Source organism: Pan troglodytes, chromosome 21 (genome assembly GCF_028858775.2).
Source record: "Pan troglodytes isolate AG18354 chromosome 21, NHGRI_mPanTro3-v2.0_pri, whole genome shotgun sequence".
Taxonomy (NCBI): domain Eukaryota; kingdom Metazoa; phylum Chordata; class Mammalia; order Primates; family Hominidae; genus Pan; species Pan troglodytes.
In genome coordinates, this window is record NC_072419.2 from 29,517,321 (window position 1) to 29,583,070 (window position 65,750).

Consider the following 65,750-nt stretch of genomic DNA (forward strand, 5'->3'; position numbering starts at 1 on the left):
CAGGCAAAAATGCACTCACAAAATTATTTGTCTGTGCATATGAAGTGTATGAAAATGCTGGTAGAGAAAGAAAAAAGCATGTATTGTTACTAAGGTAAAAAAAACAAATGACATGTAAAATTTTGGTAGAATTTTGTGTGTGTGTGAGTTTAAAAGAATTTTTTGGTCTTTTCATGCTTTTTATTATTTTTATTATTATTATACTTTAAGTTTTAGGGTACATGTGCACAATGTGCAGGTTTGTTACATATGTATACATGTGCCATGTTGGTGTGCTGCACCCATTAACTCATCATTTAGCATTAGGTATATCTCCTAATGCTATCCCTCCCTGCTCCCCCCACCCCACAACAGGCCCCGGTGTGTGATGTTCCCTTTCCTGTGACCATGTGTTCTCATTGTTCAATTCCCACCTGTGAGTGAGAACATGCAGTGTTTGGTTTTTTGTCCTTGCGATAGTTTGCTGAGAATGATGGTTTCCAGCTTCATCCATGTCCCTACAAAGGACATGAACTCATCACATTTTATGGCTGCATAGTATTCCATGGTGTATATGTGCCACATTTTCTTAATCCAGTCTATCGTTGTTGGACATTTGGGTTGGTTCCAAGTCTTTGCTATTGTGAATAGTGCCACAATAAACATATGTCTGCATGTGTCTTTACAGCAGCATGATTTATAATCCTTTGGGTATGTACCCAGTAATGGGATGGCTGGGTCAAATGGTATTTCTAGTTCTAGATCCCTGAGGAATCTCCACACCAACTCCCACAATGGTTGAACTAGTTTACAGTCCAACTAACAGTGTAAAACTGTTCCTATTTCTCCACATCCTCTCCAGCACCTGTTGTTTCCTGACTTTTTAATGATGGCCATTCTAACTGGTGTGAGATGGTATCTCATTGCTGTTTTGATTTGCATTTCTCTGACAGCCAGTGATGGTGAGCATTTTTTATGTGCTTTTTGGCTGCATAAATGTCTTCTTTTGAGAAGTGTCTGTTCATATCCTTCTCCCACTTTTTGACGGGGTTCTTTGTTTTTTCTTGTAAATTTATTGGAGTTCATTTTAGATTCTGAATATTAGCCCTTTGTCAGATGAGTAGGTTGCAAAACTTTTCTCCCATTCTGTAGGCTGCCTGTTCAATCTGATGGTGGTTTCTTTTGCTATGCAGAAGCTCTTTAGTTTAATTAGATCCCATTTGTCAATTTGGCTTTTGTTGCCATTGCTTTTGGTGTTTTAGATATGAAGTCCTTGCCCATGCCTATGTCCTGAATGGTAATGCCTAGGTTTTCTTCTAGGGTTTTCATGATTTTAGGTCTAACATGTAAGTCTTTAATCCATCTTGAATTAATTTGTGTATAAGGTGTAAGGAAGGGATCCAGTTTCAGCTTTCTACATATGGCTAGCCAGTTTTCCCAGCACCATTTATTAAATAGGGAATCCTTTCCCCATTGCTTGTTTTTGTCAGGTTTGTCAAAGATCAGATAGTTGTAGATATGCGGCATTATTTCTGAGGGCTCTGTTCTGTTCCATTGATCTATATCTCTGTTTTGGTACCAGTACCATGCTGTTTTGGTTACTGTAGCCTTGTAGTACAGTTTGAAGTCAGGTAGCGCGATGCCTCCAGCTTTGTTCTTTTGGCTTAGGATTGACTTGGCAATGCAGGCTCTTTTTTGGTTCCATATGAACTTTAAAGTAGTTTTTTCCAATTCTGTGAAGAAAGTCATGGGTAGCTTGATGGGGATGGCATTGAATCTATAAATTACCTTGGGCGATATGGCCATTTTCACGATATTGATTCTTCCTACCCATGAGCATGGAATGTTCTTCCGTTTGTTTCTATCCTCTTTTATTTCATTAAGCAGTGGTTTGTAGTTCTCCTTGAAGTGGTCCTTCACATCCCTTGTAAGTTGGATTCCTAGGTATTTTATTCTCTTTGAAGCAATTGTGAATGGAAGTTCACTCATGATTTGCCTCTTTGTTTGTCTGTTACTGATGTATAAGAATGCTTGTGATTTTTGCACATTGACTTTGTATCCTGAGACTTTGCTGAAATTGCTTATCAGCTTAAGGAGATTTTGGGCTGAGACAATGGGGTTTTCTAGATATACAATCATGTCATCTGCAAACAGGAACAACTTGACTTCCTCTTTTCCTAATTGAATGCCCTTTATTTCCTTCTTCTGCCTGATTGCCCTGGCCAGAACTTCCGACACTATGTTGAATAGGAGTGGTGAGAGAGGGCATCCCTGTCTTGTGCCAGTTTTCAAAGGGAATGCTTCCAGTTTTTGTCCATTTAGTATGATATTGGCTGTGGGTTTGTCATAGATAACTCTTATTATTTTGAGATATGTCCCATCAATACCTAATGTATTGAGAGTTTTTAGCATGAAGAGTTGTTGAATTTTGTCAAAGGCCTTTTCTTCTTCTATTGAGATAATCATGTGTTTTTTGTCTTTGATTCTGTTTATATGCTGGATTCTGTTTATTGATTTTCATATGTTGAACCAGCCTTGCATCCCAGGGATGAAGCCCACTTGATCATGGTGGATAAGCTTTTTGACGTGTTGCTGGATTTGGTTTGCCAGCATTTTACTGAGGATTTTTGCATCAATGTTCATCAAGGATATTTGTCTAAAATTCTCTTTTTTGGTTGTGTCTCTGCCAGGCTTTGGAATCAGGATGATGTTGGCCTCATAAAATGAGTTAGGGAGGATTCCCTCTTTTTCTATTGATTGGAATAGTTTCAGAAGGAATGGTACCAGCTCCTCCTTGTACCTCTGGTAGAATTTGGCTGAGAATCCATCTGGTCCTGGACTTTTTATGGTTGGTAAGCTACTAATTATTGCCTCAATTTCAGAGCATGTTATTGATCTATTCAGAGATTCAACTTCTTCCTGGTTTAGTCTTGGGAGAGTGTACGTGTCAAGGAATTTATCCATTTCTTCTAGATTTTCTAGTTTATTTGCGAGATTTGTTTATAGTATTCTCTAACGGTAGTTTGTATTTCTGTGGGATCAGTGGTGATATCCCCTGTGTCATTTTTTATTGCGTCTATTTGATTCTTCTCTCTTTTCTTCTTTATTAATCTTGCTAGTGGTCTATCAATTTTGTTGATCTTTTCAAAAAACCAGCTCCTGGATTCATTGATTTTTTGAAGGGATTTTGTGTCTCTATTTCCTTCAGTTCTGCTCTGATCTTAGTTATTTCTTGCCTTCTGCTAGCTTTTGAATATGTTTGCTCTTGCTTCTCTAGTTCTTTTAATTGTGATGTTAGGGTGTCAATTTTAGATCTTTTCTGCTTTCTCTTGTGGGCATTTAGTGCTATAAATTTCCCTCTACACACTGCTATGAATGTGTCCCAGAGATTCTGGTATGTTGTGTCTTTGTTCTCGTGAGTTTCAAAGAACATCTTTATTTCTGCTTTCATTTCATTATGTACCTAGCAGTCATTCAGGAGCAGGTTGTTCAGTTTCCATGTAGTTGAGCGGTTTGAGTGAGTTTCTTAATCCTGAGTTCTAGTTTGATTACACTGTGGTCTGAGAGACAGTTTGTTATAATTTCTGTTATTTTACATTTGCTGAGGAGTGCTTTACTTCCAACTATGTGGTCAATTTTGGAATAGGTGTGGTGTGGTGCTGAAAAGAATGTATATTCTGTTGATTTGTGGTGGAGAGTTCTGTAGATGTCTATTAGGTCCACTTGGTGCAGAGCTGAGTTCAATTCCTGGATATCCTTGTTAACTTTCTGTCTCATTGATCTGTCTTATATTGACAGTGGGGTGTTAAAGTCTCCCATTATTATTGTGTGGGAGTCTAAGTCTCTTTGTAGATCTCTAAGGACTTGCTTTATGAATCTGGGCACTCCTGTATTGGGTGCATATATATTTAGGATAGTTAGTTCTTCTTGTTGAATTGATCCCTTTACCATTATGTAATGGCCTTCTTTGTCTCTTTTGATCTTTGTTGGTTTAAAGTCTGCTTTATCAGAGACTAGGACTGCAACCCCTGCCATTTTTGGTTTTCCATTTGCTTGGTAGATCTTCCTCCATCCCTTTATTTTGAGCCAATGTGTGTCTCTGCATGTGGGATGGGTTTCCTGAATACAGCACACTGATGGGTCTTGACTCTTTATCCAATTTGCCAGTCTGTGCCTTTTAATTGGAGCATTTAACCCATTTACATTTAAGGTTAGTATTGTTATGTGTGAATTTGATCCTGTCATAATGATGTTAGCTGGTTATTTTGCTCATTACTTGATGCAGCTTCTTCCTAGCCTTGATGGTCTTTACAATTTGGCATGTTTTTGCAGTGGCTGGTACCGGTTGTTCCTTTCCATGTTTAGTGCTTCATTCAGGAGCTCTTTTAGGGCAGGCCTGGTGGTGACAAAATCTCTCAGCATTTGCTTGTCTGTAAAGTATTTTATTTCTCCTTCATGTATGAAGCTTAGTTTGGCTGGAAAATTCTTTTCTTTAAGAATGTTGAATATTGGCCCCCACTCTCTTCTGGCTTGTAGAGTTTCTGCTGAGAGGTCAGCTGTTAGTCTGATGGGCTTCCCTTTGTGGGTAACCCAACCTTTCTCTCTGGCTGGACTTAACATTTTTTCCTTCATTTCAACTTTGGGGAATCTGAGAATTATGTGTCTTGGAGTTGCTTTTCTCGAGGAGTATTTTTGTGGCATTCTCTGTATTTCCTGAATCTGGATGTTGGCCTGCCTTGTTAGGTTGGGGAAGTTCTCCTGGATAATATCCTGCAGAGTGTTTTCCAACTTGGTTCCATTCTCCCCGTCACTTTCAGGTACGCCAATTAGACGTAGATTTGGTCTTTTCACATAGTCCCATATTTCTTGGAGGCTTTGTTCATTTCTTTTTATTCTTTTTTCTCTAAACTTCTCTTCACAGTTCATTTCATTCATTTCATCTTCCATCACTGATACCCTTTCTTCCAGTTGATCGCGTCAGTTACTGAGGCTTGTGCATTCGTCACATAGTTCTTGTGCCTCGGTTTTCAGCTCCATCAGGTCCTTTAAGGACTTCTTTGCATTGGTTATTCTACTTATCCATTCATCTAATTCTTTTTCAAAGTTTTTAACTTCTTTGCCATTGGTTCAAACTTCCTCCTTAGCTTGGAGTAGTTTGATCCTCTGAAGCCTTCCTCTCTCAACTCGTCAAAGTCATTCTCTGTCCAGCTTTGTTCCATTGCTGGTGAGGAGCTGCGTTCCTTTGGAGGAGGAGAGGCGCTCTGATTTTTAGAGTTTCCGGTTTTTCTGCTCTGTTTTTTCCCCATCTTTGTGGTTTTATCTACCTTTGGTCTTTGATGATGGTGATGTACAGATGGGTTTTTGGTGTAGATGTCCTTTCTGTTTGTTAATTTTCCTTCTAACAGTCGGGACTCTCAGCTGCAGGTCTGTTGGAGTTTAGTGGATGTCCACTCCAGACCCTGTTTGCCTGGGTATCAGCAGCAGTGGCTGCAGAGCAGCGGATATTGGTAAAATGCAAATGCTGCTGCCTGATTGTTCCTCTGGAAGTTTTGTCTCAGAGGAGTACCCAGCCCTGTGAGGTGTCAGTCTGCCCCTACTGGGAGGTGCCTCCCAGTTAGGCTACTCAGGAGTCAGGGACCCACTTGGGGAGGCAGTCTGCCCATTCTCAGATCTCAAGCTACGTGCTGGCAGAACCACTACTCTCTTCAAAGCTGTCAGACAGGGACATTTAAGTCTGTAGAGTTTATTTCTGTCTTTTGTTTGTCTGTGCCCTGCCCCCAGAGGTGGAGCCTACAGAGGCAGGCAGGCCTCCTTGAGCTGTGATGGGCTCCACCCAGTTTGAGCTTCCTGGCCGCTTTGTTTACCTACTCAAGCCTTAGCAATGATGGGCACCCCTCCCCCAGCCTCGCTGCTGCCTTGCAGTTCAATCTCAGACTGCTGTGCTAGCAATGAGCGAGGCTCCGTGGGCATAGGATCCTCCAAGCCAGGTGCAGGATATAATCTCCTGGTGTGCCGTTTGTTAAGCCCATTGGAAAAGCGCAGTATTAGGGTTGGAGTGACCCGATTTTCCAGGTGCTGTCTGTCACCCCTTTCTTTGACTAGGAAAGGGAATTCCCTGACCCCTTGTGCTTCCCGGGTGAGGTGATGCCTTGCCCTGCTTTGGCTCACTCACGGTGCGCTGCACTCACTGTCCTGCACCCACTGTCTGGCACTCCCCAGTGAGATGAACATGGTACCTCTGTTGGAAATGCAGAAATCACCCATCTTTTGTGTCGCTCATGCTGGGAGCTGTAGACTGGAGCTGTTCCTATTTGGCCATCTTGGCTCCACCCCTTTTTATGCTTTTTATAATAAATACGTATTACTTTCAAAATTGGAGATAAAATTTTGGAAGTAAAATAAGCATACAGAAAAATATGCTTTCCATGGTTGTGATATGGGTAGCAGGCCGCTGAGACCTGGATCCCTGACACCATGTTCAGCTAGAGCTTCATGGGAAGCCCTGGGAGTTCTTGTAGAGACAGAAGCCAAGACTGGCTGTCACACCTCTGACCCTGAAAAAAATGTTTCATGGACTTCTACAGCAGCAAGTCAGATGCCCTGGGGTCTACCCGCCAGCACTGTGACAGTGCCTAGCAGCAGGGGCATAGTCAATGTTTAGGCCATGGACTTGAGAGACAAATGTCCTGCTTTTGGCTAGTGATGGCTAAGTGGTGGCTGTCATCCTTGCATGTGGGCTAGCATTGGCTTATGGAACTTCAGTCAAACATACAAGTCCACATGCCCTGGCAGAAGGACCTAGAAATCAGACCAGCCACTCAGCCCTGGGAGAAGGTCCTAGAAATCAGACCAGCCCCTCAGAACTATTGAAGTGAAGGATTTATTTCCATTGGCTCTCTCACCTATTCCTTCATGTTCTTGTGTATACAACTCTAGCTTGTTGGCTTCTGTGTCTCCCATTTCTTTGTTTTCCTCCTGCCTTAATGCAGAAGTGCACTTGAAGATGGGTGTGTTTGCTCCAAGATAGTCCATGAGATCTCTGAGCCATGGGATAGTCAAAGGAAGAGCAGAGGCCTGAGGCTGTGTGGGTGTCTGGGCCCAAGGGAGGGTTTACACAGAGCAGTAAAAACAACTGACCCTTCAGAATCGGTGAGCTTAAAAGTGACTATCTTAAAAATCAAAAGGAGAATATTGTATTATATTAAACTCTGCCATAGGGCATGGCTCCATGTACACAGATCTGGGTATACTACTTGTGGAAGTCACTTTCTGTCTTGTCAACATCCATTCTTCCCTCCCCTATTTCAGAAGGCTTTGGCGGTGGGGCCTGACTGGTCTCAGTCCTTGAGGACACCCATCCCACCCCAACCTGCCTCTCCCATGGCGATTCCCTCTATAAGTCCTGGTTCAAGAATGGACACATAACCCAGTTTGGTCAAAGAGACATGAGATCTGGGCCCCTGGAAAAGACACTCTCCTCTTTGGATGGTGAGGCACGTGAGTGTGAAGGTCAGAACTGCTGCAGCCACGCAGTGAGGGAAGCCAGCGGGCCCTGGGATGAAGCTGGCAGGATAGATGATGTCTTAGATCCAGTTGTTAAACCAACATGGAAGGGCCTTCTGATCTCTGGGCTTTCTAGCTGTTTCTTATGGTTTCTAGAAACAATGTTTCTTTTATTGTTCAAACTGGTTTGCATGGGGTTTTCAGTCATTTACACAGAAAACCTCTTAATTGGTTTCCACAGGGGTTATATTTTCCACAAGCATTAGTGAGAATAATGAATGTGTTGGATAAATAATAAGAATTGGGAAATTGCTGGAAAATCCAGGGTCTCTAGTTGTCAGAGAAACATCAAGAAAATACTGACAAATAGAGCTAGGGAAGGCCATGGAGGGAAGGTTCTCATGCTTATGTGCCTGCTTAACAAAAGTATCACAAAAGACTGCAAAAAAACACAACCTTCCCCAAAGGCCATTGCAATCTTACCCCAAAAATATTTCAGCACAGTCATCTGACCAGCAACTGCCTGTCCATCCTCGGACTGGTATCACCCTTATTAGTGATCTTTGTAGCCAAGGATAATTATTTCAAAACAATCATGTAATCTTTTTTATTTCTCCCTTAAAAAGTCTTTGTCTTCCTTTACCTCCCTGATAAGGCCCATGGTTTACTATGCATGCATATTCCCATCGCAACGCTTTATTCTCAAATAACCTTTTTTAGTGAGCCTCTCTCTGCTTATTATTTAGGTCAACACCACAAATACAATCATTTTCCCCGAATGACGTAGCTCAGTGACTAAGTTCAAATCACAACTTGCAAAAAGGTGTGATACGAAATGATTGAGTTTGGAAGCTGAGGACAGTCCTAGAAGAAACCATGTATTTGGCTGCTCCACCAAATGAAGCCAGCTCACACTCTTCCTCCTGGCCATCCCCCTTCATTTATCTCCATCTTGGAAGACAAAAATGTGGCTTCCAGAGTTGGACTGTCCTGGAGAGATCTTGGCTTCTCCACTTACCAGCCGAAGACTTGGGAGAATTCCAGAGAAGGTTCGTTTCTGTCCTGCTGACTCCATGTGGGACTCATGCTTATCCTTCAGCCATCCTTATGGGAGAGAGTGGCACAGACCCATTGGCAAGGACAAACTGACTCAATCACTGTGGCAAATGAAGTGGATCTGTTACCCCAATTGGCTCAGACCAACCTTTTAAAAACAGAGGGCCTGGCAAGCACTACACTCTTGAGGGTTGGCCATTGTCATTTCTGCTTCTTACCCACCTAGGCAGGCTGTTTTATTCATGTCCTGTCTCATATCGAACTATTGTTGTTTCACACCATTGATGAATATTCAAATGAATATTGATAATAAGGGTGTGGCCTCCCCATTTGACAATTTCTTTGGTAGTAGGAGCTGGAACCACAGAAAACTCTGCTGCCAGATGTATTGGCACTCCATTGTATGTTGTTTCTTTTATCTTGCTGCTTTCAGAATCCTTTCTTTCTCCTTGACCTTTGGGAGTCTGATTATTAAATGCCTTGAGATAACTTTTCTTGGCTTAAATCTGTTTGGTGTTCTATAACCTTCTTGCACCTGAAGGTTGATAGCTTTCTCTAGGTTTGGGAAGTTCTCTGATAATATCCCTTGGAATAAACTTTTTACACCTATCTCTTTCTTTACCTCCTCTAGGCCAATAACTCTTAGATTTGTCCTATTCGGGCTATTTTCTAGATCTCAAAGGCATGCTTCATTGGTTTTTATCCTTTTATCTTTTGTCTCCTCTGACTGTGTATTTTCAAATAGCCTGTCTTCAAGTTCCCTAATTCTTTCTTCTGCTAAATCAATTCTGCTATTAAAAGACTCTGATATATTCTTCAGCATGTCATTGCATTTTTCAACTCTAGAAATTCAGCTTGATTCTTTTAAACTATTTCAATCTCTTTGTTAAATATATCTGATAAAATTCTGAATTCCTTCTCTGTGTTGTCTTGAATTTGTTTGTGTTTCCTCAAAATCACTATTTTGAATTCTCTGTCTGAAAGGTCATATATCCATGTCTCTAGAATGGGTACCTAGTGTCTTATTTAATTCATTTGGTGAGATCATATTTTTATGGATGGTGTTGATGCCTTGTAGATGTTCATTGGTGTCTGGGCATTGAAGAGTTAGGTATTTATTGTAGGCTTCACAGTCTGGGCTTGTTTGTGTTTGTCCTTCTTGGGAAAGCTTTCCAGGTATTTGAAGGGACTTGAGCCCCAAGTCCAATAACACTGCCATTTTTTTCAGACTAGTAGAAGTATAGCATTGTTGGTTTTGGATAAGATCTGAAGGCATTCTCTGCATTACCAGGCAGAGACTCTTGTTCTTTTCCCTTACTTTCTCCCAAACCAGTAGCGTCTCTATCTCTGTGCTGAGTCACCTGAAACTAGGGGTGTGGTGAGGCAAGAACCCCTAGTTCACTGGCTCACTGAGACTGGTCTGGATCAGACCTGAAGCCAGTGCAGCACTGGGTCTTACCCAAGGCTCTTCCCTTCAGGGCAGCAAGTTCTTCCAGGCCCCAGGCATGTTCAGAGATGCTGTTTGGGGGCCAGAGACTGGAGTCAAAAACCTTAGCTGTTAACCTGACGTTCTATTACATTGCAGCTAAACTGGCACTCATACCACAGTACAAAGTCCCTCCTGCTATTCCCTCCTCTTTCCACAGGCACAGGAACCTCTCCCTGTGGCCACCAACACCTCTGGTCCTTGGGGGTTCTTTCAGGCCACCACTTATATTCATTTAAAGCCCAAAGGCTCTTCTGTCAGCTTGTGATGAATGCTTCCAGGACTGGGACTCACCCTTCAGGGAAGTGGGCTCCTCTCTGGCCCAGGGCAGGTCCTGAAATGCTGTCCAAGAGCCTAGGCCTGGACTTGGGGACTCCAAGTGCTTGCTTGTTGCTCTACCCTACTGTGGCCAAGCTGGTACTCAAGGTGCAAGACAAAATCCCCTTTACTTTTTTCTCTGGTTTTCCCAAACAGAAGCAGTCTTTCACCATAGCCACCATGACTGGGAATGTGCTGGGTCTCCCCTGAAGCCAGTACATATCAGAGATCAAGGCCGATGGCATACTCCCTGGGTATCACTGGTTATTCAGGGCCCAGGCTCTCTTCAGTCAGCAGATGACAAATCCTGCAAGGGCTGGGTTCTTCCCTTCAAGGCAGCGGATTCCCTTTTGGCTCAGGGCATATCTAGAAATATCCAGGACCATAGTTTCTAAACAAAATTGGGAGCATGTGGTTTAACAATGAGACAACAGATTTGAAATCTATGAGAGTCACAAAAAGTTCTAGGGCCTGGAATGGGGTCCTCATGATTCTGCCCTGTGCCTTATCCTGCTGTGGCTGAGGTGGTATTCAAGATACAAGACAAAGTCCTCTTTACTCTTCTCTCTCCTCTCCTTAATCAGATAGAAAAACAAAAACAAAACAAAACAAAAAAACACTTCTGTTGCTGCAGGCTGCACTGCCTGGGGTTGGGGGAGGGATGGTTTAAACACCTCCTTAGCCATGTCAGCTGGTGTCTTCCTAGGTCCCATGCCACCCTAGTTCACTGGCTCTAAGCTCAGCTTAGCACTGGGAGCTGCCTTTCAAGTTTATCCAGGACTCCAATGCACTTCAGCTCATGGTGGTGAGGCTTGCTGAGAAACTCAAGTTTCAATAGCTGGGATGGGCAATTCCCCTCTGGCCAGGGCTGGTCCAAATGCTCCCTCCATGCATGGGTGCTGGTGGAGCCCAGCATGGCTTTATTCTCAGCTGTGACAGGGCTGCATGGAGTTCAATGTAAAGTCCCTCAGTCACTGCACTCTCCCTCCCCAAAGTGCAGATTCTCTCTGCTGCCAGGGGATGGGAGAGGGGTGGTGTCAGCAATTCAAACCTGTTCCTTCCTCCTTAATACCTCTTTTAATGATATGAGGTTAAAATCAGGTGTTGTGATTGCTCGCCTGATTTTTTATTCTTGTGATGGTGCTTTTCTGTGTGCAGATAGTTGTTCAAATTTGATGTTCCAGCAGAGGGGACGAACGGTGTAGGTTTCTATTCTGCCATCTTGCTCCACCCCTCCCAAGTTTAAATATGAGACTCGGTGAGGGTTCCTCCCCTAATGCTGCTGTGACCATAGTTTCTAAACAAAATTGGGAGCATGTGGTTTAACAATGAGACAACAATTTTAAATCTATGAGAGTCACAAAACGTTCCAAACTTAGGAGGACCTTCTGCATACTCCTGTGGGGTTGGTTACTCCACACTCACTCCAGATAGGGTTGCTATGATGCAAGCTAGTCATGGGAAAATATCTGGAGGTAAAATGAATCCATCCTTCACACTGCATGTAAACAGAGAAAGAGGAGACACAGTGAGCAAAAGGAAAGACATGAGATATGTGTCCAATTAAAGAGTAATCTAAGTCCCCAAGTTCAAAACCAGGGAATTCTGGCTGGGTGATAACATGATTACTTCACAAATTTTAACAAAACCTATAGCCAATTAGGCCTCAATTACCATAAATAATTTAGTCCAGCAGTCTGTAGGAATAAACACCAAGACACATTTTTTTACTGCCTTTTTCACTTGACACTTTAAATAACACTAAGGGAAACATGAGATCAATTGTAAAGAAATGTGGCCCAGGTTGAATAGCCAATTAAGAAAATATTCATGTGACCCATTTTAGGAAAACCTGATACTTGAATATCCTTCCATCTAGAAAAACTAATAGTTTAGGAGTAATTTTTAATACAGCATATCTTCTTAAAAACAATTCAATAGAGGGTTTATTTAAAAGATGAGCCATGAAAATGAACTGAAACAAATGAAATGTTGGTTCCATGAAATCTCCAATTTTCAAATTTCATGTTTATCAACTAGGATGCCTTCACTGCAAGCAAAGAGGACTTTTCACACAGGCACAAACAGTAAGACAACGTATTACATCTGTTAAGAGGACGTTTAGGGTGCTGTGGGGTTCTGGGCTGAGTGATTCAGCCGCTGGCGATGCTGGCAGGAACAGTCCTCCCTCCCTCTGCTTGGCCATCCTCAGTGGCTACATCTGCTCCCCTTGTAGTTGTGAGATGGCTTCAGGAGTTCTGGGTCTCAAACCCAGACATTTGACATCCAGGGAACAGGACAGAAACAGACCATCTCTTCACAGGATTCCTTAAGAATGAGGGAAGCTTTTCCAGAGGGTTCTGCAGCCATCTGTTTTTGACATGTTGGTCAGCACTGGGTCAGATCCCACCCCCCGCCCATTGCCAGGACTTTGTGACTACAAGATCTGCACAGCCTGGACCAGCCACGGGAAGGGGTGGAGTTGTGAGTTGTGGCCTCTGGGTCACCTAGGAAATGAGTGGATACCTGAACAAAACCAAAGTTTGATCAGGAATCTATTCTAGTTACATTGTTCTAGATTAGCAGTTTCTGAAGACATATGAATTCAGTTCTGGCTTGAATTGATTGGCTAAGAATTTAAAACACTTAAATTCAGATGAGAGTGTCAAGGTCAGATGAATTTAGGGGCTAGCAATTAGGGCAATTTTTTCCAGATGTTACTTCAGTTTTAGTCTGCTGTTTCAAATATACGGTAATTTACTTTGTAGACATGCTGAACACACAACTTTTGATCATCAATGTATCGTGAAAATAAGGATTACTTATGCTTGCTTTGGAAAGCATTCTGACAGAAAAATATAGATGTACTCCAATGGTAGTACTGAGAGGTGCTTTGGAAGTCAAATTTCTGTTGCTTCTTTTAAAGTATTAAAATGTCATTTTAAATATGCCATTCTTTAATCTATATCTGATATTAAAATTTCCATAAAGACATGATAATTAAATTTTATAGGTAACTGAAGAATACAATTAATGCAATTCCAAACATGTAGTAATTAGTTTGATTGACATCAAATATGGAAAAAAGAAAAGTTGAACTTCTTGTGTCTAAACGTATTTTGGGAATAATCCCCATAAAAAAATTCAACCTTCTCAAAATAGCCTATTTTAACCTAATTTGGTGAATATAGATTTGTATGATAATGCTATGTTGTTTATCTTGAGGTATTTGGGGAAGTGACCAGTTTTAGCCAACTCCCAAATAAAAATTAATCCAAATAGCATTTCTGGCAGTTTCCGAAATTGTTAAGCTGATTTGTCCTGCTGCGGCTTGTCATGATGACCATGATAACTGAGGCAGGTCAAATGGCTTCTTTATATTCTATTTTAGTTGTGAAAGACGTTATTTGGCCAGATGTTTCTAGAACCCAAATTTAGACTTGAAGAACACTTCCACCATCACTGTTGTTGCTCCCCTCACTCCATCTTTCCTTCCTTGTTTGTCCATTTCTCTGGCAAAGGGACTTCCATTGCTGATCCTGCAATATTCTGAAAGGCTGATTTGCTGCTATGCCTGTGGAAAAATAACAATTTTATGTGCATTCTCATCTGTAACCCATAGGTGATATTCAAATTGTTCCTATCTGAGAAACTCTAAGGAACTGGACTTTCTCTAACAAGTCCTTTGGTGCAGTGGGGAAGGAATGCTGAGGTTTTGCAGCCTCGTGCTGCTGTGTGGGTTGATTCCAGTGGGCCTCTGCTTTGGTGCCCAAGACAACCACGTCGGCATCACCTGGGAACACACTAGAAATGAAAGTCCTGGGGCTGCCCAAGAGCCATCTGGACCTGGCCCACCCATCTGTCTGCTAAGGAGTCCTCAAGGGGATCCTGATGCCCTCTCAAATTTGAGATCCACTGGTTTAGATTATTTTTTATTATTTCTCCCCTCAAAGAGCTGCAATTTGATAATTGTGAAAAATGGGTCTATATTAATGGTGTGTGTGTGTGTGTGTGTGTGTGTGTGTGTAAGGGGAGGGGGTTAAGGTTTAGAGGGAAAATTGTGAATTCCCCCCTGCTATAACCAACAATATCCTCAGTGTTTATAACCTAGCACTGCAGTTTCCCGGCCTTGCAGTGTGATGGCAGTACTAGAAGCCTGGACCCAGGAGGAGCACACGTTCTGCTACTCATGAATAAGTCACTGCAGAAGCCCCTGGCTGAAGCTCAGTCCCAAGCCAGCACTGAATGGACTGAATGGCCTCTGTCTGGAAGTTTTCAGCAATGTGCACTATGATTTGGGATAGAAGAGTTTTGTTCATTTAACCAACAACCAGTGTGTGCCTGTTATATGAAATGCACCATGCAAGGATGTCAGGACCTTTACAATTATGAACAACATTTGACTCAAGGGGTGGATACCATGTGGTGTGAAGGCCACCCGAATGGTGCACTGCCGTCTCAGTGTAGCAGAGTGGTCCTCCCTAGGATCACTGAACTGAAAAAAAAAGTTTCCCCAACCAGGAGGTTCTGATCCCATGCTCATTCTGCAGTTAGCAACTTCATGGGATATAATGAATGGATTCAAGTATGGGAGGAGATACAGAAGAACATCATTTGCTTTTTATAACACAGGTAATCCCTGTAAACCAGCACCCCTCCAGAGAGTCATGGGGCCTAATGGCTTTCTATGTTTAAGGATTCAGGGCTTGCCTCTCCACCTTTATAAGCTGATGTTGGTTTATGCAAAAATAATAGTTTTAAATTAAATCCTCTAATAGTTTTCCTTCATAAAACTCCACTGACTCTAGGAAAATTAAAAAAAAAAAAAACCTCATAAGCATAGGCCTGAAACATTCTAGAAAGTGTGTGGAGCTCAGATGTGAAGGGCACTGTGATATTACACAAACCTCCTCAAAGTTTCTGTTTTTTCTGAATGGCCTTGGGGTGTTCTTCTAAAGAGCAGCTGAGTGTGAGCAAGTTCAGTCTGGCTACAGAGTCACCCTGCCATCCAGGGCAAGTGGACAGAGGCTCTGACTACTCAGAGACGGGACTGAGAAGGTCATGCAATGTTTTCCTGGGGACATTTCAATTTGGTTATTCTCAGGTCTTGATAACTTGATGCTTTGAAACACAATTAAGAGTTACAATTTTTAAATTATCAAATCTTAAGCACAGAAGATGACCTTCGGCCCATTCCCGAGAAGCCGTGGGAAGACCCCCTATGAAATCTATAGATGTGGAGTCAGTGAGAGGATAGATTGAGCACCGTATGTGTGGACATTTCCCCCAGAGTCTAGCTATATCCTCCTGATGGTGTTTCCACGACTGTTAGAAAACCAATAAAAAGAGCATTAAAACACCATCATTTTATAATAAATCATTATAAATCATGCCTTCATAAAGCAGCTGATATCCAAAATTTTGTTGAAATTTTTTCCCCCACTTGCACCATTGTAGAACATTGTAGCTTAGGAGAGACGGTGGCTCCATGGAGTGATTCCCACAGAAAGAAGCTGGTCACGAGAAGAGCAGTTGCCCAAGTGTGTGTGAGTGGCCTCGTCCCTGAACCATACCAGGTCAGAGTTACATCTGGGAGCATTGCAACAATTTTTTGCCCTTTTAGGGCTAGCTGACTTGAAAACGACCCTGTTGGCCCAGCCTGGTGGTAATCCGTCAAGCTCTGAACACACACCTGCTGAAAGAGATGTGAACTAAGTGGCATATGGTGTTGAGGCCAATGAACCCCAACAGTCAAGAGAGACTGAACAGGACAGAGAGCAAGTGTGAGTGCAGACACAAGACAGGTGAAGTGGCGCCCCAGCCCCTTAACTCCGCAAAGGCAAAGGGGCTGCCTCGCTGGCCCAGGACAGACAGAGGTAGGCAAAACTGTTAAACACCTAAATAGACTTACAGTTACGTGACTGGTTTCAAAGCCTAGCTCTGTATAGACTTCAGACTGGAGCAAGTCCCTGATGTGTTCATCTAAGAAATGGCCATTTCCACTTGCCCCATTCCTTTCCCAAGCAAGATCCATGGGCAGGAGAGAGTGCCTGGAAAGACATTTTAAAGCATGGCACAGATGTTAAGCTTGATCTTCAGAAAAACTGGATCTATTTTTGCTTGATTAATTGTCACCATAAGTGTTTCCTAAGATGTCCTCAATAACCAGGAAAAAGGCCTCAAGGGCCTTTTTCTCGTGAGTTTTCAAATGGATCCTCCTGCTGCCTGGCAAGTTTTCCTGCTGATGCCAATCTGTGATCTTCCTGTGGTGGAAAGACAAAAAGTAAACAATGATTCAGTTCAACAGCCGCTCAGACATTTACTTGGTGTGGACTGTGTGCCAGGAAATATCTGGTTGCTAATATTCATTAGGCGGTTTTGGCCTGTGCTCATCCTGAGCCTGTTTACCTCTTCTATAAAATGGGGATAAAACAACTTATACCCTGTCGTGGTCCATTTGGCCTGCTATCACAATTTACCACCTTCTGAGCAGCTTGTAAACAACACAAATGTGTTACTCACAGTCCTGGAGTCTGGGAAGTCCAAGATCAAGGTGCCAGCAGATTTGGTATCAGATGAGAACCTGCTTCTTCACAGACAGGGTGCTCTCCCTGTAACCTCACATGGCAGAAAGGGAAAATAGCTTTCATGGTTTCTGTTAGAAGGATACAAATCCAATTTATGAACACTCCACCCCTGTGACTTCATCTTCCAAAGGCCACACCCCCTAATGCCATCACCTTGAGGGCCAGCGTTTCAACATATCAATTCTGGGGGGATGCAAACGTTTAGTTCGTAGAACACCCTTTGCCTATTGTGAGAATCAGATGCAAATGGTCCTTGAAGATCTCAGCTAACCATAAAAGGCATGCTCATGGAAGGAATTGCTGGTCTTTTCCACAAAGGCAAGCTGAGTTCCAGAACTGTCCACAAAGCTGTGCAGGACATTGTGAATATTTAACGTTTCCTTTCCTTTGCCTCAGATCCAAGATGACCACAAATTCTTCCAACAAGGCATATAAAATCTCTACTTAAGACGGGACCAGCCAGGCCAGCCTCTCCTTCTGTTCCATCCACAGACCAGACCCAAGCAATTTTATCTTAAGTGCTGTCTAGTAATACATCAAAATCAAAGGCAGATTTACAAACACTCTGAAGACACCCGTCAGGCACCCCATAAAGATAACTGTGAAATGGAGACTGTGTCTCTTTGTGATAGGTTCCAAGTCTCTGTGCTGCCCTCAAATGTTTTCTCCCCACGCATTTTTTCAATAAACCATTGAAGGAAATTGGACGTTCTTTGAAGTGAGAGGTGTCCTTAGAGTGGCTCTTGACAAGTCCTACTTCTGAGAACCCACGCAGGGTGTCTAAAGCCAGCATCCACTCTGGTCAGGACCATGTCTTGGCATTCGGGCATTTAGCCTTCCCAGCTGGTTGCATTGATCAGATTTGCTTCAGGCTGGCTCCACGACAGACAAACACTTGTAGGAGGCAGAAGGTGGGAGCTGGTGGGGTTGGTTCCCTGCCCACGTCCCCAAGGCCCTCACCACTCTAGTCCCCACAATTGAGGACATGCCCCTCCCCAAAAGAGCCTCCTCCCTGCCCATGGAGACAGGCTAGAAATGCCACGGAGCCAACACTTCCAGGAGCTACCTGTGGGCAATGACAGACAGGACTTGGTGGGTGAGTAGTCACACCGGCCTCCTCAGCCCAGGAGCAGGCACAGCTAACCCTGCAGTATGTTGCACACTGTTTCCTAGAGCCCTCCCATGGGATTCAGCCCCAGTAGCCTGCAGCGGAAACCTGCTCACCAACACCCCACGCACCTGCAGTGGAAGCCTGGTCACCTCCACCGTGTATCGGCTTGACCCCTACCATGTCTTCCTTCCCCACTTTCCTGACGATGCATCCTCGGCTCACCTTCGGAAAAATAACTTCCCTCAAATCCTTGTTTCAAGACAGCTTCTAAAGTTCTCTCAACAAGACAGAAACAAAGTTTTGGGGATAAGAAGTAACTGCTGAAGCTATTTTCTCTCCTACAATGAATAATACAAAGTTATCTTGTTGTAGGGGCCTTCTGACCCTTAAATCACCATTAGTGACCTGGACCCAGAAGCCTCCGTAAGAATCCTCTTGTGGTGACCACTCTTAGTTCCATCTGAAAACTGACTCAGAAAGTTCACCAAGGCTCACTGTTAATCCCAGAGTGTGGCCTCTGGGCATACGGAGGGCAGAATGAAAGCATGATGGCTCTGCCTGCAGTCTCTGTACTAAGGGGGAGTTTAAGGGCAAATTGAGAGAATGAGAAGGGCCAATGGAGTTGCTTTGCTCGTCAGAGGTGTGTCATCCTGTGCCACCTCTAATAAAGCTGTCATCATCACTGGCACAAAGAGATCTGAGCCCAGGACCAGGGACAAAGGCCACCTTGCTCATCCCAGGGTTCCCAGTGCTACACAGAGAAGATGCTCAAAGCAGTCTGTGTCAAGCACCCAGGAGAAAGCAAGGCCACAGCTGCAGCAGGACTGGTTTGGCTGGTCAAGATAAAATGAGCCATTTTCAGATTCAGTTTGGTAAACTTACATACAGAAAGAAGGACTAAATAGCTAAAGGTGCTAGCTCCCAAGTCCTCATCCCACACACCAAACAGGACAACTTCAAAACAAAAGGGGCCCATGACTGCTACAGACATTGCTGGGCCAATCCCGTGCTGAGCTGAGAAGAAGAATCCACACCTGGAGTGCATGAGGCAGAAAGCCTCAAATTGCATCAGAACCCAGGAGGCGATGAGGAACCATCTCATGACAGCCTCTCAGGCAGATGAGGCAAGATAGATTCGAGGTCCTCACAGGACTTCCAAAACCTTGGTGTTCTGGGAGATCGCAAAGCGTTCTGCCAAGACTCAGAGTCAATCTGGTTCATGTCTTTGCCTGTGTGGCCTGTGTGGATACATGTGAGGTCACCAGGATGCCACAGTAGAATTATTCTCCTATAGTATAGTGAATTAGCAAATGAATTATGAGCAGAAATCAGAGCATTCTAAATGCCATTCTTCTCCACTGTCATATTTGAGCACCTACTTATGCCAGATGTTATATTAAACTTTGGGGTGCACTGTATCTGTATTACCTAAGATTCTCCAGAAAAACAGAACCAACAGAGAGATTTATTATAAAAAAATTATATAATGAGATTCATTATAAGAATAAATGTCTAATGTAATCCCGGAGGCGGAGAAGTCCCATGATCTTCCATCTGTAAGCTGGAGACCTGGAGAAGCTGGTAGGAAAGCTGATGGTGTGGCTTAAAGACATAAGAGCTAGAAAACTGTTGGTGTAGAATCTGGTCCAGGCCTGAAAGCCTGAAAACCAGGAACTCTGAGGGCAGGAAAGGGCTGATGTTCCAGTTCAAGCGGTCAGGCAGAGCTAAAGCAAACTTCCTCCACCTTTTTGTTCTAATCAGACTCTCAACAGATTGGATGATGCCCACCCACATTGGAAAGGGCCATCCTCTTGACAGAGAATGATACATTTGGTCTGATAGTCCTTCAAACCCAATCAATCAATCAATCAACACAGAAACCACTAAAAGTGTTGTGTGAAGTTGCTTAGTCTGTCTGCATGAGAGTAAAATCTGATAGCAGTTAGCTCCTCCTCAAGGAGGATGACTGACCCCAGCAAGTCATCCCCTGGAATTATGGAACTAGGTGTTTTTGTGCAGCAGGATGTCACATGCAGATTTGGTTGCCAGTGGGAGTGCTGTCATCCTCCCTCCATGTGATTAGCAGAGAAGTGAGTCTGTGAAGCAGAAAAAAGGAAACAGAAACAGAGAGGGAGGGCCAAGAGATGGAGATATTGCTGCTTGGGCTCCCACAACTTTTCATCTGCTAGTTTCTGTCCTTTTCCAAGATTTGATAACATTCCTATCACAGAGATTCACTGCCCTGAGCCACCCCAGAAACTGTGGGTTAAGTTCCCTTCTATGTGTGGGGAGATGCTGTTTCAACTCAAGTTGTTTCTGTTTCATGCAGGCAAATTATTGTGTTAGTATACATGCCAATTTCATTCACTGAGGAACTAGTTCCATTAACAGGCCTCTTGCAAATATCTAGACTCATTGATTATTTGGCATACGCAACGTCCACAGCAGCCACACCTGCCACCTCCATTTTGACTCAAGAGATGCTTAAGTGGTGATGGCTCAAATTGCCACCCTTCAGAAAATTCTGTGTTGCCCAAGTCCTTGGGGATTCATATTCAATATGAAAAGGAAGAGGGAAACCTATCTCCATGTAGAGTGAGAGAGAACCCATTCCTCAGGGTCATCAGATTCTATTTGAAGATCTTGCCAGAAACTTGGTTTATATAAACATGAGTCTTGTGATCAAAGTCAAGTTTTCCCGTTAAACTTACTAAATGTCACATCACAATAATAACAGGCACTGTTTAACTCCAAACTGAGATGCTTTGAGAAATTATTTCAATGGCTCTTTTGAATGCTTTTATTTCCCCAACAGGCCAATAAACCCCAAACCCTCTGTTATTTCCTTTCCACCCACTCTGTGTTTACAACATTTATTTTCTGGCTATTGCATGCTACACATGCAATCCTAAACTTAGACATAATTGCATGATTTCCCTGATATTAAGTCTTTTGACAGACGATTACAAATGTCTTTAGTAAATGGTCACCATGAAAATACTGACATGGAGTACATCACTTTTCTTGCACACCTGGGGTGTTTACAGTGGAATGAATGTTGTGTCAGTTATCATTCCTAAATCTTTCATTGCAATTGAGAGTCAGCTGTTAATCATTTAATTTTGTTTTCCCAGTTTGCTGTGTCTTGTCATCTCCTATTCTTCCCAGGAGAGCTCCAATTTTTTTAAATGCCTTGAACATTTTGTTCCTGCATATAATAATTAATGTGCATTCCAGTTGGACGTTTTCAAATTTGTAACAGGAGTAAGCCACGTGACCTGCGGCAGCACCATCTCCATCTTCTCCACATGCCCCAGCCTTTCCTGTCCACACTCAGCCCATTGCCTTCTCTATGGCTTCTGTTTGCATTGCTGCCATTATTCCATCCTGAACTTCCAAAATCCTTGGACATCTGCCTCTCTTACTGGTCACTCACATAATATTATCAAGGAAAGTGAAAAACACATAGGTAAAGGGTACCAAGTAAATAAGTAAATTAATGCAACAAGTTTTGCTCACTCAGCATGGTGCATTTTAGGCACTCAATAAAGGCAGGTTAAATCCATGATTAAAAGCCAAAAATTCAAATGAACTTGAGTGTCTGTAAAATTTATTATCCCATATATGCTAGCTGTCTCATCTTCTGTAAGAGTTTTTTTTTATGTATTCTGCATATGTGTTCTTAAAATAATGTGGTAGTGGTGCAAAGATAGGCAAGAACAATGAGAAAGATTAGGGGGTCTAGAAGCAGGCCCACCTGATTTAGGCACAGAAACCGCTGAAAGGCAGTGAGAAAATTGTGGTCTTTTCAATAAAGCACTGGGTCCACTGGGCTTCCATGTGGGATAAAATGGACTTGACCCCTACTACGTATGCAAAAATTATTAGCAGATAAATAGTGAATGAAAATGCGAAAAGTAAAATAGTAAAGCTTTTAGAAGAAAACAGAATATTATTATGACAGTATACAAAAGGCAGCAACCTCAAAACAACATCAACAACACAAAAAAATACCAGACTGAATATCCCTATCCAAAATGCTTGGGAACAGAAGTATTTCAGACTTCGAATTTGGCATGTGGGGGTGTGATATTTGAATATTTGCATTATATACTGTACTTATGGTTGTGCATCCCTAATCCAAAAATTTAAAATCTGAAATGCTCCAATGAGCATTTCCTTTGAGCATAATGTAAATGCTCAAAAGTTGCAGATTTTATAGCATTTCAGATTTTGGTTTTTATAATTAGGTATACCCAATTAGTATTGAGAAAATAAATTATCTTAAAAATTAGAATGCCTTTTTAAAATATATCATTAAGATAGTGAAAACACAATATATAGACTTAGATAAGAAATTTGCAATACATTTATCATGTATGATTTCAAAGCTAGCTCAAAACTTCTTTGGAATAAAATGGAGCAAAACAAAGAATAACTGGCATTGATTGAGCACTTACTGTGTATTCAGCAGTGTGCAAAGTGCTTCATCCACCATTATCTAATTTAATCCTCATGAAAATCCTCAATGGCAGTTGTTACTAAATCCATATTTCACAAGATGCGGGGTCAGTGGTAATGGTGCAGAGAGTTGTACTTAGACAGATTAAGTAAGTTACCCAAGCCCACAAAGATAACAAATGGCAGTCAGAAGCCAAACTCTATCCCACAGCTCCTGTATAATTTCAGGCCTAGCTCTTAACCAGTGCATTCAGCCAACCATCTTTTCTCCCATCTTTCCATCTGTGTATCTTTCCTTCCATTCATCCTCCTATCCATCTGTCCATTATTCCTTTCTTCCTTTTTTCCTCTCATTCATCCATTTTGATACAAGGCCTTAAATTTACGTCCACTATTATGTGCTACCTTGACACCTGGAGGAATTGGGAGGACCTCAAATGGCCTCATTCCAGATTTCCCTCCCTACTCTGTTTCCATGATAAGGCCCCCTAGCCAAATAACACTACTTCTAAAGGGGGCCAGATGCAGTTCCTGCTTATCCCTGAGTAACAGGTTTTAGTTCTTTGCCAACCCACAGAAATATTTAAATAAGGCAATCACATCTTCCCACAGGAACCAGAGGACACCTAGTCTCTCTCTCTCTCTTCTTTTTTTTTTTTTTTTTTTGATACAGAGTCTCACTCTGTTGCCCAGGCTGGAGTGCAGTGGCTCATTCATGGCTCATTGCAGTCTTGACCTCTCCGGGCTCAAGCAATCCTCCCATCTCAGCTTCCTGAGTAGCTGGGACTATAGGTGTGCACCGTCATACCCAGCTTTTTTTATTTTATTTTATTTTTTTATTTTTTTTTTGGTATTTTGTGGAGACAGGGTTTTGCCATGTTGACCAGGCTGGGCTGGTCTCTAACTCCTGGGCTCAAGTGATCTGCCCTCCTCAGCCTCCCAAAGTGCTGGAATTACAGGTGTGAGCCACTGTGCCCAGTCATTCTACCCTCTTGACACTACAAAGCCTACCTCCCACAGCCTCTGATTATTCACTTTGTTCCCAAGTGCAACCCCTTGTTGTGTGGCCCTGCACAATGTGATAATGCCTACAATTTTACTTGCGTTTTAAATTGATGTTTTGTTTAAATGTACTATGAAAATATCACCTATGCACATGCAGACTTAAGGTCTCTGACACATTCAACAATGCAAAGATGACAGGACTGCAGGGAAGGTATGCAACATTCTGGCAAGGCAACAGTGAAGGCTTAAGAAAGGTCAGCTGGGCCGGCACGGTGGCTCACACCGGTAATCTCAGCATTTTGGGAGGCCGAGGAAGGAGAATCATCTTGAGCCCAGTGGCGTGAGACCCACCTGGGCAATGGAGGAAAACCTGGTCTCTACATAATATAAAAATAAATTAACCAGACGTGCTGGCTCACACCTATGGTCCCAGCTACTCAGGAGGCTGAGGTGGGAGGATTTCTTGAGCCTGGGAAATCAAGGCCGCAGTGACCCGTGACCACGCCACTGCACTCCAGCCTAAGTGACAGAGCCAGACCATATCTCAAAAAATTTTTAAAAAGACAGATAAAAGTCAGCTGGATTTCCACCAATAAGGAGAATATGCTCATAAAAGTGATGAATGCCCTTCTCCTATGGGAAGGACAGTGCAGGGGGCTAACGCACAAGGAGTGACTCCCAATCAGCCCCTGAGCAGGTCACCATTAGAGGCCCCAAGAAAGAGGGGCTCTGAACCCAAGACACCCTCAGAGCCTTGGCACTTAGAATCCCTCCTGGCCCAGCCAGTCCATGGGTGGGAAGATTTCCGTGGCAGGGCGAGGAACCTGACTCCAGTCTCAGGCTGGTACCCCAGGCACCACCCCTCCTCTCCTCTGTCACGGGAGGGTTATGCACTTCCAGTTCCTTAGCAGTCTTCCTCCCCAGTCTTGAACACTGGGAAAGGTGGCTTCCGGCTTACTATTTCCCCAAGAATGAATTTAAATTCATATTTTGTCTTTTCTACTCCAAGAAATAGAAAACTTAGAGATGAAACTGGAGAAAGAAAATATTTTACAACACTCAAAACTGTGAGCCTAAAAGTGCTGCAGTAAACTACATTTGAGGAGGTCAAGTTTCGCAAGTCCTCTTGTTCCACTGGCAACCTCGCAATTGTCATTCAATCGCATGGATTCAATAGTCATGCAGTCCCAGGGCTTGTCAACCCAGGATATATACCCAAGGAACATGCCTGGGACCAGGCACCATGCTGTTTATAAAGTTCTCCAGGTGATTCTGATGCTGACGCAGGGTGAGGACGCTGAGCTACTCTGAGCTTCCCTAGTCACAGGTGAAGCCAGGAAGACCCAGACATCCCAACAAAGGGTGAGCCCATGGCCCGCAGTCATTTAGGATGGAACTTGCGATGACTGACTTGGATCCGTGTTTTCACTCCTGCAGAGCATGCCATAGCTCTGTCACAGGTGAGTTAGAAAGAATGCCGGAAACATTCATCTTCTCACTCTGCATCTTTTTAGGAGAATGGCTGAACTATCAGCTGCCTAGAAAGGTCCCTACATTTCCAGGGTAAATCTATACCAGATATAAAGTATGTGGCAATAAAGCCACAGGGACAGTGAGAGTCATATAAAAGGAATTCAATTCTATCCCATTCCACAAGGATGGCACAGGGACAGAAAATTACATTGTTTTTACTTCTCCCCAGTCTACCAAAAATTGAGTTGACCTACAACCAAGACACACACACAGATGTGATGTTTACACACAGTAATTTTAGGAAAGACAATATAATAAAATAAAAATCAGGAATCAGAAACAGAGAAAACATTTTTAAGGATAAAAAGAAAAAAATATATACACAGATATTGAATGAATCGTGAAGCATTACTTGTAGATGCTTAGAACTAAAGAAAATAATATCTAAATATGTATTAAAGGGAATTTAATTAAATATATTATGAGATGCCTATACTATGCAGTCATGAAGAATGAGTTGGCTTATGTAATGACATGAGGTCATCTCCAACACAAACAAAGGCAATGCACATTCAGGCCATAGCCTGCACCCTGCTGCCACCCTTGGGAGAAGAGACCCCCAGCAGCAGCCTCCAGAGGCCTCCAGGGAGGGAATCAGGGTGGGTAGAGATGGCAAGGAGCTGATATTCGTGATATATCATCCCTTGTGAGTGTGTGTGTGTGTATATATACACATATATGTATACACATACCTATATGTATATATGTATACATATACGTATACATATATGTATATATGTATACATGTATATATGTATACATATATGTATACATATATACACACACGTGTGTATATGTATATATGTATACATATATACACACACGTGTGTATATGTATATATGTATACATATATACACACACGTGTGTATATGTATATATGTATACATATATACACACACGTGTGTATATGTATATATGTATACATATATACATACACACACGTGTGTATATGTATATATGTATACATATACACACGCGTGTGTATATGTATATATGTATACATATACACACGCGTGTGTATATGTATATATGTATACATATACACACGCGTGTGTATATGTATATATGTATACATACATACACACACGTGTGTATATGTATATATGTATACATACATACACACACGTGTGTATATGTATATATGTATACACACATACACACACGTGTGTATATGTATATATGTATACACACATACACACACGTGTGTATATGTATATATGTATACACACATACACACACGTGTGTATATGTATATATGTATACATACATACACACACGTGTGTATATGTATATATGTATACATACATACACACACGTGTGTATATGTATATATGTATACATACATACACACACGTGTGTATATGTATATATGTATACATACATACACACACGTGTGTATATGTATACATACACACACGTGTGTATATATGTATACATATATACACATGTGTGTATATATGTATACATATATACATATACACACGTGTGTATATGTATATATGTATACATATATGTATATATACACATGTGTATATATGTATATGTATATGTAGATATGTATATGTATATATGCACGTGTGTATATACATATACATATATATACCTATATATGTACATATATACACATATGTATATGTGTGCATATATATAATCTCCAATTTCTCAAATAAAAATAACACTAGGACTATCGTTTAAAAGAGGTATATATAATTTTTAGAGAAATAGAAATTCAAGACTGAAAAGAGAAAAACTCAAGTAACCTAGAGACCTTAGGGCCCTGAATAAATCATTTAAAAATTTCCTTCCTGGCCTGTGAAGAAAAGGATGGGAAAGGAATAGCTGAACTCAGGAAAAGCCACCTGAAATGAAAAACACTCGGGGATGATGTCCCCAGCCCCGCGTCTGGGCTGCTCAGAAGCTGTGCAATTTGTGAGTGGCAGCATTCTCCTCTGCACCCCCAGACACTGGAACACTTTCTTCTTCACACCAAGAACGTGGGTCTTCAAGGTGCTGTCTCTGGACACTGCCCAGTTCTAATGGGCACACTCCCTTAGAGCAAAGTCCACACCCACACAGCCCGGCCAAGAATTCCACCTCCTCCAGTGTCTGCCATGACAGATTTCTTCCTCTTTGGTCATGGGCCCACATGGTGGTGATGACAAACAGTGCCTTGATGTAAGAGCTATTTCCTGGAGACAAAGTATGTTCTAATGCTGAACATCTTAGGCAGAATGGCACTCTGAATGATTCTAAACTATAAAATCTTCTAGCAGGGACCCTTGAATCATGCCATGTAAACAAACTACTTCATCTCCCCCTCGAGTCTGTTCTACTTGTCTTCTGTCACGATCACTCTGGGATCACTGATTTCTATATTTTCCCCTGGCCTTTCTCCCTTTACTCTCCCTGTTTAAGCTGATAGACAAGCTGAACACGTCCTTACCTTGGAGGAGGTTGTGGCAGAGGGAAAGAAGAACTTGTCTGCAACAAATTTCACTTACCCGATTGTGTTTTCCAAGGCCCGCACATGTTGGAGATTGCACCTGGTGGCTGGAAGATGGTGGGAGAAGCTGTCAGGACAGTGCCCTGGGTGGCTGGGAAGGTGATGGGCAGTGTGAGTCCTGGGGTGGAAGCCTGGCTATGCACTCAGCTGTGGGGCACCCAGAGGGGTGGCAAGGGTTGAGGTTTGCCCAGGGAGCTCAAGGTTAACAGAGATCACACGCCCTTCTCCATGAGGCCCTAAAGGGAGGCACCTCTCCTAATGCCGAAGATGGCAGTTAACAGGAATTTAGTTGTGGGGAGGGGGTTATGGGTCAGAATGACATTGATTTAAGGATGCAGAGATAAGTTTATTTCTTGCATACCTGAGCATGTGGGCTGTAAGTCCTCATGCCTGCTGTTGTCCAGGGCTTGTCCACTCTCACTATAACTTTTGGTTTTGATCTGTTTTTTTTTTTCTTTTATTTCCATTTTTAAATAGAAGGGGCTTGGCCAGGTGTAATTCCAGTACTTTGGGATGCCAAGGCCAGTGAATTGCTTGAGGCCAGGCGTTCAAAACCAGCCTGGTCAACATGGCGAAACCCCAACTCTATAAAAAATACAAAAATTAGCCGGGCATAGTGGTGCATGCCTGTAATCCCAGGTACTCAGGAGGCTGAGGCAGGAGAATCCTTTGAACCTGCAAGGCAGAGGTTGCAGTGAGCTGAGATCACGCCACTGCACTCCAGCCTGGGCAATAAAGCCAGACCCTGTCTCAAAAAATTACATAAAGCAAAATAAATAAATAGGAGACACTTCAGGCAGAGCCCAGAAAGGTCAAATGAGAGCCTGTGAGCACCCAAAGGGCAGTGTTCCAGCCTCACCCTCTGGGTCCCCAAGTTTGACACAGGCTCAGAGGAGAGCGGGCTCCGCCAGTATGGTGGATATGAAGGACAGAAGAGGTTGTGCTTTCTGGCTTCCTGCCAATGTGTTTTATCTGGGAGACCACATCAATCCTCCTGGAAGAAACAGCAGGTCTTCCAGACAAATCCAATTGTCCTAGAGAGTGGAGGACACACTGGGGGCTTGTGCAGTGCCCTTTATGAAGGGGAACCCCAGAGTTCCTGGTGAGAAACAGCCGTAGGTAACAGACACCGTCTGCACCCCTGCCCCCCAACCCGCCTCACCATAGGGGTGGGCGAGGTCCCAGAGAATGACCTGCTGGGACTGGAAAGGTCCCACCCACAGCCTTGGACTGTTTGTTCTCAAGAAGCCTGCCAATACATGGGATAAACTGCTCAAAGATGATAGCTGGAGATACAACTGAGGCTCCTTACTGCCCTTCTGTCTACAAAAATGGCGTGACAAAAAGCAGGCTTGGATGAGAAAAGAGGAGATTAGACATTAACTGCATTTCCCACTAAAAAATACAGAAATTTTGCCATGAAACCCACAAATAATTTTAGAGAAGTGGATGCTGTGGCAGGATTCTGCTGGGAGCTGGGTTGTGGGAGGGAGGTGGGTTCAGGGACAAGGAACTTCATGCATCTAATCTGCCAGGTTAATGGGATTAACCGTCATCATTTTTAACTTTCCCTTCAGGGGAAATTTGACTGGAAAGTCGTTCCCCAGCTCTATAACCCAGCCTCTGCAGAACAAATGGGACAGGCTGGCTACTGAGAATACAGGGCACACACCACTGCCAATGCCCCTCCCTGGGCACCACTCTGCCCCATCCAACCCTCTTCTACAGAGGCTCCTGATGGAAAAACAAACACCACCACCTGTGGGCTAAATATCAACTAAAATTTTGTTTATTTAGCCTGCAACCTTTTTTAAAAAGCAATTGCAAGTAATTTTTCATCAAATGTGAATTTTGGTAAAATTACTAGACGTAGCAAAATAGGCCCCATAGTACTACATGATCAGATAGGGCTGAAGTGCAGCTCTCCTTTTAGATGGGGAATAGCATCCCACCTGGCCATGGTCCCCACCACTCCCTATTGCCCCACTACCTTGGTCCACTTTATTAACTTAAATTATTCCCTGACCCCCCTGTAGACATTTGGGACCATGACCTCTGGGATCCTGGAAACAGAAAACCTTTCAAGACCCAGCTCTGTCGTGGTGTGGCAGGATGGCTCTCCAGCAAGCATTTAACCATCAACTGTAGACTTCCCAGCTCTAACAGCAGCCATGATATCTCCTGCTGATACCTCACAAGGCAGTAGTGACACCAGCTAGGATGGGCTTGAAATGGTTTTTGAAGATTACAAACAAGTTTATTCTTGAAGTAGTGGGGCAAGCACCTTTTGCCATCTTCGATTAAGTGTCCCTGTGGATGTGGCCTTAAGGCACTTCCTTCTGATGAAAATGCTGTCCTATTCCTCCTGGTCTACACACAGGGTAGGCCTGGGACACACCCAGGTCAGTCACCTCCCTCACAGGCATTTATGCCAATGGTCTCTGCTCAGAGAATTCAAGGTGCTCATTTGAAGCCTGCTGAGTATGAAATTGATAACTTCCTTTGCTACTTCAGTTCACAAACTATGACCTTTTTATGTGAAACTCTGAAGAGCTGCCTAGAACACACCTGGATTCTGAGAAAGCTTTCCAATTATTTTTTTCTCAAACGAAAATTCTGAAGCTTACTTTGAAAGGATCTAGATTTCCAAAGACAGGGCAATGATGTTCTGAGAGTAATTGAGGCTGGCAAACATCTCCACTTAAGACAGCTGTCTGCCTCTCACACTCACACTAGGTACACCAAGCTCTGTCTAACCCTCCGTTTCATCATTGCAAATCGACACCTTGCAAAATAAATGTACAACAGCCCTCCCCTCAAGCCCTCTCCAACTCCCATCCTGGTCCAGAGCAAAAGTCAGCAGAAGCTGAGAGTGAAATGATGGCTGATTATGGCAGTTGGGCTGACACTGTCAGTGAAGCTACTAGGTCCCACTAGTTGGTGGGCATGGCTTTCATTGCTGATAAGAAGGTACACTATAGCTGATGCCTGGACCAATCCCATTTGGACTTAACAGTGATGCTCTTGAAGTGGTACAGCATATAATTAATTGAAAATTTCAGACTGCAGGGTATAAATGTGCCCTATATAAAAATGTATATAAATTGTATATAAACAAAATCTGAATTTAGTGAACATACTGTTTTGTTTAAAATTCCAAAATGAGTTAGTGAAACAAGATTCATTTGGTCCTCATTTTACATATCTAGGATAGTTAGCTTCTTCCTAGGAATGATTTTAGAGAAGGAGGGAGAAATTAAGAAAATAACTAGAACATTGAAAGCAAGTAGCTGCTCCCTTGCTGAACACATATTTGACAGTCCAGATTATGTTCATCCGTGGGGACAGTGCAGTGCACAAGCAGAGGAAGTTTCTGCTGTCCCAGAGCCAGAGACAAAAAAAGGTCAGTAGACACGTAATTGCACAGCTAATAATATAGTGCTGAGTCATCCTAATAAAATGATCAAACGTTGGCTCCAGCCTAGTCTGAAAGGTAGGAAACACGGTCAGACAAAGAAATGCACTGATGGCTTGTCAAATTGGTAGAAATTGGCAGGTAAAAATTAAGAATTGGAAGTAACACCCAGATGTGAGTTAAAGAAAGCACCAGCCAGGCACAGTGGCTCACATCTGTAATCCTAGCACTTTGAGAGGCCAAGGCAGGCATATCACTTGAGATCAGGAATTTGAGACCAGCCTGGCCAACATGGCAAAAACCCATCTCCACTAAAAGTATTCAGGTGGCAACATTTCAGCTTTTAGAAGAGACTAGGGGCCAGGCGCTGTGGTTCACACCTGTAATCCCAGCACTTTGGGAGGCCACGGTGGGTCGATCACCTGAGGTCAGGAGTTCGAAATCAGCTTGGCCAACATAGTGAAATCCTGTCTCTACTAAAAATACAAAAATTAGCCGGGTGTTGTGGCAGACATCTGTAATCTTAGCTACTTGGGAGGCTGAGGCAGGAGAATCGCTTGAGCCCAGGAGGCGGAGGTTGCAGTGAGCCATTGCACTCCAGCCTGAGCGGCAGAGTGAAACTCCACCTCAAAAAAAAAGAAAAGAAAACACCAGGTATAGGAAACAGTGTGTGCAAAGGCCCTGGGGTAGGAATTGTGCTGGACTGTTTAGCAGAAACTGCAGTTTATCAGTGAGCCTGAGACAGGCTAGGGTTCAACAGGCAAAAGATAAGGGTGAAGAGCTAAGCAAGGTCTCACAGGTCAAGGTGAAGAGCCAGGATGATGTTCCCTCAGCCTTGGAGAACCCTGAAGCTCTGAGCTAAAGAGTGGCATCTCTGGTCTCTTTTATTTTTATTTATTTATTTTTTTGAGACAGAATTTCACTCTTGTTGTCCAGGCTGGAGTGCAATAGCAAGATCTCAGCTCACTACAACCTCCACCTCCCAAGTTCAAGCGATTCTCCTGCCTCAGCCTCCCAAATAGCTGGGATTACAGGCACCTGCCACCAAGCCCAGCTAATTTTTGTGTTTTTAATAGAGACAGGGTTTCACCATGTTGGCCAAGCTGGTTTCGAACTCCTGACCTCAGGTGATCCACCTGCCTCGGCCTCCCAAAGTGCTGGGATTACAGGTGTAAACCACTGCATCTGGCCCCTAGTCTCTTCTAAAAGCTGAAATGTTACCACCTGAATATTTTGATTTCAATCTTTATTTCTAATTCTTCTAAAGTTATAGCAAAAATATTTTTTAAATATGCTTGCCTTGCATCCATTGCTAACTCCAGTTTCCAGTTCTCTTGCCAGGGCCTGGAAAACAATGGAGAAATAGAAAGGGAGCGAATGTTCACTTCACTGCCCAGCATTCACTCCCAGGGTGGGGAACACCATGAGCATGGCAGGTGCTCCTAAAGCTGCAGAGCCTGGGGGTGGCAGGGAGGCACAGCCACCCAGGTGAGACCGTCTGGGCTGCTCTCAGAACACAGAGAAGGTCCACAGCCTGCCCTGGTGATACAAAGCAGGGAAGGCCCCAAATTGGGGCTTAGCCTGAGAGGGCTCTTGGCTTCGTGTAGGAATGAATTCAAGGGCCAGTCTGTGATGTTAAACGGTAGATTTTCTTGAAGCAGATGTGCACAGCAGCATCAGAGGCTCTGCTCCTCATGGAGTGGGGCTACCTTCAGGCAGTGTGCCCAGAGCAGCAGATCAGAGGCAGGTCTGCACTCACATTCTTACCCAGTTTTAATTACATGCAAATTAAAAAGCAGAGTATGCAGACATTTCTAGAAAAAGGATGGTAAGTTTTGGATCATCTGCTCACTGCCATGGAAAGGGGTGGTAACCTCTGGATGTTGCCATGGCAATAGTAAACTGACATGGCACACTGGTGGATGTATCTTAGGGAAAGCTACTTCCACTCCATCCCTGTCTTAACTAGTCCTCAATGTGGTCTGACATCTGAGACCTATCTCCAGAATCAAGTCCCACCTCCTACCTCACTGGGGCACACTTTATTTCCAGGGCCTCAAAGATGTGTTGTGCGGCTAGTTCCCTCCCCTTTATCTGATAGGGCTCATCCTAAAAGGGGCCTCTTCAGAACCTGCTCTTGGGCTCCCCTTCCCCAGGCCTCAGGTGTGTGGCCCTCAAGCTGAGGCTGCCCATGGCAGGCTCCTGCCTGGTCCTGGGCTGATCTTGGTGCCCAAGCAAAGCAGTTCCTGCAAATGGAGGCCTAAAGGTCCCTCCTCCCATCAGTCTGTGTGTGGAGTTTCTAAGTTCCTGTGGAGACCAAGCTAAAGCTCAGCCAAGGGCCTATTACAAAATCCCCAGGGATCTGAAACATCTCAGAAAGTGTTAAATTTGACAGACACAGAGGAGGTGATATGATATGCCAGGCTCATACTACAATGAATGCTCATATTAAATCCTCATAACAAGTCTATAAGCACAGCTTCTAAAATATCTACCTTCTAGATTAAAACAAACAACAACAACAATAAAATCATAGGCACAAATATACACACTGTCTGGGCCAGGGTCACAGAGCTGGTAAAGACACCTAGGATTTGAATGAGCATCTCTTTCCAAAGTCTGTGTTCTTTCTCTCTACCATGCTGCCACAAAACCCACAAGCTTTTAGATGAATTGCAACCCCCCTCCGCCTACCCCCACCAAGATCCCACTATTCAGTGAGGCAGCAGGCTTCAAGTGCAGCTCAATATGGCCCAATTGCTGAAAGAGTGTTTTGTAAGAAATAGTTCAGGAGGAATTCAGTTTCATAAAGACAGGCTTCTTCATAATCAATGACGTCTGAATAACATTTTTATCTAAAAGTATACTCTATTCTGCTGTAGTTCCTTTCTGATAAAACTGAGTATGTCTTCCATTCCATGTTGCTTTGACATCTACCTATTTGTTGAGTGCCTGACATTATTCTAATAACTTTACTCCAGGCATTGTATTTTTAAAGTTCTCCAATTTCCATTTTTAATCATTTCTCCCTCTCCATTTAGAATTTCCATCTTTTTGTTTATTATAAGCATGTCTTCCTTTACTTCATTGAGCATACAGCCAATAGTCGCTTTAACATCCTCACCTGCTGATTCCAATGTCTGGGTCCTCTCTCTTCTGCTGTCATCTTCCTGGTGCTTCATGTACTGAGTAATTCCGTATTGTCTTCTGGCATTGTGGTCAGAATGCTGTGGAGTGAATTATCCTCTAAGAACAATGCTAATGGTTGTTTATTAGCTTGCTTATTTGTTTTAGCTGGAAAATAATTCAGCTGGGCTCAAACTGGAAACCCTCTTTTTCAGGGAAGAGAGCAAATGCAGTCAGCTCCCTGATCCTCAGCTGGGTGCCTGGCGCCTGCTCTGCACCTGTGTGGCTCAGGGGTTGGTCAGGGAAGCGAGCAGAGTTCATGCACCCCCTCTCTGGACTCCTTTTCTCAGGATTCTCACTCCCTAGCAGCTGTGGTCCTCTCAACTTTGACCTCTGGTTCTTCATGCCAGTAAAGAGGCAAATTATTGATCAGGGTGTTAACTTCCCAGAGTGGCACAGACCAGGGCCTGCCCTTAGTTGAAACCCTGAAAAAATTGGGCAGCTCACAGCAGGTCATTCCAAGTATTGTCTCTTCCAGAACTGAAAAGCTCCTTTCCAGACCTTTCTGCGGGCCCCCGCTGACCACTTAAACGTCCCCCTCATTTCAGCCTCATTGCTGCCCTGCAAGGAGGGGAATGCCTTAAAGATCATACCCATTTTACTGAAGGGGAAACACAGCTCAAGGAAGAGAAGTTATGGTTTCAAGATAACAGCTGGCAAATGTCAGCCAGGAATCAGACCTGGGTCAGCTGGACTCACATGCCCACATTCTTATTCTTTCGGCTGTGAAACCATCCTTAGCTGCTATCATAGTTGCGTTTGTTCAGCAGTGGTTTTGAACAAGCTATCAAAAGAAGCTGTGCTCTGGAATGCAAAGTGAAGAGAGGTGCTGAGACATGGGGTGGGGGCAGGTGCTCAGAAGCCTCTGAAGGGAACACAACCCCCCTCCATCCTTCGCTCAGAAGGGAACACAGCTGCAGCTCCCCTCTTTTAGTTCTAACTGGAGAGCAAGGCAGAGACCCTTCACAGGTGCTGAGAGGGCTGGGAGGGCTAGCCAGGCCACCTGTGACCTTTTTAGACTTGCAGAAAGCAGGAACAGAGAATATTCTTCAGAGTGCTTGGAGGAAGACTGCAAACCTCCCTAATTGATAAGTGTTGAAGAAAGCTGGGTACTAGAGACCCCTGTACTTCCCTGGCCAGAACGAGCCTCTTCCAGCACCAGAGGGGAAACGAGTAGTACCTGCCACAAACCCAGAGCCCAGGGAGTAGGCCAGACAGGGAGCCAGAGAAGAAGCTGACTGTACTGGTGCTCATGACAAGCTTAGGTTAATTTCCCAAGAGAAAATAGAGAGGAGGACATGCCTGCATTATATGTGGGGCAGGATCAGGATGAGAAACCGGCGACACTGCAGAGAGAAGGGGTCAACTCCCTGTCCATCCCTACTCACTCCAAAAAGATTCCTAGGCCTTGGTCAGGAAATGATCTGACTTTTCTGGAAAACTCATGCAATCTGACTCTTCTAAGAGACTGCATGAACCCTGGGTTGTCTGAGTTTGAAGCCCACTCCACTGTCTATCAGCTGTGCAGCCTTGGAAAAATCACTTCACCTCTTAGGACCTCTATTGTGTCATCTGTAAAATGTGGATCATAATAGTCCCTACCTTACAGGGGAAGGGAGAAGTTGGAGGATCAAATCAGTTAATATGCGTAACACTCTCAGAACACTGCCTGAAATATAAGATGCACTAAATATGTGCTAGCTTCTATTATTATTTGTGCTTAATACTATCACTGCTGCTATTAATATGCCTGCTACTGCTATTACTACTACTGTTGTTGTTATTATTACTACTACTATTACTACTGCACCTGTTGCTATTATAATTATTACTGTCGCTACTGCTGCTGTTGCTATAACTATCACTACTCCTATTACTATTGCTGGTATTGCTATTACTACTACTACTACTACAATTATTATTCATGAGGAGAAGCTAAGTGGCTGCAAATGCTTTCTTAAGCTCTGCATCAATTCAAAATAGACACAGACTCAAAAAACACAGTGGTACAGTTGTCAGATTTAGCAAATACAAACACAGAATGCCCAGTTAAATTTGAATTTTATATAAGAAGTGGTTTTTTAGCTTATGCAATAAACTAAAAATAAGTAAGCTCCAAACTATTGTCTCATGCAATATTTGGGACTTATTTATCCTAGAACATGATTTATTGTTTACCTGAAATTTAAATTTAACCAAGTATCCTGTAGTTTGACAACCCTACTTGGGAAGTGGGTGGTGACTTGTTCCTTGAACACCATTGGCCTTGTGTTCTCGACACACACAGACACACACACACACACACGCTGGCAGGAGGCTTCGCTCTGGACTCATCTTTATAAGGGCAGCGTTCCGGGCTGGGTTTCTAGAATCAGAACGTGGGCCAGCATTCGTGTTCATTGGACAGTAAGGGAAGAGGGTGGGGACGGGGAACAGAGCTGAGCCAGGATGAGCCCCATCGCATGACGACAGCATGAATGACCCCCAGAGTGGGTCTCTCCAGGAGACAGGAGAAAAGGACCCGGTGTGGGTCCATGTCACTCATTGCAGGGAGCTGGGGAGTCTCTCTGGGAAGGTGGCTCTCCTTGGTCTGAAGGATCATGATACCTGCAAGCTGGCTCCCCCATCTACCCTAGTAACATCCAAAGACACCCCCAGAGCTGCAAGGAGTTCAAGAGCCAGGCACCACGCCATGAGTGCCACTCAGTGGCTGTCAGTGCAAATGCCCAGCAAGACCTTCTGGGACAGGATGCAGCAGCTGCAGCCTGGAACCTGCTTTCTCCTGTGAACAGAGGCAGCCTGAGTGGAGGACATAGCCCTACACTGCAAAGACTCGTTGGCAGTGACAGTCGGTGCCAGGTGCTGGCTGCAGACAGTCGTTCCATGCAGGGATTTGGCTGAGGCAATGCTGACTCGGGTAAAAGGGCTTTATGCTGTTCAAGGGCTCTTGACAAATCGCCTATATCTTTTTAGAATTCTGCAATTCATAAGCGCAGGTTATTTTGACAAAACTTAGTGTCTTGGTTGTCAGATTCAAGAGAAAAAGCACAAAATTAAGGTTTATTGAAATACGCAGAAAAACACATTGCCCAAGGCCTGAACATGGCCAGTCATGAGATGCCTGTGACAGATGAGAAAGCACCTGTCATTTCATGTTGAATTTTTGAGGGAGGCTTATTTCAATGAATTACATTAAAAAAAAAAAAAAGATTGCTATATCTTGCAGTAAAAAACACTAGACTTTACCTGCAGTAAAACACTAGACTCTAAAGCTTCTCCTTCCCACCTGCACGGTGGCAGTCAGATAATCAGATGCTCAGAGACAGGTTCCCACAGTCCCACAGCCCACATCTACTCAATCCACAGCCCTCATGGCACCCTCCTACCCAGGAGCACCTGGAGAATGTCCTGATGCTGTATGGGGCTGAGGGAAGTACCTGCGGAAACACAGCACATTTCCCCAGAAGGCTGCAGAGGTCTCTGCTACTCCGTGGAATCCTAGAACCCCAGCTCTGCGAAAGGGAACGAGGCCTATGAACTACTCACAGGAGCTAATTAGACATGCAGGAATTTACTTAATTAAACAGTTATGTATTGAACAGATGGGCTGTTGTCAGAGGTATTCGAACCAGAGCGACTCCATCTTGAATAGGGGCTGGGTAAAATAAGGCTGAGACCTACTGGGCTGCATTCTCAGGAGGTTAAGGCATTCGTAGTCATGGGGTGAGATAGGAGGTTGACACGTGAAACAGGTCACAAAGGCTTCGCTGATAAAACAGCATGCAGTAAAGAAGCCGGCCAAATCCCACCAAAACCAAGATGGTGACGAAAATGACCTTTGATTGTCCTCACTGCTCATTACATGCTAATTATAATGCGTTGGCATGCTAAAAGACACTCCCACCAGCGCCATGAGAGTTTACAGATGCCATGCAATGTCTGAAAGTTACCCCATATGGTCTAAAAAGGGGAGGAATCCTCAGTTCTGGCATTGCCCAACCTTTTCCCAGGAAACCCATGAATAATCCACCCCTTGTTTAGCATATAATTGAGAAATAACCATAAAAACAGCCAACCAGAAGCCCTCGGGGCTGTTCTGTTTACGAAGTAGGCATTCTTTATTCCTTTACTCTCCTAATAAACTTGCTTTTACTTTACACTATTGATTTGCTTTGAATTCTTTCTTGAGTGAGATCCAAGAACCCTCTCTTAGGATCTGGATCAGGACCTCCTTCCAGTAACACTATGGGCCAAGCAGGGCTTTAGACAGCAAGTCTGTCATAACAGAAAGATCTCGGAAAATAGAGTGTGGTTTGTAGCTATCGTTACTGACAGTCTTCTCTTGAACACGGTCACAGAGTTCTGGAAACTTAACACAAACAGATATTTTTAAGAAACTGTGTTATTTCTAACAGTTGTGTTATTTCTAATAACTCGCAAATAAGTCATAAACATATCTCAAAAGAAAAGTATACATGGGAGAAGTCAAATGTGGACTGGGAGGGCATCCACTGTGGCCCTTTAAAACACAGACAAGGTGTTGTAGCACAGCAGTAAGCTTTTCTGGAGGCATTTCCTTCAGGCTCACCACCCATTGTTTGGAAGGAAAAGTGAGCACATTTACCACCCCTGGCAGAGATCTAAGGTCCTGATTTCAGCCCACAGCGCTTCAAGCTAATCAAGAGACTCTGGTATATTGCACTGTTTATACATCCAAAGCCACGCCCGTGATAGTGAAGCCCTCTGTATTATCTTAGTAACTTGTATTTGCAGAGGAGGAAGAGCTTCAAAATAACAGCCATTATCTTGTGTATTTGGCATCTCCAAAGTATTGTCCAGATCTGCACATTGTAACAATGCTAAAATTACCAGGAAAGATAGGCATCTCCGTAATACCTCAGAGTTGCTCAGTGAGGCAGGCAAAGCAAAGAAAAGGGAAGGTAGTGCCTCCCCTAAGTCCAGGCAGCCTCACCCATGGCAGGACAGAGGAGAAGGCACTCTGCAGGACAGAAGAAAGAGTATCTTTTTGATGGTGTAAGTCTACTGGAACATGCTAATTGCACATGTGGATTAGACACTATTTTTACCACCCCCCCACCAAAAAATAACCCAGGTTCTTTTGCTTGGGAAGTAAGAAATCAATCTCCTTGAGACTGTAGGTTTGATCAACAGGAGTTTTATTACTTGGCACAAATAAGCATGCTGTTGGGAGTATTCTCCAAAGCAATGTCTCCCTGAGGGAAAGTGACAGGAGGACTTCATGGGGAGATGGAGAAAAGAGAGGACGCGTCATGGCAAGTGGAGGAGGGGCCTCAGTGGTGCAGACACAGCGAGTCATCACACCAGCACATAGGTTGCATGTTATGGTGATGAAGCTGTGGCTCATCCCAGGATGGAGACACTAGCATGGTCATGAGGAAAGTTCACTCGGGTTTGTCTATAAGCTGCTGAGGTCTACTGAGAGCTGGTTCCAAGCAATAAGACAACTGCATTCCACACAAAATGCAGGGCAGTAGGCTGTAAAACACGCTGATTGTTCAAGGCGATTACATTCCTATAATCACTCCAGACCCTCTCGAGTGGAGAATCATCTCTGTCCCATAAAAGACAAAGAACTTCACTTGAATCCTCCAAAGATGGTGACAGGTGGATGTCAAAGAAATGTAGGCATGGAGATTGTGGGGTTTGCTCTGGTACCGTTGGTGCCAGTAGGAAGGGAAAGAGGGGATGTCGAGTTTCCATCCCAGGGGGCAGCAGTGAGAGAAGGAACATGCCTGGGGGCAGTGGAGACCCTCTTCAGACAGACACCAATGGCCAACCAAAGTCAGGAGCACTGGTTCTCAAACCGAAGCACCAGCAGAAAGAGACCCTCTCTTTCTGTTCATGCTGTCAGTAGACTGAGGTCTGAAAAAAAATTAGAGCTGCCTTTGCAATGATCTCATCAACAGTTGAACAAGTTAAATGCATTGTTTTGTCCTATTTGGTTGTGTCAAAGAATTAAAAGGTAAAGATGAATCTCTAAATTTAACATTTTATTTGGGAAGAAAGAATTGCAAGACCACATATTGGGTGGTTTTCGGTGTGTCTAAAGAACAAAGAGATGGTTGGAGGTTTTATAACAAAGAGAAGTGTTATGTATTGCTCTTTGAGAAAGTTCATTGGCACTAGTACAGTTCTGGTGAGGTGACAACTTTTGATTGGTAAGTAATGGAATGGGTATAATTGGTCTTAGAGTTGCAGCAGGTCATTTTAGCAGCTATTAGATAAAACTGGTTTCAGATTACAGCAGCCGGGCTTGCAGAAAATTATATTCTTGGAGCAATGTTATGCATCCTGAGCACCTTTCCCTCCTGGCTTCTTGGCGGTTTTATTTGGATATGATAAGAATGACCCGATTTGTATGATAAACTTTCACAGTTGTTTCTTGTGTGTGTTTCTGGCTCTAAGCATTTCTAACACCTTAGAAGAGCAAGTATGGAAGAAAAACCAGCAAAACATGATACTCTTTAGTCAGCAGAAAGAAGAGAAAATGCAGAATGCTCATGGACATCTAGCTCCAGTGATGGGGGCTGAAGGGAGCTGAAGGGAGCACCAGCAAGTGAATGAGGGGTGAGGGGTGAGGGGTGAGGGGTGGGGGACCGCAGGCCCCTACTCCATCTTTCTCAGCCTTTCTTTTTCATTCAAAAGACCACTAGGATGGCTAAATAGTAGAAAGGAGTATTTTATTGGTGAAGCCATCCTCACAGGGTTAGCAAGAATTCTGGACAGAAATAGAGTTATAATTAAGCATTAATCAGCCTGCACTTTGACCCACTTCCTTGTAACTGAAAGTCATGCAGCACTGATACTGACCACTGGCATCCCTATTGTTCCTATGAATAGGATTTCTGATGTTAGAATCATAAGGCTTTTGTTTAAGAACTGCCTAGGGTGTTTTCCAGATCCCAAATTCCTACTAAACACCCACCAGCATGAAGACCCCCATAGAGGAACAGAATCAGCATGAGAAACAGTTTCACCACTTCCCCATCCCATGACTTCACCCTGCACTTTTCAACCAACCAACCGTCCCCACACTTCAGCCCACTCCAAAACCGTTAACATCCCTTATACCAAACTCCTCGGTGTAAGGTTCTTGTATCGGTTCAAACCCCGAGAGCACGCCAACAGACAACAGGAGGCGGTGCGGAGCAATATGCTGTTCTAATGAGTGCCTGGGTGCAGGCAGGCTGAGGCCTAAAATGGCGTCAGCCCCAAGTGAGGACGGGGCATAGGTTTTACAGTCTCCTGTAAACAGGAAGTGTCCTAGTATAATGTAACTGCTACATTGTACCCAGACGGCCTCTTTCTCGATCTTCAGGGGTACCTGTCTTCTGGCCAGGGTAGGTGTCTTCCGGCCGGCTCTCCTCCTGCTTCTGCTAACTTGCTGATGCACGCTGCTGACACAAGTGGCCTTGCGCCCTGGGACTGGGCCTGAGAAGGGAGGAGTCATTCATCTCCTTAAGCTTTCAGGCCCCAGAGAGAATTGTACACTTGGAGAGATGGATTTAAGGTTCCTTCCCATCTTCTAGATCAGGGTCCTAGGATTCAATCTCCTTCTCTGTTGTGAATTGGTGTCTTGGCGGATTGACTAGCCCTGTGCCTCATTCATGGATTTATTTCAGTTACACTGGCAATATATCAGTTTGCAAACCAGGAAGAGACTGTCTCCAGCATATGACATTGGTGCTCTCTCTTTGAAGAGGGAAAGGGCAGAATGGATTTTATGTCTCACAGGGCCTGTATCACACGATAGAGTTACATGTACTCAGTAGGTTTGGGGGAAAGCTATGCATGTGGAGAGGGGAGGTGAGCACACGCACAATAGGCACAGATGTATTACCATGCATTCCGTGCTCCCTTTGGGTGGGGTTTCAGCATAAAAATAAGGTAGAATGTGGCTTTTTCCATCAAAAAGTGAACTGTAGGAGACAAACACAATGTGTGCACAGTCTCTGTAAGCTGCTGGAACTGATTTGACGTCTTCAGTTGCTTATCAGAAAAGAATGTTTCTAAGGTCCTCTGTCCAATCAGAGTTGTGGTGGTCTGGGTTGTAAATCAGAGGTAGGAATTTGCCTGATAGCTCTTATTGTTAGGGAGTTTAGCAAGGGTGTGCTTTTCTTGTAGCCCTAGGAATTTAAGGAGTTGCTTCACCAGAAAAGAAAACTTTTCTGTTTTCTTAACCTTAAAGTCCACCTTAGTTGATAAAGGGCATCTATTTTGGTCTCTCCGATCTCAGTTTCATGTGCTACATTGAAGTATGTATGAAAAGAAACAATTGTCTTTATCATTTCATTTTTTTTCTGATTTCAAGTATAGTTCATGCTTGTTACTGAATATTTGGGGAAAAGCAGATCTTTTTAAAAGAAATACTACCCATCATCTCACTACTAAAAAATAACTGTTAGTTACTAAAATTGTTCTTCCTATATATCTATACGCACTTTTGAAAAGTAAATTTCCACAGAAAAGTTGTAACAATAGTTCAAAGACTTTCATTTACTCCTTTCTCACATTCACTTGTTTACATTTTCCATTATGTGATTCTCTTTCTGTCTAAAACACTTGACAGTAAGTTATAGACATCCTGCAAACTTACTCTCTAAATATTTCAGCTGACTTTTCTTAAGAACAAGGACATTCTCTTATATAAAGAAAATTGTAAGGTTCTTGTATCGGTTCGAATCCCGAGAGCGTGCCAACAGACAACACGAGGCGATGTGGAGCAACATGCTGTTTTAATGAGCACCTGGGTGCAGGCGGGTTGAGGCCTAAAATGGTGTCAGCCCCAAGTGAGGACAGGACAAAGGTTTTATAGTCTCCTTTAAACAGGAAGTGTCCTAGTCTGACGTAATTGCTACGTTGTACCCGGATGGCCTGTTTCTCAATCTTCAGGGGTACGTGTCTTCTGGCTGGCTCTCTTCCTGCTTCTGCTATCTTGCTGGTGCAGGCAGCTGATGCAAGTGGCCTTGCACCTTGGGACAGGGCCTGAGAAGGGAGGAGTTACTCATCCCTTTAAGCTATCAGGCCCCAGGGAGAATCTTACAAAAATCAAGAAATTTCACATTGAACAGTACCAGTATGAAATGCACAGGCCACATTTGAATTGTCCCAACTAGGGTCTTCCTAGACCCTCTCCCTCTCCTCGGCACCCGTCACTTGACCCACATGTTTTTGAAGAGTAGAGATCATTTATTTAGTAGAACATTCCTCAGCTTGGGTTTCCTGATGTATCCTAAGGAACAGATTCAGGCATGCATCTGGGACAGTGATGCTGCAAACAGGACTGGTGCTCTTGTCAGGGCATCACATCCGCTATAACGTGATGCAGGTTCATCCCAGTGTTGCTGATTTCAGCTTTCATCACTTGGTTTAAGGTGTTGCTCACCAGGTCTCTCCACCAGAACTGTTACTATTTTTCCCTTTGATATACCTATTTTTAAAAGTGAAATTCCCAGTCATTTTATCTTACATTGACCGAGAATGTTACTATGACTTTAGAAAACATCTCTGTCCCATAAAAGACAAAGAACTTCACTTGAATCCTCCAAAGATGGTGACAGGTGGATGTCAAAGAAATGTAGGCATGGAGATTGTGGGGTTTGCTCTGGTACCGTTGGTGCCAGTAGGAAGGGAAAGAGGGGATGTTGAGTTTCCATCCCAGGGGGCAGCAGTGAGAGAAGGAACATGCCTGGGGGCAGTGGAGACCCTCTTCAGACAGACACCAATGGCCAACCAAAGTCAGGAGCACTGGTTCTCAAACCGAAGCACCAGCAGAATCCTCTGGAAGGCTTGCTAGATGCAGATTCCTGTGCCCCAAGAGTATATAATTCAGAGCATGGAGGGTAGGGCCCAAAATGTGCATTTCTAGGCAGACTCAAGAGAATGCTGAGGCTCTTGGTCTAAAGATCCCAATTTGACAACCAGAGGCCTAAAAGAACAACACTTGGGCCATTCTTGGGCTTCTGCAAGATGAGTGTCAAATCAGTCACTCAGCAAATATTTATTTTTAGCATGAATTTTGTTACTAAATCAGAAGAGTTGAAACCTGCTGGTGTAATTGCATCTAACGCTATGAAAAGACATCTCCAAGAGCTACTCCAGATTCGGTCTTTGAAGATGATTGCCAACCCCTTGCCATCCTGTAGCCAAGCTTCCAGGGGGTTTGCAGAGAGTGAGTACATATAAACCTTAAGCACACCTTCTTTTACTCTGAACATGGCTCCATCCACACTTTTCCAGCCATATTAAACTGTGTGAACAGTGTTAACAGCCAAAGATTCTCCAGTCCAGGCACCCACCCAGAATCCAACTCTTATTGCCAGGTGAGACTACTGAGGGCCAGAACAGGCAGGAGAGGGGAGGTCAAGAGAAGCAAAGGCAAGGGGCCCTCTGCTCCAGCCTCACAGAAAAAAAAATGAGTCCTTAGATTGTCCCCCATCCACCCATGCACATGGTTCCATCCTGCCCGCCTTCTCTGATCTAGAGGAGAAGGCTGAGTAATTATCCGAATTCTCTCCCATCGTGAAGTCTGTCCCAGGCCCCAAGCTGAAGGAGGTTCGTCTTCCCTGTTCCCTGAGTCACTGACCCAGGCTCAGGTCTGGCTGTCATCGCATTGGGAGAGCTCTTTGCTTACCTGCCTGTCTCTCCTCCCACAGCAGAGTGAGTTCTCAAGAGTAAAGAGCAGGATTTCGTTTTCACCTATCCCTCAAAATGCTTTATCCAATGTCTGGAGCTTACAAAAACCTAGATGGATGAATGAATTAATAAATAAATGAACAGGTAGCCAAGGACTCCAGCCCTAGAAAGCCAGTGGGATTACAAGGCAGAAATCCCCTGTCTCAGGAGCCTAGGTGCCAGCCCAGGAGCAGCATGGCAGGAGAGAGAGAAAAGCCACATGTCAGGGGTGTGGGCTGGGGACTCAAGTTAAAGGACAAAGCAAGAAGTCAGTCCTCACCTGTGTTAGGAAGAAGGCAGGCCCAGTGCTCAGTGTGTGCTCAGCTTGAAGACAATCAGTCCCAGAGCTGAGGAAGGGGTTCACTAGTGGGCAGGGGTTATGGGATGTATAACTCTTCAGTTATGGGAACTGCAGGGCAGGGAGCCAGATGGCTCAACCTAACCTCAAGAGCAAAGGAAATAGGTCCCATTTCCCACACCCCAAACTTCCCCATTAAATACTGAACTATACAGACTGGCTCTAACCAAGTTCTCACAGTTGCCCACTTCCCATACTCTGCTTTATCTTGACAAAACTTGGGTCAGACTTTTCTTTTCTATGGCTCTTTTGAATAAAAGAATAATTAAAATGCAAATAAATCCATGAAGTATCATGCAGGATGAAAACTCATTCAACATGCAGCATCAGTTCACAAGATCAGAATCTCTTTTTTCTGAGAGGTCAAGATTGAAAAACTGGAGAAATTTCTTAGAGGAAGATGAGAATAGAGAGAGGCCATGTAGACAGTCCTGGATGACCAGTTCCGACTCCTCCCTTCCCATTCAAAACAGCACTTGGAGAAGCTTCAGGTCCTTGGAGGCACTGTTGAGACTGGCTTCGTTTTCTAGAAAGTCACGAATTTCTAGAAAATGGGAGAAAGTTACAAGCCTTTCTCCCATTGATCTTTCCTCACTGGGCTGCCCATTCTCCAGCTGCTGGTTTTGCAATTGCTGTTCCATTTTTCTGAGTAGAATTTACATTAACAGCACATTTCAGTGACAGTACTAATGATTCTGGCACTTCCTAAAGGGCATAAACTCTGTGAGCCATTAGCAATAAAAGGAGCTGTCAAGCATCACTCTGGATACACTCAGCCGGTTGGCATAATCCACTTCGCTGAATATTCAGAATATATAGACATATATAATTAAATGACTTTATTAGGGTGACTGTTTTCTGCTGAAGTTATTTGAGTCATGCTTGATGACTTTTTTCAATATAAGTGATTTATAAGATTTATAAAGAGACTACTGCTACTAACAATGATGAAACCAGTTATGCAATCCATCCTTGTTAAATGAACTTTTACCAAGGCTGTCTCCCTGTCCTTACCCTACAGGACTCTACCCACTCCTGCCCATCCACAGAGGGTGGGCAAAGTGTGTTAAATGGCACTGACCCCTGATGACACTAATTGAACCAGGCCTGGATACTGGACCCAAGCTGGATCCATCAGATTCCCTTCCCTCGTCATCTGAACTTGGACCACTGAATATAATTTATTCAGAAAGTGGTGGATGACCAAGAGGTAACACTTGAGGTTGGGGTCAGCTCAGAGCCAAATGCAAATATAGCAAGCAGCTTTGCTGAGAAAAAAAATAGGGTACACTAAAAAAGCATGGTAGAGGTGAGTGAGACTGAGTGGTTTCCCAGTGTTGGGAGACAATTCTCCATGGCCTTTCCATTTCTGCACATCTTGTGAGCTAAGACTCTGACAGCATCTCCTCTGAACTGTCCTTTCAAAGATGTTTGTCCAGCAAGAGCCTTAGGAAACAGAGATACTGTCTCCTTCTACAGAGGGAAGATTAGTATTCAGATCAGGATGATAAAGACAATATCTTTCTCTGGGACAAGGTTTGGGAAAGTTTGCTATCAGCCCCTTGTAAGATTAAGGCTTCTTAAATGCAAGGTTCCTCAACTCTGTGCAGTGTCCACGTGGACCCACCCCCATACCATGAGCTGTGGGAATGGGAAGAGGGGTAAGGGGAACTGGTGCCCACACTGACTGCTGGGCCCTAAGTAATGAAGCCCTAGGTGTCTAACCGAGGAGTGCCCTGTCTTCTGCCAGCATCTGTGAAATTGTGGGAGGCTACCTGGTTCGTTCTCAAGTAGAGTAAATCTTCAACCCTTCATAGTCCTTGACAAAGCGTTGAGAAATTGACTAGTGAGTGACTCAAACTATGCAGTAAATAATAGTAGAGAGCATGGTGTACTAACAAAACAAAAACCCATTTCTAAACTGAGAAGTTTGTAATCCATCCAGAACCATTGTTATAATGAGCTCTTTTCACTTCCAAATAGATTTGCAAGAACTTGTATTGAGTCTATTTTTAAAAATATGCATTATACTCTGAACACTGAAAAGGCAGAGTTTTCTAAGTATTGATTCCTGTGTCATTCAATTGTGAGAGCATTTGAGTTTCAAAAATGTTTTCAAATGCTCCTGTAATTTTCCTTGTGGGGTGGTGGGAGGAGTGAAAGGTTACTTTCACTGTTGGTAAAATGTCTAGGAACAGAAGGTCTGAATTAATAGCCTAGTTCCTGCAATCGCAATGATTATAAGGGTAAGTTTGAGAACGTAAAAGGTTCAGGATCCTAGGCTAAGCATGATACGTATGTTAAATGAGTAAACTGTTTTGAACAGAGTTGAGCACATAGTAAGTGCAGCATAAATATTTCTTACTCTTATCATTACCTTATCTCATTCAATGAAATACAAACTCTTGTGTTCATCTCTCAGAGATGAGAAAATCAAGGCTTAAAGAGGTCAGTAATTTGCCCAAGGACAGTGGTTAGAGTATTTTTGGCTGCAAGCAATAGAAAATGCAATGAAACACTAATGTTAATTGTTTTACGCAGAAAGAAATTCAGATTGGCTGCCTTATCAGCTCTCACTATGATCAAGTAGCCTGGTTCCTTTCTGCTGTTTTCCTTGTCATCTTCAGTGGATCGGCTATCACACTGGACAAGCTTCTCACCTTATAGTCACAGGGTGGCTGCAAGAGCCCAACCTTTCCTAGAAGTTGCCTCTGCAAATTTCCCCGCATGTCTCATCAGTCATGGTTGGGCCACGTGCCCACCCCTGAAGTGATCCCAGGTTCCAGAGAGGAAACCAATGTTGAGCACACAAATACATTTCAAGTACTGTCCTACACAAAATCAGGGATCTGCCCACGAGGAAGAAGAGGCGGTGGAGCTTGGAAGGTATGCAACCATGGCTGAGACTGTAAGAGCCACGGTGGAACTCCAGGTTCTGAACCTCAAAGGTTCCACTTTCCATTGTGATGAAAGCATCTCAGGTCTGCACTGCCCAGCTTGGCAGCCACAGCCTCACATGACCACTGAGCACTTGAAATTAGTTAATATGCTAAGAAAGCCCATTTAAATTTTTATTTTCAACTTACTTAAATTCAAAGAGCCACAGGGGTCTAGTGGCTCCTGTATTGACAGCACAGGGCCACCTTGTTAGTGGCGTCATTTATCACCCTGGGCAGCATTGCTATAGGAATAGCCATATCCTGTAGGTCTATAATGCTGTAGAAATGGAATGTGTGGTGTGAATGAAATTTAAAATTTAAGTAGCCATGGTGAAAAAAAAAAAAGAGAAACAAGTAAAATTCATTTCATAATATGCTTTATCTCTATTTCCAAAATATTATCATCTCAACATGTAAGAAATATAAGAAGTATTCATGAGATATTTTACATTCCTTTGTTCATCATAAGTGTTTGAGATCCCATGTGTGTCTGACACAGCACCTGACTTTGAACTCACCACATTTCGAGTGCCCCATAGCCCATGTGGCCATGGTTTAGAGATTTCAGAAAGCATTCATGGAAAATTCTCTTTCCTGATCCTCATTCACTACCCTGGGAAGTGGCCAGATAAGGAAGCAAGGGCCAGAAGGGCCCAGCCAGTGGCTCTCAGACTCCAGAGTCATCGAGTCCCTCACTCGAGGGCAGGTTAACTCACAGATGGCTGGCCCCCACCCTCTGCATTTGCCATCCAGCAGGTCTGGGTGGGCACCAGGATGCGGATTCCTAACAGGAGAGGCTGATGCTGCCAGTCTGGGTCCACATTTTGAGAAGCATTCCTCCAAGGGTCCCACCCACGCTCACACCCCAGTAAGTAGATGGCTCAGAATTGAAATCCTTGCTTTCCATCTTACATCTCATTCTCTTTATATGCACAACCATGAAGCCAGGTTGCTAATACAGTCTGAAAACAACTACCAAAGAACAGAGGTGCTGCTCATGGTTACCCCAGTGTGCTGTGCTGCAGCCCCTGTCCTCCAGACAGTGACAGCAGAGTGGACCTAATTTTGATACTTTGTAAACACTGGACCAATGTGACCTCTCCTAGTCCCGTGCCTTTCTCTGGCTGACTTTTCTTTATCTCATCTGATTGTGGGTTCAATTTATTTAAAGGAAACCATTTAATGAAATCTTAAGGAAGCCCTCACCTTTATATTTGGTTTAACAGTTGAGTTTTTGGGGTACAGCTGAGGTCTCTATCATTGCAATGTCTAGGGTGTCCCGGGAGTTCAGGTGGGAATCTGAAGACACTTTCCTGATCCACACAGGCAACTTCAGACAATGTCCTACACTTAGCCATGGGTAAATCATGCTTTTAATATGCTCAGTGACAGAACTGATCAAAGCCACTCTGAGCTGCTGAGATTATTTTCCACACCAGCAGGCGACAGAAGTGGCATTCAGGGACTGCTGTCATTGCTGCTGAGATCCAAGACTCCTCTTGGTGCACTGTGATTTGCAGGGAAAGCTGTGTCTCTCTGACTTGCGGGCCAGAGGTTCTGAAGATTGCTTGAGGTTGCAAGTACCTCCAAGCTTGAGCAGCAGTTTTGAAGTGTGGAGATGGGAGGTGAGTTATTCACATCTCTAGCAAAGGAGCTGCTGCTTCTGGCTTCAGGAGGGGCTGAGAGGCCCCTGATTCACTATCTCATCACTGGGCTGGAAGCTCCACAGGGATCAGTTAGGCCTGTGGGCCATGCTTTCAGCACTTGGAGGAGAAGGTCCCTTAGACTCAGCCTTTGGCTCCATGCCACTCTTGACAATGTACAGGGAAGCCACTTGGGCCTGATGCTGGAATTTAATCAACAGACAAGGAAGAGGCCCCAGTGTGTACTGGTCAAAAGAACGAGACGGGTGTGCTGAAAAGCGTCTCATAAACAGACTTTGTTTTCCTGTGTTTTAACTCAGCGTGAAAGTTTCTCTAGGTCTCCTCTCCTGGGGGAGAAAGGTAGCGGCTGCTTTCCTGTTCCATTGCTTCTTTAGTATCCTGAGAGAGAACAGCCATGGGCACCCAGCTGCCCCAGCTTCTTCCTGTCCCGGGGCCCCGAGGCTGCCCTTCAGCGGTCTCCAGCTTCCTGCTCCTGTGAGCAGGGGCGTCTCTTTTTGGCTTTCCTGACATTTCTCCTGACCTCTTTTGCTAGCCCTCCTGAACGCACAGTAGTATCTGTACATTGCAGTTGGTCCCCAGGCTGCTGCCTCTCTGTCTCTCCATCTAATGTTGCATCTGTGCACTTTAGAAGTACCCGGGAGCCTTCAAAATATATGGATGCCTGGACGCCACTCCAGATAAATCAGTCAGAGTCTCTGAAGACAGGGCCCAGGCATCCGTGTGTGAGGCTTTCAGGTAATTCCAGCATGCAGCCTGTATTGGTAAGCTCTGTATTGAGGTTGAGGCCCTCATGCTGCAGAGGGGGCCTAGAGCACAGGGAAGTAAGTTCCTGGAAGCACTAGCTGTTTATCACATAGGGCTAATAACCATGGGGACAGTCGTGCATGCTTCTCTTCTTACATGCTAGCTTACTATGCTTGGAGGCATACACATGTGTATGGGGAGAGGAGGGCAGAATCGGGGAGCATTAGGAGAAAAACCTAAAGTAGGCACAGGAAAGATTCCAGGGGCTCACACATGAGGCAGGACAAGAAGAAATACTTTCTCAGGAAAGGGAAGGGGCCGAGTGTTCAATGGGCAGAGAGGACAGCAGAAGAGAGGAGACCAGGAGGACAAGATAGCCCCCAGCACTTCCACACTAAGCCCTGGAAAGGCTATCTGCAGAGGAGCCACCTAAGGGTCTTCCCAAGACCAGGGTTAAAGGGAAAAGCCCCTAAACTCCTCTTCCCTCCTAAATCTGAGGTTGCTCTTGTTCCCTTCCACCAAAGGATGGTGCCAAGTAGAATGACAAAGGTGCCATCTCCTTCCTCTTTCTCAGGGAAGGCTCTCTCTCTTAAGGACAAAGATGTGATGGGTCTCTCTCTTAGGGATAAAGAGGAAAGGACAGACCAACATACAGAGTGGAGGAGTGCTAGACCAAATCCTCCCAATACATCTATTTGACTAGCAGAGACTGGAGACAGTGGTTGAGGTCAACTATGGGGCTGCACTGGTGCTGATCATGCCCATGCTCCCATCCCACACCTGGATAAACAGCAGTGGGCAGCTCCCCCCACCCCCCAGTCTTAGAAAGGCCTCCTCCAGTTGCATCCGGACTCCCTCCTCCCCATCGCTGTCCCAGCCACCCAGCAGAAAGCTGAGACCCCACCCCCCAGGTGGCCAATTTTAGACCCACCAAAGGCCCTTCTGGGCTGTGCTGGGGGCTAAAGGGGGCCACCATCCCACAGAGAAGGGGCCAAAGACAGCCAGGATCCTAAAAGTCAGAGCTACTTTAAGAATAACTTTCCCAGGCCAATCCCCAGTTCAGGAACGTTCCTGCGCCCTGTGCCAGCTAGAGGGACTAGGGCTGGAGCTGGCGGCTGCTCCTGGGTGTCCAGTCCAGGAGCGAGTGAACTCACTATCTCTGGAGTTTAGCAGAAGAAGGGTAATTCCAGGCCGGAACCCCTTTCTTTCCCGACCTCTCGACCACAGTCCTCCCCAGGCACATTTCCGTGGCCAGGGATGGAGACCCGCGGATAATGACTGAACCAGGTCACAGGGTGAAGGTTCTGAGATGTCCGGCTCCCGTAGCTTCTGCCAGTTCCCGAGGCAGCTAGCACAGGCTTGGCCTTCTTTGGTGGCATCTCTGCCTCCACCTGTCCGTCTCCATTCCTTGTGCCCACAGCACCTCAGCTGCTCGGACACAGAAGTTAAAAGGTCCGGCATCTGCACTTGTCCAGAGTGGGTTGGGGAGCAGAGAAAGGAGTGGTGAGCTGTGGGGAAAACTGGACATCCTGACATACCTGAAATTCACCAAGCCGCCAGTGGAAGCCTCAGGTTCCGCCTCTGTAAAAGGGACTCAGCCATGTGCAAGGATGGGTCGTCGCGAGGATTAAAGGGCAGGGTGAGGGGATGTCAAGTGCAAGGCAAGTGGTCCAAGCTTCCAGGTGGTCCCTGACCAGTTCCGGGCACATCTTTACCCAAAGGGAGGACTCCGGGACCCCCAGCCCCGCCGCCGCAGACCCCCTGTAGCAAAGCAGGGAACTGGACCTCAAAGGGCTGCTGGGGAAGACGGGATCTGAATAGAGGTCTGAAGGAAAGAAGCCAGGCGGGGGACCCCGGGAGGGCCGGACGGGGCTGGGGGTGCTGTTGACACTGGAGCCAGACTGGAGACCCGGGAACCTGGGGCAGAGTCGGCAGCGGGGAGGGGGCGACGGAGGTGGGAAAACGGGGCGGGGCCGGAGACGACTCCAGGGCTGGGTGAGGCGCTGACCCCCAGGAGCTGGGGTGCCGAGGGGCGCGGGCCACAGCGGTGCGAGCCAGTCGGGCGCCCGCGCGGTGGGGCGCGCGGCGCGGGGATTGGCGGGCGCTCCCCGGTGCCCGCAGCTCTTAAGCGGAGCCGGGAAGAGCCGCGCGTCTGCGCGCCAGCCCCCGCCCTGGGCCCGCCGCCCGAGCTCTCTGGCGCAGCGCTAGCTCCGCCGCGCTCAGCTGCCCTGCGCTGGCACCCCTGGTCATGAGCGCCCCCTCGACGCTGCCCCCCGGGGGCGAGGAAGGGCTGGGGACGGCCTGGCCCTCTGCAGCCAATGCCAGTAGCGCTCCGGCGGAGGCGGAGGAGGCGGTGGCGGGGCCCGGGGACGCGCGGGCGGCGGGCATGGTCGCCATCCAGTGCATCTACGCGCTGGTGTGCCTGGTGGGGCTGGTGGGCAACGCCCTGGTCATCTTCGTGATCCTTCGCTACGCCAAGATGAAGACGGCTACCAACATCTACCTGCTCAACCTGGCCGTAGCCGATGAGCTCTTCATGCTGAGCGTGCCCTTCGTGGCCTCGTCGGCCGCCCTGCGCCACTGGCCCTTCGGCTCCGTGCTGTGCCGCGTGGTGCTCAGCGTCGACGGCCTCAACATGTTCACCAGCGTCTTCTGTCTCACGGTGCTCAGCGTGGACCGCTACGTGGCCGTGGTGCACCCTCTGCGCGCAGCGACCTACCGGCGGCCCAGCGTGGCCAAGTTCATCAACCTGGGCGTGTGGCTGGCGTCCCTGTTGGTCACTCTCCCCATCGCCATCTTCGCAGACACTAGACCGACTCGCGGCGGCCAGGCCGTGGCCTGCAACCTGCAGTGGCCACACCCGGCCTGGTCGGCAGTCTTCGTGGTCTACACTTTCCTGCTGGGCTTCCTGCTGCCCGTGCTGGCCATTGGCCTGTGCTACCTGCTCATCGTGGGCAAGATGCGCGCCGTGGCCCTGCGTGCTGGCTGGCAGCAGCGCAGGCGCTCGGAGAAGAAAATCACCAGGCTGGTGCTGATGGTCGTGGCCGTCTTTGTGCTCTGCTGGATGCCTTTCTACGTGGTGCAGCTGCTGAACCTCTTCGTGACCAGCCTTGATGCCACCGTCAACCACGTGTCCCTTATCCTCAGCTATGCCAACAGCTGCGCCAACCCCATTCTCTATGGCTTCCTCTCCGACAACTTCCGCCGATCCTTCCAGCGGGTTCTCTGCCTGCGCTGCTGCCTCCTGGAAGGTGCTGGAGGTGCTGAGGAGGAGCCCCTGGACTACTATGCCACTGCTCTCAAGAGCAAAGGTGGGGCAGGGTGCATGTGCCCCCCACTCCCCTGCCAGCAGGAAGCCCTGCAACCAGAACCCGGCCGCAAGCGCATCCCCCTCACCAGGACCACCACCTTCTGAGGAGCCCTTCCCCTACCCACCCTGCGTGGCCACCTCCCAAGTGGTGGACACCATTCCTACAGCCCCGAAGACTGCATCTCCTGAATGCTCACCTAAGCTCCACCACCTGTTCCTTCCAGCAGCCCATGTACCTGCCGGAGAGTGTCAGAACTGTTCTGCTGCTCTCCTCTCCCCTGCACTCTGGCTTTCAAAAGGATCCTTCCATATGGGTAGGACTCCTCTGGAAACTGGGCTAGGATATTAATCATTCCTGAACCTCTGGCTGTTCTTCAAGGGCTGGGAAGCAGGAGGTGGTGAGAAATGAATGGTCCCTGTGTGTGACTCCTTACAGCCACTGCTTGGGAGAGGACTCAAGAAGGTGGAGGGAGGTAGCACCCTTCCTCTCTGCAGACGCTCTGCCTTGTGGTGGGAGCACAGCTTGTACAGGAGAGAGGAAGAAGGAAGATGCCCCCAGGCACCTGCCCTTTATGTCTCTTCCTGGGCTCTTGTTAAGTGAGATTTATGTTAACAGCCTGGGGCACTTACTTCCCTCCCCACTCACCCCACGCCTGGGAATAACATCTGCTTGCTGTCACAGGTGTCTCCCTGAGTTGCCCTGAGCTGGGAGCAGTCTTCCTGTGAGTAGAAAAGGTTTGGAGAGACATGACATGGGGTTTATTGCAAGGCATAAAACCAGGTCAGTAATAACAAAGCAGATGATAAAAACTTCATCTAGCTCCTATGATGTAATTTTTTTTCCCCTAATCCTTTGATGTGGGAACATGAGAACTCATTAAGGCAGCAATTTATACTGTGGTGGTGAGTGAGAGAGGAGCCATGGGCGGGAAAAGCTGACCAGAGAGCAGCGAGGGATGGGAACCAGCCCAGGTTTTGGATAGAGGAAGCAGCTTCATCACCACCCCCTATTTTAGAATGTCATCTTTCAGTAAAACATCAGCCACATTAGATATTAACATGTAAGTTGAACACAATAAAAGGCCGTATCTTTGTTGCCTGATGTGTTAACCAAAGGATAAATTATCTTTCCCAAAGGGAAAGAGCTTAAGAGGAGCTCTAATTCTGCTTTCTGATAAAAGCAGGGGAGGGGACAAAGGAGAACTTGGAACACTTATGTTAGCATCTGGTGTAACAACATAGGAACATGTATGAAGTTTGGGGGACCCCACCTGGCTTAGCATTCAGAGACTACCTCTGGGTTTAGCCGGCCTGATTCTGGATGATCATTCTGGTGGTATGGGGGAGATGGTGTGGGGAGGGGGAGAGACAGCTAAAGGGCAACACCCTATGCCCTTCAGAGTGGTCAGCCTCACAGACCACTCTGAGAGAATGGGTAGCCATGTCTGTACTACATACTGGAGACATGACTGTGGAATGGAAGTTTCAAAACTAAGTCAGAGAACCCTCTGATCCTGCAAACACACATGCACACACACAGAGACATCAACCATCTCTAATTTGTTGGTACTCACCAGGGATACCTTGGGCATCTGAAGTCAGTCTCCATGTCTGTGGGTCTCGTGTAACCATAACTACTTGGAGTTTTTTAAAACTGCATTATTTCTTTGTTCCTCAGTGTCTGACAATGCCTGCCAGGATGGGCACTGATGAATATGGTTGAACGGAACTCCAAGGACCACCCAGGTTGATAGTAGTGAGGTGAGGGGTTCACAGCACTGGCAGTGGTCCCCAGGGCTTCTTCCCAGCTTGTACGTGGGGTTGGGGGTCCTTTCTTTAGTCTCTCAGTGATCAGACTGGGCAAACTCTCTGATAAGCAAGACAGGGCACCTACCAGGAGTCTTGGCAACACTAGTGTGTGGCTGCCCAGATTAGCATGGAATAAGACACATTCTATTTAGAAATGTCAGCCTTTTTAACTTAGTTGATGAAGGTTGAAGGAGAGGCAGCTTCAGGTGATGGAAAGAAAAGTCTCTGAGAGGCAGGACACCTCAGCCTCAGCTACCCCGTGAGCAGTGATTTAACCTCTCTAAACCTCAGTTTCCCACTTGGAATATGTGCCAAGGGAGGTTCGAGTTTTGAGCTCTTCCCAGCTGTAAACTCTGCATTGGCAGAGACACCAGGGAGACACGCGAATCAAATGGTGGGAGGGCAGGAGATAGCACGCTTCTCTGCTTAGTCCTCCTTCCATCACCACTGGAAAATGAGTGTGAACACTGCCCTTGACCCTGCAGTCATAAGTCATGCAGGTGGCGGCGGGGTGGGGGCGGGGGGTCAGCCTACCCACTGCTCTCTTCTTCAGCTTCAGGGCCTTTTCATTTCCCGGCAGCAACGAGGTGCACTGAGCACTTGTCGGGGCTGTGTTTGGAGCCCATCAACAGTGCTGCCAGCTTTAGTTCCATCAACCCCAGGCTTTTGTAACAACTGGTTGCATGAAACCCTCCCTTGTAGTTTGTGTACAGAAGACTGCAATGAATTGAAGTCATGAGACATACAGCCAGGATCCTGAAAGCCACCGACATATGTCACCTGCCTGGAAGGCTTGCTTCGATGGTCATCTTGTTCTGCCTGCTAAGACCAGGAGTCACAGCTGTTGACACCATTGTGAATAAAAACATTTTCTGCCACAGGTAGAAACAGCCTTTGCTCATCCCTCCATCTGTCAGAGATCTTGCTTTTTCTTTTACAATTGTCTTTAATGTACTGTTCCATGGCAAGCCAGGTGTTCCATTTTCCCAGATGGTCAGGGAAGATGGTATTTGGACATGACAGGCTGTCACTCAGCAGGATACTTGCCCAGTTTGTCGGCTCTGATCTGTGAGCAAAGATGCATATGAGTTTCACACTCATCTGTGAAGTATTGGCTTCACTTTCATTAAAGTCATCATAGCTGGCATTCCTTAGATGCTAGAGGTGGATGCAAAGGATCAACTAAATATAGCACGTTTTGGCGGCACTGCCTCAGAAACCAGACATGAATCCTAGCAAATGTGGGCATTGACACTCTTCTCTGAGAGGTTGGAGGTAGTGAATTACCCCCATCTCCCACATTCTCATTCCATAAGTAGATGACAGCATAGCCTCAGATTCCTTAAGGACAAATGTTAGAATCCTAGGGCTGTGTTTTCTGAGACAGCTCCACCATGGTGTACACCATCAGCCAGCAGCACACCCTGGAAACTGTCTTGCTGACTAGCATGCATGGGGGTATACATGTGGACAGTTCGCTGAGTGCTTCTCTCGGGTGGTGCAACAGGTTTCCAGACGAAACGATGAGTCTACAAAGGCAGCTTCTGCCTTCATGGAGCTTGGAGGTTAGTGGCAAAAGACAGGCATTAATCAAATAAGCACAGAAATGAGAGTACAGTTCTAAACCTAAATAAGCACTGTGCAGGAAAGGAATGTACTTTCTAAGAGATGATGATAAAAGAAGTTGCCCATGACTCAGAGCAGGCTTTCCCCAGGAAAGTGGCTGGAGATGACCTCCTCTGAAGCGTACCTAGGCATTAACTAGGAAAGGAAGGGGCGGGGCACAAGGTGTTCCTGTAAGCTCTAAGCAGAGGGAACAGCATGTGCAAAGAGCTTGCAGTGGGAGGCACTGAAGGGCTCAATGTGACCAAAACACAGACCACAGGGGCGTGTGAGGCACTGGCAGGCACATGAGCAGGAGCCTAATGCCTTCTATGCCACCTCAAGGATGAGGGCTTTGTCCTAAGAGCCAGGGGTCAGTGGTGGCAGGCTCTAATGAGGGGCTTGGGTCTGCCTAGTAAGAGAAGCCTATCAAAAGCTCTGGGGTCCTTGTGAAATTGAGGCTTAACACGCCTCTGCTTTTCAGGGAGGGGTTGGCAGGATGATCATGTCCTTCTTTCCAACTTTCATCAACTTTATATGAACTGAAAGGCAGGGACCTCAATCCTGTGAAGGAAGGGACTTTAGTGCCTAACAGTGGGGGCACCTTCTGAAATGGGGGAGAACTTATGTAAAAAAATGCCTAGAATGGGAGTATTGACTTTCTACAAAGAAAAACATGTGGCTTCCTATTGTCAAAAGACACCATGAGCATCCACCTGCCGCAACATAGCACTTGAAATGACTGGATTTCTGGGGCTCTATCTGCCTAAAGAGTGGGGCTGCCAAAGGTCAGCACTCACCCAGTGTGAATGTGTGGTAGATGGGGAGAGAGAACAAATTGAGAGGCACACAAACCAGGACTGAGTTCCGGCTCCCCCACTTCCAGCCCACAGTGGCCCAGGGAAGGCTGCATGACTGTGTGGAGAGGGCAGAGCAACAGTATCCACCTGCAGGTGCACAGTGACACACAAAGGCCATGTTCCTGGCCCAGGGGAGGAAGGTTTACCATTCAAATGGTGACTACTTCATGATATGGAAGGAGGAAGAGGGAGTTGGTACACAGTTGGGTGTCTTTTTTTTCCATTTTTTTTTTAAATCAGGCTTTCATTAGTGTTCTGAAGAGGCTGTAATTTCTTTTTAATCTATTTTTAATTGGAGTATAATTTACATATGGTAGAGTGTTCTCTTTTTAGTTGTACAGTTCTATGAATTTTGACATGCAAATTTTTACATTTTACATTTTACAATTTTACATTTTACATTTTTACATTTTACATTGGGGCAACTAACTGTTGCCCCAATCAAGATCAGGACTGTTTTGGTCACCATCTACTTCCCTCTTAGTGGCTGTGATTTGTGGCCAAGGAGGCAGGACACAGACAGCATGGGGAGGACCTGAGGAGGTACAGAATTGGAGATGGTGCTATCCCCAAATCCATGGAGGCCACCTGGTTATACCATTTCCCGAGTTCATCCCCCCAGACTAGGAGACCTCAACCAATTTACATAGGAAGCTATCCCCTCTTGACCTTATGGATCTGAAAAGAAGTATCCTGGAATCTAGACACCACCTGGAGAAACTAGAGGGTTGAGTATGTCCCTGGGCAAGTTGCTAATTCCATGACTTCGTGATCCTTTACTCCAAACACTGGAGAGAGGGTGTGGATTCCACTCCAAGCTCCCTTCCGCCAAACAGAGCAGAGTGTTCCCCAGATCCAGCCGCATCCCAAAAGCACCATTTCCGTTTGTCACAGGCCTCCAGGCAGCTTGCTGTTGAGTTTGCTCGTGTTTATCATGGTCGTATCCTGTGCTCTGGAGAGTCATAGACAAATTAAACAGTGAAACTGGGACTTGCCCCATGCCCTTTTCAGACTTTCCATTCTCCTGGCACTACCCTTGGGTTTCTGCATGCTACCTTTTTGGAGGAGGGGGAAAATACGTGAAGAAAGACTGGAGTCAAACCCTGGCAAAGGCTCGCTGAAAATGGTGATTTGGGATTATATGAGCATTTCAGAACAGATTTATTAAAAGAGGGGGACAATGAACAAGGCGTAGGATCTCCAAAGAGTCTGTGGAAGGTGGGATCCATGTTCCCAAAGGATTTAAATCGAAACGAGGCAGGAGGCAGTGGGAAAAGGGGAGGAATTAGGGAGAATGTGGAAAAGCCCCTCTCCTCTTTGCCAAGTAGAACAAAGCTTTGCTGGACAACAGCGGGGTAACTTAGCATTTAGGTACGGCATTAGCAAGAAGTCAGAAAGAAGATTTGAGATGGGCACAGAGGTGCTAACCTCTAACCAAAAGCACAGAGCTTATATTGCCAGGCGTTGAATATGCAGAAGATAAGTGGGTTTTGTCTTAGGATAATATCCGTATTAAATTTGCTATTTTAAGAGAAGATTTCCTTCAGGCAGAGATCCAAGGAAATATCTGGCCTGTGGCCCAGGTGGCATAATTGTCACAGACCCCAGCTTTGACTCTTGGTGTTTCTCATTGGATCCCTGAAACCCTCTGCTCTCTGCTCCCCCTCTCCAGTGGGCGTAACCTTGAGTTAACCCATCCCCAGGGTTCTTTTGTCTTTCACAATCACACTTTCAAAACACCCTGAAAAGGATTTCGATTCTATTAGCATCTGATGTTAAAACAATATTTAGTTTCCCTTGTGAGAAGAAATCAGTTGTTTGCCCACACCTGAACCTGCTAACCAAAAAAAAAAAAAATGAGGAAGGGAACACTCAAAACAAAAAGAGATATCACTGAACCCAGGGCATTCATTCTGGAAAAGAAAGAAAGAAAGAACTGGGCATTGTCTGCATTGTTTTATGAAGAAATGCTTCTAAAAGTCAGGAGATGTATTTTGGGTACCCCCACTCAGCTATAACCATGAAGAAAATGTGTTTTCATGTATTATTTGCAACCTCAGTTTTCCTTGAATAGATGATATAATAAGGAATCGCATTCAACAGAGAATAGCAAGCGACTCCAGAAGGTAGGAGGTGGGGGATCTTCTGTCCCCTGGCCCCATCCACAACCATAATGTCTCTCAAAGGAATGTCACCTGCAGGAACTTCCCTCCGTACCTCCTGCTGGCTCTGTTGGGGCCAGAGCTATGTTTCTCTTTCTCCTCTGGGCCCTGAGAAATGGAGAAGGGCACTCTGGAGCATGTTCTTCCTCCTCCGAGCCTCCTTGGGAGAACAGCGGAGGGAGTCTCTGCCCCCTGTACTTGACTAAGCCTTGTGAGAAGGGAAAATAAGCTGAAGCCTTCGAAGCTGGATTTTAGAGTGACCGAGTGTCAGAGCTCACTTCTCACCTGGCACAAAAATCTTCCTGTTTAAGCTATGATATAGATGCCTGCAAATCCAACATTACAGTTCCTCTAGCATTGACTACATTGCTCCAAGCAACTGCATCTTCCCTTGATGGAACAGTCTCCACTTTGTGCAACCTTGAGTTTGCCCGTAAGACACTCATGATTCCAACACAGCTTTTTTCTGTACTCATTTATGCATCTACCAGTTCACTGGCACACAAGTAAACAGTTATTGGGTATCTACCATGGGCCAGAAACTGAGCTTATCTAATCTTCCTGGAAACCTTGTGAGATGGCACTGCTTGCACCCGTCTTACAGCCTTTGAAGGGTCATGTGGTGCCCGTGGCCATGTGACCAGCAGGTGTTAGGCTGGGGTCACACCCAGGTGTGTATGCTGTTCACACCACATATCAGCCCTGCGGGGTGCTTACAGCGGAAATTGTGCAGGTTCCTGCCCAAGAGGGACATGTAAATACATCTAGAAGTAGTTGTTATCTTCCCAAACAATGCAGTACATAAATTGAATCCCAGTGCACTCTCATCAAAACTCCTTGAGTGCCCCCACTTGCACCCAGAACATTTTTCAATGTCACTCTTTCAGTCTTTCTTTCAGTGTCTTTGACCTACAGCCCCTACAGTCATCTCCCACTGCTTGTATCTCTCTTTCCACCTCTTCAGCTGCCTTGCAGCCCACCTCACCTTGTTCACTATGCCCAGTCCGCTCCACCAGGGCTCTTCCCAGTGCAGGGCCTTTGCAGGTGTGATCCTTCCCACCTGGACTGCTTCCCCTCCAGTCTGCATTTGATAAACCCCTCCTTCCCCTTCAGGTCTGGTGTTAAGTGTCAGCTTGTCCAGGAAGCTCCCTCTAGTCCTCCACTCTAAATCCTGCCTTCCTCGTGCGCCTTTTCAGAGTGTGCTGTGCTTTTCTTCCCCTGCACTTATCACTGTTTCTAAGTTAAGTACAATTTGGGGGTGATCAGTTGTTTTGCATCTTTCTCCCCTGCCAGAGTCTAACTTATATGGTAGGGACTTGTCATTGTGCCTATCACCATGAAAGGCACAGAGTAAATGCTCAGTAAATAATTGCTGAACTAATCTAAGAAATAGGTGAGAACTGGAAAAAAAAATAACAAAGTCATTTGACTTAAAAAAATGCATTCTGTTTACTTTAAAACAGCAGGCTAGGAAAAGCAAACAAACAAACAAACAAACAAACAAACAAACAAACAAACTTGAATGCTGGCTTATCCAGAAATACCACCTTGGCTTTCTTGCCCCGGACTTTTGTGCTATGAAATATATCACCAGCAACTGGTCCCTGGGAGTCTCCCTCAGACCTGGATGTCCAATGATGTGAACAGAAAGCAGAGATCACACAGGTTGACCCATGGCTCTGGTTTCATAAGGTCTATCCTGATTTTAAATGCTCAGGGATAGTTTTTAAAGCTAACTGATTTGTTTATGTGGTCCTGGTATCTTTCCCTGAGAGGCACTATGGCTATTTAGCGTTTTGAGAATCTCAAGTTCAGATGAGACCTGTAAACAGAACTGCTGATCCCCCAGGCAGCAGGAAGTGAGGAGGACAGGGAAGCTCAGGGCCCCGCACAACTAATGTCCTGGGGCCCAAGTGCTGCATGAAGGGTTTTTGCCTCTAGGTTTTGAAAGTGTGTTTTGGTCTTCCAGTGTTCCTTAAGAAAATGCCCCTCTTCTGGAATAAGAAGAAATCCTAACGCAATGAGGCCCTACAAGTCAGTTTGACAGTGACTGGGAGCAGACTCTTTTGACAAACAGAAGGCTGGGTAACAGGGGGCGAACTATAAGGTGTCACTGTCTCCTCTGGTCTCCCAGCCCCATTTATCTGCACCTGTCCTGCCCCCATTTGTGTAGCTCTTCCTTCACAAAGACTTAGTCTGCTACTTAGGGGGAGCATGGCTCAGCTTGTTATCTCCATAGGGCACTGTGCATGGAGCTGCCCCAGCACACACACACACACTAAAGCCATTACTTCTTCTGCGATGGATGTCAAAATCTCCAAGCCGGTCTTCACAATAATCAGTCAAACTAAAACTCAGGAGTTCAGCATTATCCAGACATATAAAGCATCTGAATATTTGCCTGGACTCTACTTGCTTTTAATTTCTTCTTTAAAAAATCTTTCCGAGCCCTGCATATTGCATTCAGCCAGCCCTACCACCTTAGAAAAGTGAGCCCAAGAAACGTGTGCATTGAAAAGATGATGTTTTTAATCTCCAAAAGAGATGAGAATGATTTCATACTGGATGAGACGTTTAGAAATGAATATTTGAATTAGAGCCACAAATTGAGACCCTTCATGACTACAGTGAATTTGGATATCTCGCAGAGGAGATAATGCCAAACCATACACTGGACACACAGCTGGGATTCGCCAGATGCCCCAGGAAGGGTTTATTTAATTCATTCTAACAAATGATCCTATAATGCATTTATGCATTTAAAAGCACAGAGACACAAGTCCTCATATATGAAGTTGTTATGGTTACAGAAAGAAAATAAATATTTGTGCACACAGAGATAGCATGAAATCATTCTACAGTGAAAATAATAGCCTCTGGAAAAAGCTTTGAAAATCAGAGATGGTGCCATCACCAGACAACACAAGTGCTGGGGTACAGGGCAGCCCTCCATGCATCTCATAGCATTTGCATGGTTTGTGAGCCCCATTTAATGACATAAAATGAGGGCACTGGGGGAGGAAAAGTGAACAGACACACAACCCGAGAGCACATTGTTATTTGTTTATTTTGTACAAGTGATGTCATAAGCAAGGATTTTGCCTGTGTTCTAGATTATCTCCAATAAATAAATAACTATGTACAAATATTTTGAGTTTACAAAATAGAAGAGGAAAACCTTTGTCTTACAAAAGTTACATTTCTATGATACATTTATTTCCCTACACTGAAGCAGGATTTCATTCCTAGCTTAGCTGAACCAAAGACCTTGCAGACCCTGTGTGGCAGTGTCTAGAGCTGTGTACCTAGCCTTTTCTACCAAAGAGCAAAGCTACACAAAGAAAATTCCTCAGTTTCTTGAAAATAAGGGCCTGACTTGGCCTGCTACTTATAACTGATCTATATTTCATGTATTCCAGAAAATTGGAAGCAGTCTGGAATGGTTGTCCTCAAATTACTGAGCAGACACACCCCCCGCAGATCTTGTTAAATATAGATTCTCATGAACTGGATGGGGTGGAGCCTAGGATTCTGCATTTCTAACCAGCTCCCATGGGCAGCTTCCAATTCTTGTTCAGGGGCCACATTCCAAAAGGCCTCTCTGAAATGGTAGAAATTCTCTGAGGACCTGATTAAGGCTAGGCCCTAATTGGGCATCCTCCAGGATCCATTCCCAAGCTCCCAATTCCACAAGACCAGTAGAGCTGGTTTTATTTTGGTCTACCAGTGACAAGGAACAGTGACAGTCAATTGCTAATTGGCATGAATCATGCAGTTTGAAGCTTTCTTGAACTGTCTCCTGGGAGGTGTTTGTCTCTTCTCTCAATCTAGAACAACCTTCTGAACATTTTCAACACAGTCAAAAATAAGTAATAATAACAAAAAAGGAAATTGCATAAGAAGATGAGCAACAATTACCATTTTTCAGTACAAATCAAAACAGCAACAAAATTCAGGCTCACTGTTTAAAAGTAAAGATAAATACCTCTTTGGGTGTAATTTCTATGACAGTCCAGCAACATCAATTCAATACCTTTTACATCTCAACCTTTGTTTAAAATTATTTTGCTCTGGGAATCTGAAATTTCAGGATAAATTAGCAAATCTGGTGAAAAAGCAAATGGCCATTTTTATTTTTAGTGTTTTTGTTTCTGTTTCATGTAGGGGTTCTGCCTGAGCAGACAGCTAAGAGCAAAAGAAGTAGGGTCAGGCACAGGTAGGGTGACTCAGGTGAGTTGGCCCAGTTCCTGGGAGAAGAAAACTAGGAAGAATGGGGAATAAGTGGGGCTTGCTTCATAAATGTGAGAGGGCTAGGAAAAAAAAAATTCACCAAGATAGTTTACCTGTCACATGACAAGTGGGAGTTTGTAGAGAGAGAGAGACCGGAGAGCTGTGCAAAGTGGATACTGGAGACATACAGGTAAGAACAAAGGAAACAAACAAAAACCTAAATACTTCAAAAAAATAAATATTTTAGTCATCTAGTCATCCCTAGCCCACGAGGTCAAGGTCTGCCCAGAAGGCTGCCGACCAATAACGCTCACCCTCCTGCGCCCGGTAGTGAGGACCTGGGACAAATCGCAGTCTGTGTCTTCGTTACAAAATTGCCATCATTGCCCAGTGGTCCAGTGACGTCACGGAAGAGGCCGAGGCTCATTCTCCTCCCTCTAATCACCCCCTCGCCAGTTAGCCATGGAATAGAAGAAAACAGCTTGGGGGGTGCGGGGAGGGTCTTCTCCAGCTGTAATGCCAGCTAAGGTGCTTTGGTAGCAAAGCTGGGGGTGAGGAGGCACAGGAGGGAGAGAAAGGCCGCGCCAAAGCCAGGCTCCTGGACAGAGGCCGCTCAGAGTCTCTGCGGCGTCCGCTCGGTCCGCACGTGCTGCAGCACTACCTCCTTGGAAGGGGCCGCGCACTTGTACTCCATCTTGGCCCTGGCGGCGCCGTGCTTCTTGCGCAGGTGGCAGAGGAGCGCCAAAAGCGCCACCACCAGGCACAGGCTCGCGATGGAGATGCCTATGAGCAAGCCCGAATGCACGAGCCCCACGGCCGGGGGAGTCAAGGTGGAGCCGGGCGTCGGGCTGGGCGGGGGCTCGCCAGAGCCGCCGTCGCCACCGTCCACCTTGCCGGAGTCACAGTCGTTGCCAATGTAGCGGGCAAGGGCCGAGTCGGGCCCGCAGATGCACTCGAAGGTACCGGGGAGGTTGCGGCACACCCCGGAGCAGAAGCCGCCGTTTTCGCACTCGTCGATGTCCGTGCAGATGAAACCGTCGTCCAGGATGTAGCCTTCAGGGCACTCACAGCTAGCCTGGGTGTTGGGGTCGCAGTCGGCTGGACAGGCAGTCTGGTTGCAAAACATCTGGCACCTGTGCGGCTCGTGGGGAATGGGCGCGAAGCCCTCGGCGCAGACGCAGAGGTAGCTAGTTTGGTTCAGGGGCTGGCACT

At 45.3% G+C, this 65,750-nt stretch overlaps 2 protein-coding genes and 1 long non-coding RNA gene across 3 annotated transcripts in view; 1 reads left to right on the forward strand and 2 right to left on the reverse strand.

The window, feature by feature from the left end:
- Window positions 1–42,904: 42,904 nt before the first annotated feature.
- Window positions 42,905–48,135, reverse strand: LOC129138170 (uncharacterized). The gene is made up of 3 exons (XR_008541232.2): window positions 45,141–48,135; window positions 44,820–44,929; window positions 42,905–43,616 (listed from the first exon to the last, which is right to left on the reverse strand). It is a non-coding gene; the product is annotated as an uncharacterized LOC129138170 (long non-coding RNA).
- Window positions 48,136–52,641: 4,506 nt separating this feature from the next.
- Window positions 52,642–56,572, forward strand: SSTR4 (somatostatin receptor 4). The gene has a single exon (XM_054674562.1). The coding sequence runs from the start codon at window positions 52,814–52,816 to the stop codon at window positions 53,978–53,980; it is 1,167 nt and encodes a 388-aa protein (XP_054530537.1). The 5' UTR covers window positions 52,642–52,813; the 3' UTR covers window positions 53,981–56,572.
- Window positions 56,573–63,357: 6,785 nt separating this feature from the next.
- The window catches only part of THBD (thrombomodulin), a 4,309-nt gene continuing 1,916 nt past the window's right edge, over window positions 63,358–65,750 (reverse strand). Inside the window, exon 1 of the mRNA XM_525283.6 lies at window positions 63,358–65,750. This exon is cut by the window's right edge and continues 1,916 nt beyond it. Within this exon, the coding sequence (XP_525283.3) occupies window positions 65,152–65,750 (599 nt within the window). The 3' untranslated portion in view covers window positions 63,358–65,151.

Coding starts and splice junctions, on each gene's coding strand:
- SSTR4 (XM_054674562.1), top strand. CDS start 52,814: ATGAGCGCCCCCTCGACGCTGCCCCCCGGGGGCGAGGAAGGGCTGGGG.